This window comes from Impatiens glandulifera, chromosome 6, assembly GCF_907164915.1.
Source record: "Impatiens glandulifera chromosome 6, dImpGla2.1, whole genome shotgun sequence".
Classification (NCBI taxonomy): domain Eukaryota; kingdom Viridiplantae; phylum Streptophyta; class Magnoliopsida; order Ericales; family Balsaminaceae; genus Impatiens; species Impatiens glandulifera.
The window spans coordinates 36063451-36135539 of record NC_061867.1 but is presented as its reverse complement, the minus strand read 5'-3'; the positions used below and the strand labels follow the sequence as shown (position 1 = coordinate 36135539).

Here is a 72089-nt window from a genome sequence, read left to right as displayed (position 1 = left end):
ATGAGACCATAATCAGAAAGGGTTTTATTTGATCATTCTCTTTTATTAATTCTAAAATTCTTCTTTTTCAGATATGTGAGATTAATACATTATGGGCAAGAAAATGTGATGTCCATTATAGATATTGATGAATTCTGTTTTTGGGATTTGGTAGAGTTTACTAAATCAATGGGATATAGCGATTGGTCTCTCTTTAAGTTTTTGTATGATGATGGTGCTTTAAGCCCCTTCAACAATGATCAACATGTGTTGGAGGTCATACCACTATATAAGAGTTGTCTAAAGGTTATAATTCATATTGACCATGTTAATGGGTCTGCTTTGAACCCAATACCCTTATAGTTTTGTCTGATTTTGAAGATAAAAAAGAGACAAGTTTTGAAAATGATGAAGAGACCAGTTTTGATGAAACATGAGAAGAAGATAGAAGGTCTCAAGATTTCGAAGAAAATTTTGAAACTAATGTCGAAGAAGAGGTTATTGATAAAGAGTTTGTAGATGAAGAGATTCCTGAAAAGACACATTTTATTACTGAAGAAGAGGGTGTTGATGAGAATCAACATAATAATAATGATGAAGAGGTTTGACCCGAAGAAGAGATTCGACCTGAAGAAGAGATTCATGGAGAGAAATATTTTATTGCTGAAGAAGAGGGTGTGGATGAGAATCAACATAATGAAGAGGATCGATCTGAAGAAGAAGAGATTCATGAAGATGGTGAAGATGGAAATAATAGTAAAGCGACTAAAGTTGATGAGTTATCCAAATATATTGATGAGAGCGATCATTGTAGTTACATATGGGATGATGATAATAATGACTATGAAGATTTTGATGAAGATGTGATATCTCATCAAACAAATCGAAGACCTAGTATGAGCATACCGTGCAATGCATTGTCAGTTAATGATTCTGGAAGATTTATGATTGGGATGCATTTTGAAAGCAAAAATCATGAAATTGCAATTACAAACTATTCTTGTGATTGTCGCATGAGTCTACAATGATTGTAACAAGACTCTAATCAAATGAGGGTCAAATGTGCGACAAATGGTTGTTTGTGGCATTTTTTGCTAGTAAAGACCAAACACAGAAGAGTTGGATCGTAAAACATTACATCTAGATCATAGATGTTATTCAGACAATCGTAATCGGTTGGTTACTGTCCGATATGTTGCCTTGAAATTTAAGGACCGGATTTTATCGCAATTAGATATCTCTATCTAGCCTTATATAAGCTTATGCTACTTTTTCGAGTATTTCTTAAAAAAAGAGGACAATATAACAATTATGTAAGGAGCAATTGAATTGTGATGTCACTTTGTCCCTTATGAGAAGAGCCAAAGGTTTCGTATTTGAAGAAATTTAAGGTAACAATGATAAGGAGTTTGTTTATTTGTGGAGGTATATTGCTGAGTTGAAAAAGAATAATGACACAAGTACATTTATCCTCCAAACCACCAAAGACGAATCAAATGGAGTGAATAAATTCAAACGATTCTACTCGTGTTTTGAGGCTTTAAAACGTGGATGGTTGGCCGAATGTAGATCCATTATTGGTTTTGATGGATGTTTCTTGAAAAGTAAGAGCAAGGAAGAATTACTAACGGTAATTGGTAAAGATGCCAATGAGAACATGTTCCCAATTACATGGGTTGTTGTTGAAGGAGAAAACTTATCAAGTTGGGAGTGGTTTCTTAAACTCCTACTTGAGGATCTTTAATTAGGAGAAGGGTCCAACTTGACAATTATGTCTGACATGCAAAATGTATTTTAGTAACATTATATCTTTATTAAATTATTGTATTGTATTATTTATGTTTGTATCTTATCTTAATTTCTTATTTTTTTGTAGGGACTGATTAAAGCTGTTGAAAATCTGTTACTTAATGCTGAACACAAAGTTTGTTGTCGACATTGGTACGAAAACTAGGCTAGAGATGGGTAAATGGGAGGGGACTTAAAGATTTTGTTCTGGAATTGTGCTCGATCTACATATCCAGAACTTTTTGATGCCAACCTAAGAATTCTTGAAGAGGTTAAGGAGGGTGCTGGTAAGTCTCTAATTCTGATAAATGAAAGAAAATGGTCAAAATCATATTTAAATGAAGACCCCAAATGCGACATGATAGATAACAATATATGTGAATATTTTAATTCATGGACAATTGCTAGTAGATGCAAGTCTATCATTAGCATGTTGGAGCATATAAGGTTAATGGTAATGAGGAGAATCGTGAGGTTGAGAAAAGAGCTAACCAATGTATGGTTTGGAGATTTATCACCTGTGGTAAGAAAGAGACTATAAGTCTCAAAAGCAAGGTTCTATAAGTGCAGTTTAAATTTTAATGGTAATTTCGGTTACGAGGTAACCGAGGGCACGCATAAACACATTGTGGACATAAGACAAATGTGTTGCACTTGTCGACTTTAGCAAATAACAGGCATTCCTTGTGCACATGGAGTATGTGCAATTTACCATTCATCTGGTAGCCTTGAAGATTATGTATCAGATTGGTATAAACGAGATACCTTCATGAGAACATATTCTTTTTCAATTCCACTGAACAACGAAGATGAATTATGGCCAAAATGAATCTTAAGAAAGAGAGAAAAAAAGCTCTAGAGATTTTTAAGGAAGCACGATCGGCACAAGCGGCACATCACGGCACAATTGGCACGGCGACACGATAGACACATACAACACGATCGTCATAGGTGATATGATATTATTTTGAGTCGGAAGTCATCAAATCGGCACCGAAATCACTATTTATCAAAGGAAGTGCAATCGGCACGGGCGACACGATTGGCACAGGCGGCACAACTCGATCTGCACGGACGACACAATATTGTCTTGCATCATAAATGAACCATTAAGTTTCTCTAGTCTAGGATTTCTTGTGCATTTATAAACATCGCTGGAATTTGCCCTCGATTGCAGTTTATCTGTGATCATTTCTTAGGTTTCTTGCAAATACTCTATTCTTTTTCTCTGTTTCTGCCATCATGGGGAAAGGAAAGAACAAAAGTAATAAATCTAAAGAAGTTAGGGATTTTGTGTAGGAAGGAATCAAGGAAAGAGTCGTCAAAGAAATTGAAAAAAGTGTTGAAAAAGTTATCAAAGAACAACAGGATACCAACACAAGTAAGCAATCTGCTCCAACTACTACTGGAAAAATTCTATTGAAAATTATGCAGGAAAACAGGGGGATAATGAAGGATCTTGGAAGATACACTATAATGAAAGAGCTAATCTGTTTGGGCTCAAGAATCATATTACAAAGCTCCTTATGCATGCCAAAAGGGAATAAATTGTCATCAATAATAAGGAGAAAGCACATCAAATTACAATTTAACTCAACATCCACTATCTTCAAGACTGAAATCTGCTGAAAAAAGAAGAATATGAAGAAATTGTTCAATGGTCAGTTGCTACAATGAAGGAGCTGATGAAGGCTCCCAAATCTAAGTCATATACTATCAGGAGCAACTCGACATGTAAAACTAATGAAGTATGGAAGAACAACAATGCAAAAAAGTCAGAAGATCATGTCTATAAAGGAAAAATCTACCTGGACAATACACAGACAAAATTGGAGGTATTGAATTCTCAATTTGAATTTAAATTTCCTACTGAAGTAGAGGAAAACTATATAAAGGAATGGACAAATGTACTTGTGGGAAACTACATAGGGAAAAAAAGAGTATCCTTCCCAATTACTAAAGATGCACTATTGAAGCAATGGGAAGGAAAAGGGATGGAGAAGATTTCAGCAAATGTCCATGATTTATATTTTCTTAATTTCAAGAAGGGATCTAATTTGGAGGAAATTCTAGAAAATTTGCATACATTAGGATCCAACTATATGAAATTGGAAAAATGGTCTGAACACTTGAACTTATTGAGTAAGCCAAAAGAAACTGCACAGATATGGTTTAAGCTCTAAAATATACCTATACATATGTACAATTCTGAAGCACTTAGTCATTTTTCCGGTTTATTGGGTAGACCATTATACATGGATCCAATTACTGAAGGAGAAGAGAACCTATCATTTGTTAGAATTAGTATTGAGGTGCATCCTAGAAGCACGCTACCGAAAAGTATGACCGTAGTAGACATAAAAAGAAAACCTACTATCATGGAAATCACTTATGAGTGGAGGCCAGACAGATGCTCTTTCTACAATACCTTCTAACATACAAGCCCAAAATGTGATTTGGCTAAGGAAGAAGATAAAAAAAATCATAAAGGCCAGAAAGTAAAGATGTAGTAAAATTAAACAGATGTGCCTATTTTCAAAGAACAAAATGTGGTTAAAGAACATGAAACAGAAGATAATGAAAATTCTGTACAAGAAGAAAGCAGTACGAAAAAAGAGGTGGAACCTCAACCTAATCATATTTAAGAGATAGTTGAGGATTCTCAATCAAATCAAGTTGAAGTGGTTGCTGATGAGAATAGAGAGGAAGATACTCAGGTTAATCAAGAGGAAGTAGAGAATTCCAAGGTTAATACAGAGGAATCTAAAGTTGTTAAGATTCTAAAGCTGAATTTGAAGGAAATAAAGACAATGATCTCGAAATTCATGTTTAGAACAACAAGGTGAAGATCTTGAAAATCTTGAATAATATTTCTTTCTATTAAATCAGAACGGGTTCATATAAAGAAAGAAATCAAAATGAGAATAGACAGTATTCATCAACCTCTTCAATTCATCCCCCTTTCATTGCAAGAGGAAGGGGAAGGGGAAGGACAATGGGAAGAGGAAGACAACATGCTGAAACATCGGGTTATTATGGAAATAAAAATTCTGATTGGGATAATTAGGATTTGATACAATTTGTAATCTTCGTTTATAATCTCTATTTCTTGTATGTTTGATTGCTACTAATCAGGTTCTTTAGGGTCGTTTGATTGTCATCATTTAATCATAGCTAAAATTTGTGTAGTTTTGATTCTTGATCCTCCCACTTTTGGGATTTTAATGAAATGGTTTTAACTGTTTTCACAAAAAAAATATTATGACCTAAATGTGAGGGTATGCCACTTATTTTACCACCAGATGTGCAAAAGAAAAGAGGTAGGAAGAAAATGAATTGAAGGAGGGATTTTGAATAGCCAAAAGCAAGTGGAAAGAGATCTCAATATGATCAAATAGTCTATTACAGTAAATGTGGAATGGAAGGCCATAATAAAAGGGGATGTACAAGAATTCGAATTGGAATTGCTACTCAATCGCCCACAGGTATTCAATACATTGAATTTATTTTATCATTGATTAAAATTGAAATTAATTTATATTTTTTTTAATTTTTTTTAATTATAGGTATGTATTCAAGTGCATCAGGTACAAGTGAAAGTGTAGTAGATAACAATGCAAGTGTAGTAGGTAATTTTTAAATTTGTTGATTATAAGGGTTTATCAATTAATTAATTTGTTGATTGATAATCGTTTAATTTACTGATTATTATTTAGGAATTAAATCTTGAAAAAGAAGGTTAATAACGACAACAATCGGTACAAGTGCACCAAAAAGGATTACTCGTACAAATCCAAGTCCCATGGTTCCTCTTCCTTCTCGAACAACACCAACAAATCGTGGTCGAAATGTTTCTCCTTGGACAGAACCAACAAATTCAAGTTCACTTGTTCTTCCTAGGATAACACCAACAATTCCAGGTCCTATGGCTCCTCTTCCTTCTCGGGCAACACCAACATTTCGCGGTCGACGTGTTCCTCCTCGGGTAGAACTAGCAAATCGTGGTCGATGTGTTCCTCTTTAGGCAGCACCAGCAAATCCAGGTCCACTTGTTCATCCTCAGGCAACACCAACACTTCCAGGTCCACTTATTTCTCATCCTCCTCGGGAAGCACCAGCAAATCCAAGTCCAATTGTTCCTCTTCCTCGGGCAGCACTTGCAATTCCCGCCACCCGTGTTCCTCCGGCAGCACTTGCAATTCCCACCACCCGTGTTCCTCCATTTCCCTGCATTTTCAACCGAAAATCAGTATCAATAACATGTAATGTCGTAGGCTCAACCTCTTCTTCAGGCGTGTTGAAGATTGGTTCCACTCAACTAGGTCATGATATCAAGCCATCCGGGTTAATGTACAATGAAAAACCAACTATAACGAGTGACAAACTACAAGAGATGGCCGCAAAGAAGAGATTGAATATTGCTAGGAAGAAATCTGCAATTTCTTCACAAGAGAGTAAGGCTTCTTGTAGTTATATTATTTATGTATAAGCAGAGAGTAGTTATACAATTCACATTGATATATATATTGTTTGGATCGGTGCTACCAATAAAGACTAAGTTCTGATTATTGTTAACAGCTTATAATAAATTCTTTGATAGTAATCTTGTGAGGGATTAGTATATGTTTCTATTCTTCACAAATCCTCCAAACTCTTGAAACAGATTCAATTGCGAAAGTGTTCGTCGGATTTGAAGCTTTGAACAACTAAATGTAAATTGAAGAAAGTAAAGAACACAGGGAGTTTTATGGATGTTCGGAGATAAAACTCCTAGATCACCACTTCTTCCACAACCAGAAGGATGTCCACTAAATACTTTGAATCAAATACAACTTACTGAGCTAGCAAACTCTCTATTGAACAGAACAACCTCAATTCAACTTAAAATATTCTCACAACTAGACAGTAATTGAATTTCTCTATTGATCTTGAAGAATATAAGAAGATAGTAAAAGTAAGAGTAAAATTGTGAATCAGGTCACCAAGAGATTCGTCCGTTGTCCTTGAGCATCTATTTGTAGTAGAAGGACACCAATGGTCAAATCTTTTTAATGGACACGTGACAAATGTCCGTTGGAAGGTCGCCCGTAGTACAAGAATACATTAAACTCTAAGCAAATGGATCGTGGCCGTACCAAACTAGTAGTGCGCCGAATATCCTCTAATATTGTCTTGTACTGGACAGGTAGTTGGAGGGATATTTGCGTACGTGGCATTCATTCATTTGATACAATTAGCTAGCTTGTCAGACTGCACAGAAGTGAGTGGAGCAGGAGTAGTAGACATCTAGTTTATCGTGGTTAGACGTATGCTTTCTTCGAACGATTGCTAAAGGAAGGCATTAGATATCCTCGTCTAACTGCGCGTCCCTTTAGACCTCGTCTAAAGGAGTTAGACGACCTCGTCTGACTACATTTCCCTTTAGACCTCGTCTAAAGGAGTTAGACGACCTCGTCTAACTACGTATTCCTTTAGACCTCATCTAAATGAATTAGACGTCCTCGTCTAACTACACTTCCCTTTAGACTTTGTCTAAAGGAGTTAGACGACCTCGTCTAACTACACTTCCCTTTAGACTTCGTCTAAAGGAGTTAGACAACCTTTTCTAACTACGTTTCCCCTTAGACCTCGTCTAAAGGAGTTAGACTATCCCGTCTAACTACACATCCCTTTAGACCTCGTCTAAAAGAGTTATACTATCTCGTCTAACTATACTTTTCTTTAGATTTCGTCTAAAGGAGTTAGACGATCTCGTCTAACTCCGTTTCCCTTTAGACCTATTCTGAAGGAGTTAGACAACCTCGTCTAACTACACATCTCTTTAGACCTCGTCTAAAAGAGTTAGACTATCTCGTCTAACTACACATCCCTTTAGACCTCGTCTAAAGGAGTTAGACGACCTCGTCTAACTACACTTCCCTTTAGACTTCGTCTGAAGGAGTTAGACGACCTCGTCTAACTACGTTTGACGTATAATAAAGCATACTTTAGACCACGTCTAAAGTAGCATAGTCTTATATATGCACCTGCATAAGACAAATAGACAAGTTAGATTTATTCACAGCTAAGTTTTAACAAAGATTATCAAAATTAGGTCACCATAAAATAAGCTTATTCTCTAGTTTATTTTAGTCAAAATAACTTGACCCAACAATTTCCCCCTTTTTGATGATGTTGAAACTTAGTTAAAAGATTAAGACAAATAGACACAATCAATAAACAACAAAAGATCATATATTTATATTTTTTGCAAAAGATCTGGGGAGGATAAACAACTTAATTAAAAATTTCCTAAAAACTACAAAAATGTTGGGTCTTTTCCTATCCCTTTCTACCCTTGATTCCCCTTGGGCCTTAGGCCGCTTCTTTTCCCCTTTTTTAACATCATCGGGAGCGATAGATTCCTAATATGCTCTTTCAGCAAATAGGAGTGCCCGATTTCTTCTTTTCAGCGTAAGTCTTCCTACCCTAAGAACGTAGTTAAGAACTCTTTGGTTGTTCAGGACTTTAGAGGGTTTGAAGTGGACACCATGTCCAACGTTAGAGAGAAGACAATAGAGAAGCATCCCGAGAGGAGCAACATACCCATATGATTTCTTTGGAGAAGAGATCATCTTCGCCAAGTTGTTGAAAAGAATCTTCGACCATTTGATGGCTACACCCCTAGTAATAGCCACCATCATTTCAAAAACTTTGTTGTAGTAGATGTAGGAGGATCCCTTAGCCAGAAGGGAATTGGAGATTAGGCCTGTAAGTAAACCGACCGAACCTCCTAGAACCGAACCAAATCGCCTGAAACCGAACCGAAAACAAACCGAACCGATCAACCGAAAACCGACGGTTTGAAATAGCTTGAACCGAAGTCTTTCGGTTCAGTTTGTTGGTTTATTGTTTGCCAAACTGAACCACCGACCGACCGAACCGATAAGTTATATTTCTAGGTTTGGGGTAATGTTTTGTGTGGATGAGAGAGAAGTAGACTCTTCATCTTCATTCTCATCTTCATTTATTTGCATAAAAACTTTTTCTCACTCACATAGTTTTTTATTTCTCAGAATATTTGAAGTGAATAATAGCTAATAATCTTCTTTTTTTTGTTATATTTATGTTGTAGTTTTGTAGAGAGGTTTTGCTTACTTTTATTTGTGGTTAAGTTTTCAAAAAATGTCATTATAAAAACTAAATTTGAGATTTAGAATCGAAGCCCAACTAACATTATTTTAAATAGAGTATCCAAGACAACGTCTTTAATAAATTAAAAATTATAAAACATTCTAACTGTTTTACAAATTTTAAGTTTAGTTATTTTTTAAACCGAATAAACCGATCGAACCGATCATCAAACCGGTCAAACCGAACCGATCAATAAACTGAAACCGACGGTTTAAGATTTAGACAAACCGACCACAACGGTTTGGTTGTACATTTTGGCCTATAAACCGACCAAACTGAACCGCTTACAAGCTTATTGGAGATGATGTCGTTGAGAAGGGCGAACTCAGCTTTCAGGCAGGAGCTCTTCCCGTGAGATTCAACAGGGAAGATATTCCCTTCGAAGGATTGGTCTAAGAAGACGAGTTTCATCTTAGACAGAATTTCATCGGAGGAGGAAGGGAACTCAGATATCCCTTCCGATGGAAGCTTGAAGAAGAGAGTGAATGTTTCCTTGCTGAAACAAATACTTTTACCATGGATAGTTGCACAAATGAACTTGTTGTTGAAGAAATTTGTAGACTCGAAGAATTCACGAACGACCTGTTCGTGAAAGATGCAATGAAAGCCCATAAACTTTCTCAAACCAGAATTTTCATGATATTTAAACATAGTAATCATTCTTGAATCACTAGAGAAGAGACCGATGCAAAGTCTATCTAGAGATATTTTTCAGCAAGAGATTTCATTCGATATATTGCTTGAGAACAAGGGATTCAGATTACTAAGAGACACAATAAGATTTTTTAAAGGGAGAGAGAGGATGAAGATTCACAAGAAGGATATTAAATCTCCTTAAATAGGAACACTACTTTTATAGATAGAAACTGACGAATGACTATTAAAGATCATTGAGTAGATAAACCGTCAGAAATGTAGAAACCTATTCCCAAGAGACTCATCATTAAAAATATTTTATAATTAATGATAAGGCGTGAAGTAGAAGGACATCAGAAATTTTAGTCATATTTTTAACATTAAGAGACACGCGTCTTCAAATTATTAGATAAATGACTATTCAGTTTTTGGCGGTAAATGTACATAGACAGCTCATGTAGCGGTGGAGAGTTATCCCACTTGTCTGAAGATATACGTAGTTATACGACCTCGTCTAACTCCTTGCGTCTAAGTTGGATAAGTGTTTATTTATACGTGGGCGTCTAACTACGCCCGTCTCACAGACGTCTGCCTAAACCATAGACGTCTAGCCAACCTAAAAGAGCAAGTTTATTAAACAAGTATATGTCTAAGTAGGTATTTTCTTTAGACGATTGATCTATTAGACCGATTTAGACACGTTTGTCTAGTTACTTTTAAACAACAAATTCCCCCTCAATTTGTGCATGATCAGTTCAAATAAATTAATCAAGATCTATAAGTCCTAAAATATTTCTAATGTGAGAAAACTTAGTCGGGTAGTGGCTTTGTGAACACGTCTTGATAGGATCGGTGTAATCAATAGAGACGAGGTCTAGCTATTGATGACAACTTCGTACAAAAATGGTTTGATAAAAATCCTGTTAGGAATTTAAATTACTTTCTATTCTTCACAAACCCTTGCAATCTCTTGAACGATTCAAGTGCGGAAACGTTTTCTCAGGTTTGAAGCTAAGAACCAAAGAATGAGAAGATGAAAAAATGTAAATGACATAGAGAGATGTTTGTGGATGTTCAAAGCAATACTCTCCTACGTCACCCCTTCTTCCAACCACCGGAAGGATTCACTATACTTTTCTTAGAATCAAATACAGTTGCACGGCTAGCTCACTGTTGAACAGAATAGACTCTATTCAACTTACAATATATTGAAGAATATCACTCAGCTAGACAATACTTTGATTCTATCTCTCTCTTGATGTACACAGTAAAGCAAGAAAGAAATTCGTGAGATTTAATAAGCTTAGTAGTTCGTTCGTGTATTAGCTTGTATGTTCGCGTGTGTGTTCGGCATATTGTCCGTTGTCCTTGAGGATCCTTAAATAGAGAGCAGGTACCAACGGTCGAATCTTCTATAATGACACGTGACGAATATCTATTGGAAAGCCTCCATAGTACACAGATACAGTAGACTTTGAGCACCATGATCGTGGCCGTACCATTCTTGTAATGCGCCGAATATTGTACTAGGATTTTCCTGCAAGAAACAAGTAGTGGGAAGAATATTTGCTTACGTGACATTAACTCATTGGATATAACTAGCTGTCGTACTGATCTGCACGGAATAGTGGAGTAGGACTACAATACAACTAGTTGATCGTGGGTAGACGAATGCTAGCTTCAGGCAACTACTCAAGCATGGCATTAGACGTGCTTCAATTAGACTAACAAGTCTAATGAAGTTAAACGCCCCCATCTAATAGCAAGATCCATCAGACCATCAGGTCTAATGAAGTTAAATGACACGTCTAACTACAAATACCTTCAAACTAATCTGAAGGAGTTAGACTGCACGTTTAACTTTCACCTGTTAGACTGCACGTCTAACTACGTTTATTAGACTACACGTCTAACTATGTCTATTAGACTGCACGTCTAACTACGTATCTATTAGACTACACGTCTAACTACATATCCGTTAGAATGCACGTCTAACTATGTTTGTTAGACTACACGTCTAACTACGTATCTGTTAGACTACACGTCTAATTATGTCTGTTAGACTGCACATCTAACTACGTATCCGTTAGACTCAAGTCTAACTACGTCACGTCTAACTACGTCTATTAGATTGCACGTTTAATTACATATCCATTAGACTACACGTTTAACTATGTTTGTTAAACTGCACGTCTAACTACGTATCTGTTAGACTTCACGTCTAACTACGTCTTTTAGACTGCACGTTTAACTACGTATCTGTTAGACTGCACGTCTGACTACCTATCTGTTAGACTGCATATCTAATTACATTTGTTAGACTGCATGTCTAACTACGTATATGTTAGACTGTACGTCTAACTACGTTTGTTAGATTACACGTCTAACTACGTATCCATTAGACTGCATGTCTAACTACGTTTGTTAAACTACACGTCTAACTACGTATCTGTTAGACTACACATCTAACTACGTCTGTTAGACTGCACGTCTAACTACACTTGTTAGACTGTATGTCTAACTACGTATCCGTTAGACAACACGTCTAACTACGTCTGCTAGACTACACGTCTAACTACGTATCTGTTAGACTGCACGTCTAACTACGCCTGTTAGACTGCACGTCTAACTACGTAACTGTTAGACTACACGTCTAATTACGTCTATTAGATTGCACGTCTAATTACGTATCTGTTATACTGCACGTCTAACTATGTTTGTTAGACTACACGTCTAACTATGTATCTATTAGACTGCACGTCTAACTACGTCTGTTAGACTACACGTCTAACTACGTATCTATTAGACTGCACGTCTAACTACGTTTGTTAGACTGCACGTCTAACTATGTTTGTTAAATTGTACGTCTAACTACGTATCTATTAGATTGCACGTCTAACTACGTCTGTTAGACTGCACGTCTAACTACGTATCCGTTAGAGTGCACGTCTAACTACGTATCTATTAGACTGCACGTCTAACTACGTATGTTAGACTGCACGTCTAACTACGTCTGTTAGATTGAACGTCTAACTACGTATCTGTTAGACTGCACATCTAACTACGTCTGTGAGACTGCACGTCTAACTCAATGCGTCTAATATCCAGTAAGTCTAATGAACCTCATTCAGACTTAGTCTAATATAGCATGTTTTCGATACACTTGTACCAAAAACAATTAGACGACTTAGTTTAAGTTTTACACAAACTCATCATCAAAATTTCGATAATCAAAATGATTTGACCCTTAGTCAAAATAATTTGAACCAACAATTTCCCCTTTTTGATGATGATGTTAAAACTTTGCACAATTAAATAGATAAACATCCATCCAATAAAAGAAAGAGTCAAACTTGTTGACCAACTTACATAAATAATTTCCAAAAACCAATATTCAAGGAGCTAAGTTTAAAAAACCAAGTTCAAAGACCAACAAAATATAATTTAGAGGAGGAGAAATTATTGAACTTCCCTTTTCACATCGATTGGGTAGGTGAAACCTTTACTGCTGAATCCTTCACCGTTCAGAAGGTTATGAAAAAGAGTGAGAGAGCGACCACCGCGACCACTTCCACCACTACGATCACCACTGTGACCTACACCTCTTTTGTTTGGCCTACAACTTCCATCACCAGTTTGCTTTCTCTTTGATCTGGTGTCGGTTGAAACACCACCACCTCCTCTACTACTGCTGTCACCTCTAGAACTTCCTTCCCCCTTTTTAACATAATCATCGCCTTGGGAAATGATGTTCTTCTATTTATTAACACCTTCTTGAGCATCTTCAGTGACCTGAATTTGCCTTACAAAGTGTTAGAAAATAAACCGTTAAGTCATATCAATTATATTAATTGGTTTAAATATAACAAGAAGGTGTTGTAGCGTAGTGGTAAACACCCATGCCTGTCACACATGTGACCAGGGATCAAATCTCATCGACAGCAAATAATATTTAAAGTTTTGCTATTTCAGGGAAGCTGAGCAAAATCCGAAATTTACCTATAGGCAAGATCGGTTCGACAATGTATACCGGCTCAGTCAACCGGAGTTCGGTCAACCGGTTCGGTCAAGAAGTTAGAAATCCGGACAGGTTCAAGTTCAGGACCGATTGAGTTGTAAACCGAAAGAACGGTCAAGAAATCTAACCGATTGAATATCAAACCGACCAGAAGAAGCTATGAAAAACCTAAAGTCATCCGGAACCGGCTAAAGAAACCTAACCGGTCAAGCTACCAAACCGATCAAGAGTATTCGGTACGTGACCGCACAGAGAAAGGATCGGCCAAAGCTCAAAACCGGAATCATCAGGAACAAGGAACCGGACCGGATGAACAAGAGAACCGACTGAAGAAAATCTAACCGGTCAAGCTATCAAACCGATCAAGAATATTCGGAATGTGACCGCACAAAGGAAGGATCGGCCAAAGCTCAAAACCGGAACCATCAAACAGCCGATCATCCACAAGACAAGAATAACCGGAAGAGGTCCGGTTACTTCACTACCAAAAGACATTCGGCCAAGTCAAGTGGCCGACCTGTACAAGAAGACACTTTGGGTATCTGTTGAGAATGATACCAAAGGAACAGACTGAATACTTCCATATCCATGCAAGTCTGAGGAAAGACTGTAGGCTGCAGGAGACAGTACTACCGGATCCTTCTACTTCGGGATAAGTCAGAAAGGAAATCTTCAAAGTACAGACAACTGTCCAAACAGACAGTGCCTACATTGAGTAAAAGACAAACCCAGCAGGTTTGCCTTACAGACCGGCAGGTCTGAAACAGGATACCAGGTCTGAGACGACCGGCAGGTCTGAGACACTGAATCACTGCATCCCTGATCAGCCAATCAGATTCAAGGCTTTGAAATATGACCGTTGGCATATTTCACCTATAAAAGGAGGCAGTTGCAGAAGAGTAAATGCAGTTACTAAGTGGGACATTAAGCGAGACAAGTGAAGCGTTGAGAGCATTTACTACAAGTGATAACAGTGTGGTATTCTAAGAAAGCCTAAGTGCTAAATTCTAAGTGTGTGCTACAATTTCGGTGTGAATTGTAAGAGTGTTATCGAGCAGGAAATAAGTCTCGATCGAATTGTACTTGTATTCCTTAGTGAATATCCTTCTCGCGGTTTCGAGAGGAAGGGGTGACGTAGGAGTTTTATCTCCGAACATCCATAAAATCTGTTGTGTTATTTACTTTCTGTTGGCTTCATTACATAACCGACTAATTTATCCATACCGCTCCAAACCGACTCCATACTGACCATACCGAATATCCAGATAACCGAAACCGACTCACCATTCTTCAAATCTCCATCATCCGAAACCGATTCCGCCTATCATACACGTGTACCGCTTCAACTTGAAAGCAAACCTCTTCCGCGCTTGAACCTAGTTCAAGGGTTTGTGACAGGTTGTGTAGTATTGAAACCCCGGTGTTAATCTCTAACCGGATTAACCACCACCCTACCAGTGAGAACCGCTAATCGGTCCAACCCCCGGTCCACCAGCGGCGACCTAGATCCTAACAATTGGTATCAGAGCAGTTAGTTTCAATACTCAAGCAAGCATGTATCAGGATAGGCCTCCAATGCTAGAAGGTGAAGACTTTGCCAACTGGAAGGCACGGATGTATCTACATCTAATCACCTTGGATGATGAAATGGAGTCCATTCTAACCGAAGGACCGATATTCATTGATAAAGATAGAAAAGAATGGACGGCTGAAGATAGGAGAAGGAACAATCTGGACAACCATGCAAGAAACCGGATCTCCAACAGCGTAGACAGAAACACATATTGCAAGATCAGAGATTGCAAAACCGCGAAGGAGACATGGAACACAGTTATCCAGATCTTCGAGGGAAATGAAAGAACCAAGGAAAACAAGTGGGAATGCAGAAAACCGAGGAGAGATGACCGGAAACCGGACAATCAAAATAACCGAAATAACTATCAACAAACTGGTGAAGGAAGTGAGGTACCGAAAGCACTAATAGCCGACGATGGTGGAAGTTTGTGGGCTCGCAGTGACAGCGATGATGAGCTCACGTGCCTCATGGCAAATGAGGAACAGGTATTTGATTCCCCCTATGATGAATTTACTAGAGATGAGTTATATGAAGCATTGAATGACATGGTCGAAGAATATAAGAACCTACTGGCCATGCTACCTAAGCACCTCAACATTAGAACCGATCCCATAATACCCACTCCGACAGAACCAGAGGTACTTATCATAACCGAACCGGAAGCCATACAACCTGATGATACTCCTACTCTAGAAACCGAGTTAGATCCCAAGACCGAACAATCTAGTGAACCTACTAGGGAACTAACCAAGGAAGAAGAGGAGACCGCATACTATAGGGAAGAGAAGCTAAAATACGATTATGTTGGTCCAACCGACTCATGGCTTGACCCTGAGAAAAGAAAAGCCGAAATCCTCAGATATAAGAAAAACTTCCCTGAACCGCGTAGGTCAAACCACAGATCACCGAATCAAAGACCACCATTTAGGACATTTGAAGGAAAACCGAAATACACGAGACCGAGCGCCAAAAGGACAGTTAAAACCCTAGCAAAGAAAGCTATCCGATTTATTAAAGTTTGGATAGCCAAGGGACTAATCAACCGCGGACCCAAAGAAAAATGGGAACCAGATTTTCTATTGTCTATGAATGTAGGTAAATCAAGACAAAGGCTTGGAAAAGACAACATTGCATTCGGACAGCCGGCTGCTGACAGACACATCACATGAAGGGAACAAGCATGAAGTGGCTAACATCCTCACAAAGCCACTTCTCGAGTCTAAGTTTTCTTCCCTTAGAAATATTTTAGAATTATTAGATTAAACCGGCCAAACAAACATAAGATTTTTAAACCGGCCTACTTCTTACTTCTTGCATGGTTTTGAATATTTATTCTAAATAATCAAAAAGGGAGAAATTGTTAGATAAAAGATAAAGACTCTTCCAAAACCTTTCTCAAAATTTTCTCCCAAAATTTTTCGAAAAATTCTCTAAGTCTTTTTCAAAAAACCGGACAAACAAAAACAACCGGCCTACGGTTGCAAACTTACATGATTTTGATAATTTTAAATAAAATAATCAAAAAGGGAGAAATTGTTAGAAAATAAACCGTTAAGTCATATCAAGTATATTAATTGGTTTAAATATAACAAGAAGGTGTTGTAGCGTAGTGGTAAACACCCATGCCTGTCACACATATGACCAGGGATCAAATCTCATCGACAGCAAATAATATTTAAAGTTTTGCTATTTCAGGGAAGCTGAGCAAAATCCGAAATTTACCTATAGGCAAGATCGGTTCGACAATGTATACCGGCTCAGTCAACCGGAGTTCGGTCAACCGGTTCGGTCAAGAAGTTAGAAATCCGGACAGGTTCAAGTTCAGGACCGATTGAGTTGTAAACCGAAAGAACGGTCAAGAAATCTAACCGATTGAATATCAAACCGACCAGAAGAAGCTATGAAAAACCTAAAGTCATCCGGAACCGGCTAAAGAAACCTAACCGGTCAAGCTACCAAACCGATCAAGAGTATTCGGTACGTGACCGCACAGAGAAAGGATCGGCCAAAGCTCAAAACCGGAATCATCAGGAACAAGGAACCGGACCGGATGAACAAGAGAACCGACTGAAGAAAATCTAACCGGTCAAGCTATCAAACCGATCAAGAATATTCGGAATGTGACCGCACAAAGGAAGGATCGGCCAAAGCTCAAAACCGGAACCATCAAACAGCCGATCATCCACAAGACAAGAATAACCGGAAGAGGTCCGGTTACTTCACTACCAAAAGACATTCGGCCAAGTCAAGTGGCCGACCTGTACAAGAAGACACTTTGGGTATCTGTTGAGAATGATACCAAAGGAACAGACTGAATACTTCCATATCCATGCAAGTCTGAGGAAAGACTGTAGGCTGCAGGAAACAGTACTACCGGATCCTTCTACTTCGGGATAAGTCAGAAAGGAAATCTTCAAAGTACAGACAACTGTCCAAACAGACAGTGCCTACATTGAGTAAAAGACAAACCCAGCAGGTTTGCCTTACAGACCGGCAGGTCTGAAACAGGATACCAGGTCTGAGACGACCGGCAGGTCTGAGACACTGAATCACTGCATCCCTGATCAGCCAATCAGATTCAAGGCTTTGAAATATGACCGTTGGCATATTTCACCTATAAAAGGAGGCAGTTGCAGAAGAGTAAATGCAGTTACTAAGTGGGACATTAAGCGAGACAAGTGAAGCGTTGAGAGCATTTACTACAAGTGATAACAGTGTGGTATTCTAAGAAAGCCTAAGTGCTAAATTCTAAGTGTGTGCTACAATTTCAGTGTGAATTGTAAGAGTGTTATCGAGCAGGAAATAAGTCTCGATCGAATTGTACTTGTATTCCTTAGTGAATATCCTTCTCGCGGTTTCGAGAGGAAGGGGTGACGTAGGAGTTTTATCTCCGAACATCCATAAAATCTGTTGTGTTATTTACTTTCTGTTGGCTTCATTACATAACCGACTAATTTATCCATACCGCTCCAAACCGACTCCATACTGACCATACCGAATATCCAGATAACCGAAACCGACTCACCATTCTTCAAATCTCCATCATCCGAAACCGATTCCGCCTATCATACACGTGTACCGCTTCAACTTGAAAGCAAACCTCTTCCGCGCTTGAACCTAGTTCAAGGGTTTGTGACAGGTTGTGTAGTATTGAAACCCCGGTGTTAATCTCTAACCGGATTAACCACCACCCTACCAGTGAGAACCGCTAATCGGTCCAACCCCCGGTCCACCAGCGGCGACCTAGATCCTAACACAAAGGAATCAAATTGTTCCAATCGTTCAGCATCAGCTCTACTCTTATGACCTTTTATCTCAACCATTTGATTTTGAATTAGACTCATTCCATCCATGACCTCTTGATGAAGTTTAATGGCGTTTTCCCTTTCACAGTCAAGCATGTCAGATTGCCGCTTAATGAAGTTCTTTCAATTTTGGTGTAAGTCTTGTTGAGGGTATTGATCTCGTTTGTGTTCCTCTTCAAGGTTTGCTCCATTTCATTATGAGTTTTAAGAAGAGAGGCACATTCCTTCTTGTTTGACTTCTGATTCTTCATAATCTTCATCATGTTGGATTGCATTTCAGCCACATTCTTCTGAAGGATACCCATCATTGTCGTTATTGACTTCATAATCTTTGCACCACCAGCAGATGATCCTTCATTTGATGACATCTCTTGAGAATCTGCTGAAGCGGTCCAAATGGAACTGAAGTGAGTGTGAACTTGGAGGGACTGCTCTGGTTCATCCTTCTTTGAATCACTACTAGACTTTCTCTCTTCTTCATCATCCAAAATATCTTCACATACCTTGTGAATCTTATCGGATGAACCGTCTAAATGATGAGGATGGTTAACAACATCATCATGAACATTCGCAGCAGTGATGTCCGGAAATGGTCGAGGCTTGGGTGAACCGGGAATGAAGCATTGAGATAGAGGAAGCTCTTCTGAAGACGCATCATTTTTATCTTGTTTTTCCTCATATGAGGAACTCTTCTCTAATTCTTTGTCATTTGAGGATTCCCCCTCAGATCAAGCTTCATTAGGATGACTGGCTTCAGCCTCCTTCTCTAGAGATGCCTCTGATTCGAGAACAGGGGACTCCAACACTTCTTCTTCTTGGTTTAAAAGATTTTGAGCATGTTCCATAACAATTTCTTCTTCTTCAATAATGGGATCGGGTTGAACAGGTTCCACAATCTACTCAATTCTTGGTTGAGCCTTTAGATGCATTTCTTCAACTAAAAGACTTCCCAATTCTATAAGAAGAGCAGCAACTTTCTCATCTTCCGGAGGAGCAAAGTCACAATCATCGGACAGTTGCATAGGTTCATCTTCATCTAAAGGGTTTCCGAAAGGATTCCCAGAGAAATCTGCTTCATGAACGTACCTAAGAACAATAAAAATATAGTCCTACATGATTGCATCGAGTCTTTTCAGAGCCTTCATCTCTGCATCAACATTCTTTTCAAGAGGATTGAAGTTGGCTCTTCTGGCTTGGAGGATCGGAAAGAGAGTCTGACCTCTCAAATTTGCTTCAACTAACTCTTTTCTCTTGAAAGCTTTATACACTTCCGACGTTTTAGCCCATTTCAGGACTCTCTTTTCAACGTTGACCAGCTTCAACCAATGATTGTTTACGCCTTTTCCCTTGATTATCTCATCATACTTAATGGACATTTTGTTCAAGACCCAAGTATCAAAGATCTTGATCTTCTCATCAACCCTTACTTTGGCATGATCCATTATTATGTTAACAATGCAGGTTGCTTTAGAAATCTCCTTATTTGAATCGGTTGCAATATCCTTGCCTTTTCCAATAACCTCAACAGGTTTTGGAGTGGGCCTTGGTTCCCCAAATGTTATACCAGCATCTTTTCTGGTTGCTCGCATAACCTCGTGAGCAAAAAGAGGTTTGTCAAAAAGCCCAGGCGTGGCCTTAGACTGGACAATCTTTCCAGTCACTATGCACTCTATTTAAACTGGTTTGGGAACAAGGGCTCTTCAACTGATAGAGAAAGAGCTTTTTCAGATGCATCGCCAACAACAAGAGTAAGAACGGAACCTTGCTCTAGTTCGAGAAAAATTGTAGCTTCAGCAGCTACTAAATCAGGTTGTCGGGCAGGAGATTCAATCCTGTCAAGATTTTCAATGTTTGGACCAATTGGCTCAATAATTAGCCCGACAACAAGTTCCTTAACAGGAACAGAGACAGATAAATTTTGTTCCAACACAGGAACATCAAACTTAAGCACTTCGGCCTGAGATCGAGAAGGGGATACCTTAGACGATGCTTTCAAAGACATAGACGTCCTGGGCGCCTTTGATTTTTCTCCTTTTGAAGCGGAGGACTTAGTAGATTTTCTTAATTGGCTCGCGGCTGGAGACAAGGAAGACATTGGAATACTAGCAAGTGCGAAGGAACCTTGCTTAACTCTGGAATCAACTATTCCAGAGTCCTTCTTCGAAGAACTTTTCTGACTAGTAGAACTAGCCTTAGATTCATTCACTGTTCTTGTTCTTTTGGCTCATGTCAACAAGATAGAAGACGCCAGTTGATTGGAACGAGTGATGGATCTTCCACCCGTCTGTTGGCTTGATGCTCCGGAAAAAGACTCCTTAGTGTTCTTCATTCGAACGAGGGTATTGGAAACAGTGAAGACATTAAACACCCAAAAAGAGTTCATTGGCTCAGAATCCCCCATAAGAACCCTTAACTGTTCCAACATTCGGCTAAGTTGAGCGGTAAAGCTCACACTTTCTCTATTTTTGGGGTCAATTGTTGCGCACAGGTTCAGGTACAATGTCGATGCCAAGTTGACCTGAATCCCTTTGGAGATGGCTGTTATATAGTCAAAACGATCTTGACTATAAAGATGGAACGATCCCACATTCCCTTGAAGAGCTTTAGCAACCACATCATTCAACAAGATAAAATGGGGTTTAAGAACATTCTTACTCCCGTTTAGTCAGATTTATGAACCATCGGCTGAGAAAGTAGTCTTCATTTCCGCCGTGATTTCTGATGGGAGACTTAAATTGAACGTGTGCCCCTCCGATGGAAGTTCAAAGAATTCCACATAGGATGCTTCGTTGAAAGAAATTTCAGTATTGTTTACTATTGTAGTGATAGAATCGCCAACCATAGTCGCCGATTTGATGAACTCCCGGACCTCCTTCTCGTAAAATATGAACGACCCACCGAGATATTTCACAAGACCAGAGTATTCTAGGGATCTGAACATATCGACCACATCTTGCTGATCGAACGTATAGACGGAAGGAAAGTCCACCTGTAAAGTACAATGTCCAATTGTGATTCTCTTGTTGCCCATTTTGAAAGAATACGAACAGTCACAAGATGAACAAGGGTTTCTTAGAGAGAAAATAGAAGATTTCTAGGGCTCTTAAGAGATTTGAGAGAGAAAAAGCTTTTTCAATCTCATGCAAAATGTCCTTATATAGATTCCTAAGAGTCGCTTGGGTTAACCGTCATATTTTCCTAGGGGTAGGACCCATCCATTAATATTAGACGTCCTTTCCAAACAGTCATCATTAATTTTGAGGGTATATTAGTCATTCTCTCTTAACTTGAAAGACATGCGCCTTCATGTTATTCGGAAATGACTATATTTATGTTTGAGCGGGAAAATTAGATATCACATCACGTGGGACAATTGTCCTTAATCAGTTTAATACACACGTAGTTAGACTTTTTTCTTACTTCTTCAATCTATGATAACTAAACGTCTATTAGACGCAGGCGTCTAATCACGGGTCTCATAAATGTCTAACGTCTATTAGACGTAGACGTCTAATTACGCATGATTAACACATATTAGACGCGTGTTTGGTTAGATGTGAAAATCCAATTGCTCTTGTCTTATAAACGTCTAAACGTCTATTAGACGCATACGTCTAACCGCGCAGGTTATTAACCAAGACACATGGGTTTAGATGCATAGAGTGTAAGTAAAAATACGTCTAAGTATATGCTTTTTCTTTTAGACGACCTCGCCTAATAGACCGATTAAAACATTTTGTCTGCGTGTATCTTTATTTTCATAATAAGTTTTCCCTCTCATTTTGTGCATGTACAAAATGAATGAATAATTTTTTTGAGATCCTTAAGACCAAAAATATTTTTAAAAAATAAAAGCCTTAGTCCTCTGGAATGGCAAAGACCATTGTTGATCTTCTAAAATGTATACTCAGAAGAGGATACTCCATGCTTCCTTCCTGCAGCTTTCCTGTATCACCTACACAAGAAAATATTTACAAACTTTGTTACCCACATTCAATTGGGTCCTCGATCAATCAGTCCCTTAGGAATCCATATTTGAGTAATTTTGATGGATTTCTCATTTTGTGTTGTAATTAATGCGTATGATTTTGACTTAGCAGACGTCTTCCTGCTAGCCACTAATCCCTTAGCTTTTGAAGAAGATTTCTTTTAAAACTCCTTGACTTTGAGTTAGGTTTTAGATTGTCAGACTTACTGTCTGCGTCTAACTTATTATTCAGCCAGCTAACAATCGGCGGAACATAAGTTATTTCATTCTTCAAAGCTACCTCTTCATGAATTGGATCATATTCAATGTCAATTAAACTCCCTTTTACAAAACTTATTGGCTTAAGCTTGTCAGTTGGTGAATTTGACTTTTTGCGGGACTGGTTTGGGTCATTGCTATCAAATCCTAAACAAGATTTATATCCAGCAGGCTTCAACAGACTGATGTGATATTTGACAGCTTCTCCAGACCTTGTCCACGCATTAACAACATAGTTTAACCTTTTGTTTTTAGAAGAAAGATTTTGAATTTGTTCCTTGAGCATCTCATTCTTAGATGAGATCTCGATCTTGTCTTTTTCAAAAATTTTAATTCATGAGTTTGAGACAAAACAGGTTGAGACACTTTAGATAAAGATTTTATTTCATTTAGGGCATCTGCTAGCTTTTTGTACTCTATGACCATGTCATCTAGTGCAGCTATCAGTTGTTCTCTTGAAATTTTTTTAGAGGAGAAGTCAAATACCTCAGTTTCCTGGGTATCTTCTTCTTCTCTTTCCATGAAGCAAGCCACCTCGTCTTCATCATTGTCGTTGGATGAGAAGTAAGAATCACTATAGTTTCGTCTGTTCTTCCCGTCCCCTGCCATAAGAGCCTTCAGCTACTTTTCATCGTCCTTTTTCTTCTCATCACGCTTCGGCTTCCGACATTCCGATTGGTAATGACCTAAAATGCCACAGTTATAACACTTAACATTAGCTTTATATTTCTTATTATCATTAGAATTTGAAGAGTTTGAGTTAGATTTGATCTTCTTCATGAAGTCGCCAAACTTATTCACGAAGAGAGACATATCATCGTTGATGAGTTGTTGTCTACACATCAGGAGCGGTAGGTGACTCTTCAGTAGTCACCAACACTTTGGCAATGATAATGGATGTGGATTGATCTTCTTCAATCCTAGAGTTCAACTCAAACTCATAGGCCTTGAGATCAACAAACAGATCAAAGAGAGAGATCTTGTTGAGGTTTTTGGATTCCCTCATAGCCATCGTCTTTATGTCCCATTCCTTCGGAAGAGCACGCATGACCTTGATAGCAAGCTCCCTAATGCTATAGGTTTTGTCAAGAATAGATAGAGTGGAGACAATTTGGCTGAACCTTGTGTCGAACTCATTCATAGTTTCTCCGGGACGCATTTTGAAACTATCGAACTGTTGAGTGGCAACCATAATCTTGTTCTCCTTTGTTTGCTCATTGCCCTCACATAGTTAGGTAAGTCTGTCCCATATCTCCTTGGTAGTATCACACTCGATGATGTAGTTGAACATATTGTCATCAAGAGATCTGTACAAAACGTCTAATTCCATGTTGTTGAGGTTGTTCTTCCTCTTATCTTCACTGGTCCATTCGGATTTCTCCTTGTCAATCTTGATGGGACAATTTGTGATAACACTCCACATGTCGTCATGAAGAGAAGAGAGATGAGAACGAACTCTCTTCTTCCACACGATGTAGTTTTCTCTTGAGAATGTGAGGATTGCGGTAGCACTAGCATCTTTGGTTATGGTCGACATTCTTAGTGAAAGCTTTAGAATAGAAGCAAGGCTCTGATACCAATTGATAGTATCCGTGTAATCAATAGAGACAGGGGTCTAGCTATTGATGACAACTTCGTACAAAAACGGTTTGATAGAAATCATGTTAGGGATTTAAATCACTTTCTATTCTTCACAAACCCTTGCAAACTTTTGAACGATTCAAGTGCAGAAACGTTTGCTCAAGTTTGAAGCTAAGAACCAAAGAAGGAGAAGATGACATAATATAAATGACATAGAGAGCTGTTTATGGATGTCCGGCATATTGTCTGTTGTCCTTGAGGATCCTTAAATAGAGAGCAGGTACCAACGGTCGAATCTTCTATAATGACACGTGGCGAATACCTATTGGAAAGGCTCCATAGTACATAGGTATAGCAAACTTTGAGCACCATGATCGTGGCCGTACCAATTTGGTAGTGCGTCGAATATTCTTCTAGGATTTTCCTACAAGAAACAAGTAGTGAGAAGAATATTTGCTTACGTGGCATTAACTCATTAGATATAACTAGCTATCGTACTGATCTGCACGGAATAGTGGAGCAGGAGTAGCATACAACTAGTTGATCGTTGGTAGACGAATGCTAGCTTCAAGCAACTGCACGTCTAACTACGCCTGTTAGACTGCACGTCTAACTACGCCTGTTAGACTGCACGTCTAACTACGCCTGTTAGACTTCACGTCTAACTACGTACCTGTTAGACTGCATGTCTAACTACGTCTATTAGACTGCATGTCTAACTATGTATCTGTTAGACTGCATGTCTAACTACGTATTCGTTAGACTGCACGTGTATCTACGTTTGTTAGACTGCACGTCTAACTACTAATCTGTTAGACTGCACGTCTAACTACGTCTTTAGACTGCGCGTCTAACTACGTATCTGTTAGAGTGAACGTCCAACTACGTCTGTTAGACTACACTTCTAACTACGTATCTATTATACTGCACGTCTAACTATGTATCCATTAGATGCATGTCTAACTACATATCTGTTAGACGGCACGTCTAACTACGTTTGTTAAACTACACGTCTAACTACGTTTGTTAGACTACACGTCTAACTACGTATCTGTTAGACAAACGTCTAACTACATCTGTTAGACTGCACGTCTAACTCAATGCGTCTATTATCTAATAAGTCTAATGAACCTCATTCAGACTTAGTCTAATATAGCATGTTTTCGAGACACCTGCACCAAAAAACAATTAGACGACTTAGTTTAAGTTTTACACAAACTCATCATCAAAATTTCGATAATCAAAATGATTTGACCCTTAGTCAAAATAATTTGACCCAACACGTCTTCTTACATATGATTTTGACTGACATGCTCTCGGATGAAATAATGTCTAATTTCAATATGCTTTGTCCGAGAGTTTAGCACTAGGTTATAGGTTATTGTAATTTCACTTGTGTTGTCGCAGAAAATTGGAGACTCTTCTGTTTCAATTCCATAATCTCTTAGCTGTTGTTGAATTCACAAAAGCTGAGAGTAGAAACTCCCTACTGCAAGATATTCGGTTTCAGCTGTAGACTTGGCAACAAACGTCTGCTTCTTGCTGAACAAGAAGTTCAGGCAATCACCAAGGAACTGACAAGTTCCATTGGTGCTCTTCCGATCAATCTTGCACCATGCATAATCTATATATGAAAAACTAGTTAAATTGAAACTAGAATCCTTCGGATACCACAGTCCCACATTTTGAGTTCCCTTTAAATATTTCAAAAACATAATGAGATTGTTTAGGATTAACCTGGAATCTTCCACAAACACCGACAACAAACAAGATGTTTGGTCGGCTGATAGTAAAATAGAGAAAAGAACTGATGATTTCTCTATAGGCAGTGATGTCTACACTTTGTCCATCTTCATCTTTGTCTAGTTTTCTGGAGGAACTCATTGGAGTGGCTGCAGCCTTGCAGCTCTCCATTCTAAACTTCTTTAACAACTCCTTGGTGTATTTGGATTGGTTGATGAGAGTTCATTTTTCAAGTTGACAAACTTGAAGGTCGAGGAAAAAAGTAAATTCTCCCATCATACTCATCTTGAATTTATCCTGCATTAACTTGGAAAATTTCTCACATAATTTGAAGTTAGTTGACCCAAATATGATATCATCAACATAGACTTGAACAAGTAGAATACGAGAATCTTTAACAAATATAAACAGAGTTTTATCAATTGTGCCAATGACAAAATCATGATCAAACAAAAATTTAGTCAAAGTGTCATACCAAGGTCTTGGAGCTTGTTTCAAACCATACAGAGCTTTGTCAAGTTTGAAAACGTGATTTGGTAAAGAATAATCTAGAAAATCAGGAGGTTGTTCAACATATACATCTTCATTCAAAGTACCATTTAAAAATGCACTTTTCACATCCATTTGAAAGACTTTAAAATTCTTAAACAATGCATAAGCTAGGAAGATTATGATTGCCTCAAGTCTAGATATATGTACAAATGACTCCTCAAAGTCAATTCCTTCCTCCTGTCTATATCCTTGAGAAACCCACCGGACTTTGTTTCTTACAACTAAGCCATCTTCACCAAGCTTGTTTTGAAAAACCCATCTTGTTCTAATGACCGATTGATCAGTTAGTCTAGGAGTTAGATGCCACACTTTATTTCTCTAAAATTGGTTTAACTCCTCTTGCATGGCATTGATCCAATCTAGATCAAGCACTACTTCATCAATTTTGGCTCGATTTGAGAAATAAAGGCGGAGTTAGCCATTTCATCCAATAATTGACGTCTTGTCCTACAAAGAGAGTTAATATTGCCAATTATCAATTCTGGTGGATGATTTCTGTTCCAACTGAAGTTTGGTCCTATAGGATTAGACGTCTGATCAGATGACCCCGTGATGTCCGAACTATCAATAATTTGTTGATTAGGAGTTTGGACATCTAGTTGGTTCTCAACCGGATAAGCCACTTGATCAGACAAATAATTCCTTTTGACAGAAACTTCATCTTCACTATCAAATTCAAGACTTGTCGCTTCTAGTCTGTTAGCAATGTCAATGGGATCAATAAAATTATTTTCAACAGATTCATCACAAACAACATGAAATGATTCCTCAACAGTTTGTGTTCGATTATTGTACACTCTAAAAGCCTTACTAACAGAAGAGTAGCCTAACATGATTTTATCATCCGCCTTAGCATCAAAAGCGGTCAAATAATTTTTCCCATTGTTATGAATGAAACACTTACACCCGAATATTCAAAAGTATGAAACTGTAGGATTTCTTCCATAAAACAGTTCATAAGGTGTTTTTTCAAAGTGTTTATTAATTATTGACCGCTTTTGTGTATAGCATGCTGTGTTTATGGCTTCTGCCCAAAACTTCTGAGGAACACTTGATTCGGCAAGCATAGATCTCGCTGCTTCCTTTAGTGTTCTAACTCTTCTCTCAACAATACCATTTTGCTATGGAGTTATGACACTAAACAACTCGTGTCTAATACCAGACTCCTCGAGGTAGGAAGTTAGGCGTCTGTTGGTGAACTTGGTTCTCTAATCACTTCTAATCATGATAATGCTTAAAGATTTTTGGTTTTGAAGTCTTCTAAGGATCTTAATCAATTTTTCAGCCATCTGATCCTTAGATCGCAAAAACACAACCCATGTAAATCTTGCAAAATCATCAATAATGACTAGGGTGAATCTCATTCCTTCTAAGCTCTTTATAGGAATTGGACCGAAAAGATCCATGTGAAAAAGTTCCAAGCACCGGTTGGACTGAGATTTCCCTTTACTTTTGAACGATGATTTGCTCTACTTACCTAACTGGGAAGTAGGACAAACCTTGTCCTTTGAAAACTTCAAACTAGGTAAACCAAAAACCAAATTATGCGAATAAATGTTGTTTATGGTTTTAAAATTAAGATGATTTAGCCTCTTATTCCATAGCCAATTTTGATCATTTTTGGCAATCATGCATATGGAATCAGATATCTTATTTTTTCAGTTCATTTTGTAAGAATTTCCTACCCTACTTTCGGTCAGCAGAGTGTTACCCTACTGATCCTTAACCAGGCTTGCATACGTTTGAAAATCGATAGAAAATCCATTATCACATAATTGACTAATATTTATCAGGTTATAACACAAGTTTTCAACAAGTAGCACGTTGTTTATGGTTAGATTACCATGGATAATCTTACCCTTACCCATGGTCTTACCCTTGGTGTTATCCCTAAAAGTGATCTTAGGCCCTGAATAGTCTGTAATTTCAATTAGAAGTCGTCTATCTCCAGTCATGTGTCTGGAGCATCTACTGTCCAGATACCAAACTGATTCCTCCAGGCAGCTAATCTAATGTACCTACACAAATACATATTTACATTCTTTTGGTACCCACATTCATTTGGGTCCTCGATCAATTAGTCCCTTAGGAATCCATATTTGAGTTATTCTGATGGATTTCCCCTTTTGCGTTATAATAAGTGTGTATGATTTAGGCTTAGCAGGCGTCTTCCTACTAGAAGCTAATCTTTTAACTTTAGAGAATTGTTTTGTTTAAAACTCTTTGGCTTCTTGTCAAGTTTCGATATGCCAGACTTGCTGGCTGTTTTCTTCCTAGGTTTCAGCTAGCTTATAGTTGCGGAACATAAATAATTTCATCATTTAAAGTTGGATCCTCACAGCTTGGATCAGTTCCATTATCAGTTAAAATTCATTTGACAAAGTTGATTGGCTTAAACTTGTTTGTTGTTATGTTTAACTTCTTACAGGGCTTGTCTGAGTTGGCACTGTCAAATCATAAACCAGATTTGCATCTGAAAGGCCTCATCATATAAATATGTTGTCTGACAGCGTCTCTAGACTTTGTCCATGAACTGACTATATATGTTAAACGTTGATTTTCAGATGAAAGATTTTGAATCTTTTCCTTGAGCGTCTCATTCTCGGATGAGAGCTCAGCCACTTTGTTATTAGAAACATTTGTTTCAAAAACTTGAAATGAAAAAGAGTTATTGGTTTCATATTTTGATTTAATTTCATTAAATGAGTCTGATAACTTCTTATACTCAATGACCATGTCATTGAGTGCAACAGTTAAATAATCTCTAGTGAATTCTTTAGAAGAGAAGTCAAATACCTTGGTTTGGTCATCTTCCATCAAGCATGTGACGACTTCATTCTCACTATCTCTAGATGAGTCTGATAGGATCGACTTAATCAATAGAGACGGGGTCTGGCGATTGATGAAGGCTTATGAAAAACGGTTTGAAAGAAATCTTGTTAGGGATTTAATTCACTTTCTATTTTACGCAAACCCTTGTAAACATTTGAAACAGAATCAAGTGCGAAATGTTTACTGGTCTAATGGGATTAGACTTACGTCTAATTGCAATCACTTCAAACTAATCTGAAGGAGTTAGACTGCACGTCTAACTTTCATAAGTTAGACTGCACGTCTAACTTTCATAAGTTAGACTGCACGTCTAACTTTCTCTTTCTATTAGACTGCACGTCTAACTCCGCTGAGTTAGACTGCACGTCTAATTCCGAGATCTATTAGACTGCACGTCTAACTCCACGAGTTAGACTGCAAGTCTAATTATGAGATCTATTAGACTGCACGTATAACTCCACGAGTTAGACTGCACGTATAATTACGAGATCTATTAGACTGCACGTCTAACTTCATGAGTTAGACTGCACGTCTAATTACGAGATCTATTAGACTGCACGTCTAACTCCACGAGTTAGACTGTATGTCTAATTACGAGATCTATTAGACTGCACGTCTAATTTCACGAGTTAGACTGCATGTCTAATTCATACATCTAATACCAAATCAATTTAATGAGCCTCATTAGAACCAAGTCTAATGAAATCTAATTTCGATACACCTACATCAAGAACAGTTAGACGTATATATAATCCATTCATCATTTCATCATCAAAAATCCAATAGTCAAACTATTTCAACACATGGTCAAAATAATTTGACCCAACAATTTCCCCCTTTTTGATGATGAGATTGAAATCCTGCATTGACAACCAATTAGCGTATTCATCATATAAATGTAAGCAAACCCCTATTTCCATGCAAATATTTTCATACACACAACATTCAGAATATCAAATTCATAAACCCATAAATATGAGTGTTTCAGAAGAAACACACAAAATATTGTTTTAAAAATGGCAGAGATAAGTTCACAACAAAACATCATCAAAAACATTTTCAAAAACTTCATCTAAAATGAAAATAAATTCTATTCTAATCTTCTTCTTCTCCTTAATCATTTTTCTGGAAAGGATATTCTTTAACCTAAGAGGTCTCTAAGACTGCGGTTAGAGGAGGGTTGGAAATATCTCTTTTCATTTTCTTGGACTTGAGCCTCTTCACCCTGAGAACATATTCAACAACCTTCTGGCTGTTCATAGTTTTGGAAGGAAGGTGAAAACTTTTACCGGGTTGATCTAGAAGAAAGCAAAGGAAAGCGCTGAGAGGACCGTCAAAACCAAAGATAGTTTTATGGGCAACAACCATTCTTACAAGATTTCCGAAGAGGAAGCTTGTCCAGTTGACGGGCACACCCCTTGTGATAGCCACCATTATCTCGAAAACCTTAGTACAATACTTGTAGGAAGATTCTTTTGTGAGAAGAGATTTAGATATGATTTCACTTAGAAGAGCAAACTCATCTTTCAGGAGATTTTTCTTCCCGTGAATATCCATTTGGGGAGAATCAGAGAAGATTTTCATCATAGTAAACATGATTTCAGGAGGGGAGCGAGGAAACTCATGAATACATGAAAGATCTGAGAAAAACAAAGTTATGTCTTGACTTGCAAGTTGAGCATTTAGATAATAGATTTCTTGTCCATCAATCTGCTTATACATCAAGAGTACTAAAAAGATTTTTTATGGATAAAGTGCATCCCCTAAGTAGTCCAATGATCGTGAGATCACTTGATGTAAATAAAGATTCATTTCGACCTCGTATGTGTAATGAAGAACTAATTGGTCCTAAAGTACCATATCTTAGTGTTATTGGAGTACTAATGTATTTGGCTACTCATACTAGACCTGATATATTATTTTCAGTAAATTTATTAGCGAGATATAGTTCTTCACCGACAAGGAGACATTGGAATGGAGTTAAGCATATTTTTTGGTACCTTCAAGGAACTATGGACATGGGATTATATTATCCATATATATGTGAAGCCGAATTGATTGGGTACGCAGATGCAGGGTATTTATCTTATCCTCATAATGGTAGGTCTCAAATGGGTTACGTATTCACATATGGTGGTACATCTATATCTTGGAGATCTATGAAACAATCAATTACCGCCACATCTTCAAACCATTCCGAGATCATCGCTATTCATGAGGCAAGTCGAGAACGTGTATGGTTGAGATCAATCATTCATCATATTCGAGAGTCATGTGGTTTATCTGTAAACAAGAATTCTACAACAATTTTATGAGGATAATGCAGTTTGCATTACACAATTAAAGGGAGGATATATTAAAGGCGATAGAACGAAACACATATCACCAAAATTCTTTTTCACTCATGATCTCTAGAAGAAAGGTGATATTGATGTTCATCAAATCTGTTCATCAGATAATCTAGCAGATCTATTTACAAAAACATTGCCTACTACGACCTTTGAAAAACTACTGTATAATATTGGCATGCGGAGACTCAAAAGTTTAAAGTGATGTAACTAAAGGGGGATTTTACGTACTACACTCCTTTTCCCTTAATCATGGTTTTATCCCAATGGGTTTTCCTGATAAGGGTTTTAATGAGGCAGCATACCAATGGCATCCAAGGGGGAGTATTATAAATTCAATATAATTAATGGATGTCATTGTGTAAGACTCTTGGTTTTCATATATTCCACCATTATGAATACCTTTGGTTTTTATGTATATAGTCCTATAAATAGGACACATATGAACATTGTAAACGTATCCCTTTGATAAACAATAATAAATTCTCTCGTTATTATCTCTCTTGTTCATTATCTTGTATGTTTATAACATATATATTGATTTCGATGACTATTTGTACAACTTTATCTATAAAGACACCCTGACTATATAATGTATAAGTTTGTTTTTATATTTGCGCATCGTACGGGTTAAATACTTGTTTAACTAATTTAAAAGTTTATTTAATATTATAATTATTAAATATTTTAGAATTGAAAAATAGTAAGAGTTCTTAACTATTTTATTTTGGAAATATAAAAATGACTAATCATATGGAAATTTGAATTTATCGTGTCCATCTCTTCGTCCACGATCTTTTGTTTATGAAAAGGCAAATCGATCATCGGGGTCCTTTATCTTTCTCCACGTTACAAATGTTTTCGTGTTTTGTAGAATAGGATGAAACAATTGTCAACTTTTGGAGATGTTTAACTCAAAAACTTTATATAAATGTCATTAGTGATCCTTTCATAAAGTTTGAGGATACTTTGGTGATCATTTCTAAAAGACAAAAAAAAATACATTATTAAAAGTAAGTAATTGAAGTGTAACCCAAATGATTGGGAAATTTGATGGAATAACTCTCATAAGAGGGTTATTTCCACTTTTAACATGCCATTAATAATTTTATCATTTTTGACCTTTTGCCAAGGCAAAAGGTCAGTTTTACCCTTTATTAAAAAAAAAAAATTTGATTTTCATTCTCCCCCGTCGTGGGAAAGTCGTTTCCCATTCTCCAGTTCTCCTTTCACTCCCTCTCTCTCGTTTCCAACTTCCCGAAGACGACTGATCAACCCCCAAGACGACGACGACAACGAAAATCCCCCGAAACATCGACGACGTCCTCTCCCTCGAACCCTCCCTCGAACCCCGACGAGCTCCGACGACAAACAATAGCCCCCGACGAGAATCTCAACTCCAGAACGTCGAAGGTTAGTATTTCTTCCCCGTTTCTATCTGTTTCTATCCTAGTTCTCCGTTTTATATCCATGCATGCTATAATGGAGGAATGGTTTAGGGTATTGTTTAGGTTTAGGTATGGGTTTAGGTTTAGTTAGTGTTTATTGTTTAGGTTTATTGTTTAGGTTTAGTTTTGGTTTTAAAATGCTTCTGTCGAAGGCTGTTGCAGGGTTTTGGGTTTATTGTCGATGGCGACGATGCATTTTCGCAGGCGACAGTGCATCTGTCGCAGACGACGGTGCATCTGTCGCAGACGACGGTGCATCTGTCGCAGACGACGGTGCATCTGTCGCAGACGACGGTGCATCTGTCGCAGACGACGATGCATCTGTCGTAGCCTGCGACCGATGCATCGTCGTCTGCGACAGATGCACCGTCGTCTGCGACAGATGCACCGTCGTCTGCGACAGATGCACCGTCGTCTGCGACAGATGCACCGTCGTCTGCGACAGATGCACCGTCGTCTGCGACAGATGCACTGTCGCCTGCGACATATGTCATATTTCCTTTAAATTAGTGGTATTTACTTTCATTATTCTGACTTATTGATTTTTTGCAGATGGCACCAACCAAATGCAAAAACAAAACTGTAATTGAGAACTTTCCTGGACGTGTTTCATGGAAGTCTACTTGCACCTGCTTGTTAAAGACCAAGGACAAGTTTAATCACTTTGGTCTTATGGAAAGGGCTATGAAGAGTCAATTTCAGTATCTATTGAAAGCCCCGACTGTCATTTTCTCAGGAACAATAATCCACCAGATGTTGATCAGGAAAAGCAGCTCCAATTCGAAGGGAATAAGTTTCTTAGTCAATGGTTAGCAGCTTTACTGGGGCATGAAGGAATATGCCTTGGTAACAGACCTAAATTTTGGAAGATTTCCTGTGATTGAAAACTGGCACGCTGAAGAATGTCCACCCCTAGTCCATAAATACTTTGGTGGCAAAACAGTTGTTAAAGTGACAGAAGTTCAAAGTGTTTTCCTCAACTGCTATGAGAAGGAGGATGCATGGAAGCTTGGGCTCATCAACCTTATCTACCAGTGTCTCTTTGGATCTGATAATAGGAAGAGGGTATGTTTGAAGATCTTCAGCATGGTGGAGGATATGGAAATGTTCCTTCAATTTCCATGGGGAAATGTGTCATTCAATTCAACTTTGAAGGGTATTGACAAGGACATGAAACATCTTCGGCAACTATATGTGGAGAAGAAGGAAACTTGTAAGGGGAACTGTGATGTTGCTTATACTATTAGTGGCTTCGCCATAGCCTTCCAAGTTTGGACATATTTGGTTATGTCTACATTTGTCCCCAAATTTGCGGATATGATCGAGGAAAAACATACATGCCCAAGGATATTACTTTTTACAGCCTCCAGAAGCAACACCAACACTAGCCAAGAGGTATCCAATGCCCTTTTCAAATGCAATGTCTTTAACAAGATTCATGAGTCTGAGGAAGAGAAGAGGAACTACTGTGGGGATGACTTTGAAGAAATGGGAGATTACATTTATGATGATTTATTTGAGGTGGATGGTAGGAAGAGAAAAAATGAAGATGGTACTCCCAAACAAACGCCCAAGAGGAGAACAATTAAAAGGACAGCAATTAAGAGGATCGAGTCTAGTGATGAATCTAGCGAAGACAGCTCTCGGTCTACTACTCGTGAATCAACCCATGTCCCTTCAGCAACGAGTCCTCAAAAGAAAGAAGACAGTTCTCCTACTAGGCAAGACAAGTTTGACAATCCGGTGACTAAAGCCCAGAATGATGACAAGTTTGATGAGCTTACAAAGGATGTGAAGGAGTTGACAAGGGATGTGAAGGAGCTGAAAACTGAAATGAAGGTAATGAAAGAGGATCAACGGGTTATGTTCAAACACATAATCCAATTATTGGGTGAAATAAAACAACAAAAGAATGATGTTTCTGCTGCTGATGATTTAGTGGAGATGGATTTGGAAATCAACAAAGATGTTGCTGATGAGAATGATGATGTTGATGATCTGCCGAATGAAAAAGAAGATGCTGCTGATATGAATGATGTTGGGTTGGAGGATGCTGTTGTCGATGGGTTGGAGATGATAAACAATGATGATGTTGGGTTGGAGGATGCTGTTGTTGATGGTTTGGAGATGATAAACAATGTTGCTGTTGTTGATGATGACAAAGATTCTTCTGCTGTTGATGGTTTGGAGATCAACAAAGAAGCTGTTGTTGATGATGATCAAAACAAGGATGCTTCTGCTGTTGATGGTTTAGAGATGAACAAAGAAGCTGTTGTTGATGATGATCAAAACAAAGATGCTGCTGCTGAAACTGTTGTTGTTGAAACTGCTGCTGATGAAGAGGTTGTTCATGAAGAGGCTATTGATGGTTTGGAGATCAACAATGAAGCCGAGCAGAATGAAAACAAAGTTGAAGAGGCTAAAAACAAAGTTGAAGAGGCTGTTCATGAAGAGGCTGTTGATGGTTTGGAGATCAACAATGAAGCCGAGCAGAATGAAAACAAAGTTGAAGAGGCTGAAAACAAAGTTGAAGAGGTTGTTGATGAAGAGGCTGTTGATGGTTTGGAGATCAACAAAGAAGTCGAGCAGAATGAAAACAAAGTTGAAGAGGCTGCAGCAGTTGTTGATAAGAATGCTGAGTTGGGAAAGAAAGAATTGGCCACGAAGAAGAAGAGGAAGGTAGTTTTGGCCAAAAATAGGTTGCAGCAGTTGGGCAAGAAAAGGAAGATGAATGAAGAGGCTGACATGGGAAAGATGAATGATGAAGAGGCTGACATGGGAAAGATGAATGATGAAGAGGCTGACATGGGAAAGAAGAATGATGAAGAGGCTGAGTTGGGAAAGAAGAAGGATGATGATGTATTGGTATTGACTCCAACAAGATTTCAGGGATAGAGTTTTCGGAGAAAGAAGAGGTCCACACAATTGGGGAACTATACAGATCCTAATGGAAAATCCTTTAAACTCATTGATCCAGTAACTGTAAATCCTCTTTTAGATTATGATAGTGAACTGTTGGATGATTTGAAACAATGGCTGAAGCTGGAGGATGATGACAAGATAAATCTGGTTCTTTTCCATGCTGGTCGAGAATTGTTTAACAGAATGTTGAGGCCTCAGAATTGGCTACATGATCAGGTAAGTTTTTGTTGTTGAAACTGTTTTTTGGGTATTGTATTAACAGCAGGTTAAAGAGAAATAGCAGGAATTGCATCTGGCGCAGGCGACAGATGCATTCCCTGCTATTTCTCTTCATGTTCTGTGCTTAATTCATTCGATGCTCTGTGCTTACTTCATTTTCTCGAATCTGTCGCAGGAGATAGATGCAGCATGTTACATTCTTAAAAAAAGGGTTGCCAATTTTCCCAAGACTTATCAACCGATGGATTTCTCAATATGTGACTGTAATGTCACTACGAGGTTGTCGTTATGTTATTCAAAGTTCTCCAAAAATCCACAAACATACCAATTCGACGATGACTTGATGGAATATTTCAGGGGTGATGAAGGAAAATTGATGACTTCTTGGATGATTGTAGATAAGATATATTTCCCTATGAATCTTAATATGAAGCATTGGGTCCTTTGTGAGGTGCAACTACAAGATTGGTGCATCAATGTTTATGACTGCGAACAAGGATTTATCAAAAAGAATCACTATGACAAGTTCATGAAACCACTATGTAAAATGATTCCATATCTCTTTCTATTTGGAACGACCGAGTTTGACAGGATCAAGTATCCTAAGTTCAGTTTGGAAGGAATGTCATATGTTGTAATACCACACCCAAGAGTCCCCAAGTGCACGAAGAGTGGAGACTGTGGTCTTTTTACAATCATGTATTTGGAGTACCTTACTGCAAAATTGGATATATCAGCTGTGACATCAGAGAACATTGTTTTTTGGAGACAAAAATGGGTAGTTAGGTTGTTCCACCATATAATAGACCCATAGAAAATGGACATAATTTAGCTATGTATATTTTTGAATGTAAACCTTATGTATTTATTTTTGAATGTAATGTAGTTTGCTATTTTGAATTCAAATATAATATAGTATATATATATAATTAAGCACAAAACATAAATGAAATGCATCTGTCGCATGCGACGGTGCATCTGTCGCAGGCGACGGTGCATCTGTCGCAGGCGGGAAATGCATCTGGCGCATGCAACAGATGCATTTCCCGCCTGCGACAGATGCATCGTCGCCTGCGACAGATGCACCGTCGTCTGCGACAGATGCACCGTCGCATGCGACAGATGCACCGTCGCATGCGACAAATGCATTCCTGCTACTTCTATTTGTCCTGCGACAGATGCATTCCTGCATTCCTGAAATCAATCCTGCTATTTCTCTTTGACAACACAACAGATGACAACACTTAAACAGATGAAATATGAAGATGATCAAAACCCTACCCAAAAAACAGTTTGATCAACACCCTACCCCAAAAACAGATGATCAAAACCCTACCCCAAAAACAGATGATCAAAACCCTACCCCAAAAACAGTTTGATCAAAACCCTAAAACAGTTTGATGTACATACAAAAACGGTTTGATCAAAACCCTAAAACAGTTTCATGCCAAAGATTGGGCACTTGATTGTGAAGGTTGTGTAGATTGGGCACTTGATTGTGAAGGTCTTGCAGTAGATGGTGCAGGCATCACTGCTGAGCATGTTGCTCTGTTATGACCTAGACCGCCACATGAGCCGCACCGTCTCCGTTCTTTACGAACCTCACCTTGTGATGATCTACGTTTTGTTGTTGGTCGTCCTTTCTTAATCTTCACTGGGGTTTTAGGCAGACTCGTTTCTTGATATGTTCGGGAATGTCCCAAGCTTCATTATGTTGAAAAACTGGATAACATGTCTCCGCATAAGCCATGCACCACGATTCAGTTGAGTAAAACCTGCAAAATTATACAGTGATAACATAAATTCAACATAACATATATTCAACACAACATAAATTGAACATAACTTATGGAACAAAAATTCTCTAACCTTGCGCACAACTCATATGGAACCGATTTCCGGAAACGGGCAGCAGCTAGGGCATGCGTACAAGGAAGACCGGATACATCAAATACCCTACAAGTACATGTTCGACCCTTGAAGTCAACTTGAAAATCAAATTCACCGTCATGCACATGGAACTGAAATCGATTAAGTGGATAAACGCTGTAGAATCTAGCATTTTCACCTTCCTCATGTAATAACTTTTCATAATATGGAGATAAATGTTCGTTGTGGTTGGATGATTTTTCTCTTCTATGATAAAACCAATCTTGTATTGTGAATCTTAAATAGTCAGCTAATGTTGTTATGGGATATTTCCTAGCTTCTCTGCACTGACTATTAAAACTTTCAGCGCAATTACTTGTCATTTGATTGTATCGCGAACCGGGGAAAAAAACACGACTCCATCTTTCCACTCCAATTTGTTCCAAATATTGAGCAATCCTAGGGTCTTTAGTTCTGATCTTGTCAAAATGCTTCTGAAACGTGGTCTCGGTGTATGCACGAGAAGCCAAATCAAACTCAACATGACAGTTATTAGTTTTAAATTTGGTCATTATATTCATTTTGATGTGGTATGTGCATGCCCCGTGATGTGCTTCTGGAAAAACCGCGGACAAGGCGTTGGCAATACTTGGGTGTCTATCGGATATGAAGACGAGATCCGGGACTGATCCAATTGCCAACCTTAGTTGTTGCATGAAATATGTCCAAGAGTTATTATTCTCTGAATCAACGACACCAAAAGCAACGGGATATAGTTGCTCGTTCGCATCCAATGCTATCGCAACCAGTAGTTGACCTCCAACTTTATGCTTAAGGAAGCTGGCATCGATGCACAATACAGGACGACAACATCCTATGAAACCCCTAATTGAAACCCCTAAAGACATGAACATATACCTGAAGTGTCCTTCCTCATCCGTCTGGATGTCAGTTATGGTACCTGGGTTCTTCTTCTGCAACATGAACAGGTAGGATGGCAATTCACCATAGGAATCCTCCACAGTTCCTCGCACCGCCATTAAGGCCTTTTCCCTTGACCTCCAAGCCTTATTATATGTCAAAGTTAACCCATAACTTGTATGCATGTCTTCCATTATTTTTTTAGGCATGTGGTCATGGTGATGGTCCATGTATTTACGTTTGATACACTCCGCAATTACCCATGATGGTGCTTGCCTCACATTGTCTTGTCTCGTCAAAATTGAGCATGTGTGTTCTTTTACAAATTTTCTGATCTCAAACATCTCCGAGAATTTTCCTTTCATAGCACGCAATTTCCACTTGCAGTTCTCAGCCATGCATTTTACAAACCAAAGATTTTTTGTTGACTTCACCACTTTAAGGACAAAGTGATTAGACATCGCATGTCTATGCAACCTCAATTGTATTTCTTTTTTGTTATCAAAGAACGTACCCACTTCCAATGAATTTTCAATTAATGGAGCAGGAGTTTCGATCTCGAGTGGTTCATATGAGAAGTAGTGCTTGGTTCCCTCAGTATGGCTGAATGTATTCCTAACATGGGAAGTGCTTGGTTAACTTGGGAAGACATTTTCCGGCTCAAAAACATTTTGCTCCTCACATACATCTCTCTGCTCAAAAACATCTTGCTGCTCAAATATATCTCGCTGCTCAAACACATCCTGCTGCTCAAACACATGCTCAGATACATCTTGTTGCCTTAGGAATACATCTTGTTGACTTGGGAATACATCTTGCTGCTCAAACACATCCTGCTGCTCAGATACATCTTGTTGCCTTGGGAATACATCTTGTTGACTTGGGAATACATCTTGCTGCTCAAACACATCTCGATGCCTTGGTAAGATATCTTGCTGCTCAAATATGTCATTTTCTGGTCTTTCACTTTGTTGAGTTGAAGGTATTGACTTCTCTACTAAGGAGACACATAGCGGGGCGCGATGATTGGGCAGTGAAGACGAGAGTTCTTGTAAATAGAACGCCACATCGCTATCTCCAATGATTGTTGCAGGAGGAGAATTGATCATTAGCATATTATACTTTACCTTGAACACTAAGTCATATCTTAGTTTGTCCACACATGTAGCATTATAGACAATTGAAGCTAACTCTTCATATGTAGCATTTTGGGGTACATTCACACCACGACACGAACTTGAGACAAAAGAACTAACCCCACAATCATCAGTTTTCCAGTCTCCATCAAAGAGTAGAAAAACACTAACATTCATGTGATCTGCAATTGAAAAAAATTCAAAGAAGTCAGTGACAGTGACCAGTCAGTGTTAATTGCAAGGAGGAAAATGCAAGGAGGAAAATGCAAGGAGGAAAATGCATCTGTCGTAGGCGACAGTGCATCTGTCGCAGGCGGGAAATGCATTTGTCGTATGCGACAGATGAACTGTCGCCTGCGACAGATGCATTTCCCGCCTGCGACAGATGCACTGTCGTCTGCGACAGATGCACTGTCGCCTGCGACAGATGCACTGTCGCCTTCGTCACCTTCGTCACCTTCGTCGGATGTATATTTCACTGTAAAACAAATCAGCCAATCTCTAAAACCATTATTCCATGACCTAACCTACATCCTAGACTCTAAACGACAAAACCCTAAAACGACGAACGTCTAACCTGAATGTTAAAGACGTTCCAGTTTTGTTGATGATGAAGGAAGGATCCGTTGATGATGAAGGAAGCTTGATGATGAAGAACCTTGATGAAGGAAGGGAAGCGTTGATGATTATGAAGGAAGGACGGGGAAAGGACGGTTGGTGGAGAGGAGGGAAATGGGTGAAGATAGTGACATTTCAGTAACTGAAATGCGCACTACTGAATTTAATTATTTTTTTTTTTTTTAATAAAGGGTAAAACTGACCTTTTACCTTGGCAAAAGGTCAAAAATGATAAACTTATTAATCACATGTTAAAAGTGGAAATTCCCCTCTTATGAGGGTTATTCCATCAAATTTCCCAAATGATTTGGCCTAAAAATAAAATTATAACAAAGTGAAATATTTGCCTCATATTAGATAAATATTCAGGGAAGAGGACATTCTGCCTTAGCCAAACAATTTAGGCCACCGGAGAAGAGGATATTCTCTCTCTCTACACTCTCTTCGTTATCACTCTAGACTCGACACTTTTGCCTTAGCCAATCAATCACATATCCTATTTATGCCGGAATTGAGGTTAAATTATGAAACTTTGATGTTCTATCAGCTTCCTATCAAGAACCATTACCAAAATTCGCAAGACGAGTGACAAATTGAGCTGGAATTGATGGGTACGCTTACAAGCTCTACTTTAAGTGCTGTTAATTTGAAACTCTACAGGAGACCGGTTGGAATTTCTCTAAGGGAAAGAATCCAAGTTTTGGAGCAAAACAATCGATGTTTTCTTTGCCGGGAGGTAGAAAAGAAGCTACAGATTTCGTATAGTAGATTTGCTGCTAGGTTTAGATGTTTCAGTGCTCTTAACAATGGTGATACTGGTGGTGATGGTAACGACAATAATGTGTCGAAAGATTCAAATTTGTCTACAGCACCACCTGAAGATGAGGTTGATGCGAAAATAAAAAGCAGGGACTTGGACACACAGAAGTCGTCAGTATCTGTTTCTTCGAGGGTCAGTTCTTCATCTTCTTCTTCTCCTCAAATTTATTGTACATGTCAAAATTTTATTTCTGGACTGAGCAACCATTCCCAAAAATATAGAGTTGGTTTGATTTTAAATGATTTATGATAATCAATTTCATGTACAAGACAAACAATATAGGGGGGAGACAAAATGTAGATGCAATAATTTAAGACATGGCTGAGTATACTTTGTGTAGGTGCTATCACTCAGTAGCAACAGTTAAAAAAGTCTGAAAACATAATTTTTTGGATTGCACCACAAATGGAAGATTTGATTTCAATTGGAATTTGGTAATTGTATCGTGATTGGTAGGAAACTTTAGTCCATTTTAAATGGGAACTATAATTAGGCATAGCTGGTAAATTTAAAGACTATGTTATTATTTACATTTGTTTACAAAGGTAAATCTGTAAGCATTGGCTAAATGTTGATCCAAACCAAAGAATGTGTACAATGTACAAGTGGAGCCTTGCCACTTTCAATAACGTATTAATTCTTGTTAGGATTTCCAAAACAATCAGTGTAGGAAAACTCACTTTGTGCTTTGCATCAATATTTGACAACTTTAGGCCATCAATGCTCCTTAGATAATTTATTTGCTACATATGAATGATGTCCTTACAAATATTTTTTGCATTCGTCGAATGTAGGACGTAGATCATATTTCCAAAGTTAAGTGGCTTGAATGATTTTTTGTTGCTAGTTGAGCTGGCAAACAAACTTTCCTCCAATAAATAAACATATATTAGTAAGTCTCTTTATGTTGACAACTTAAATATCAATCTAAATTCTTTCACCATGGTTTTGGATAAGGTGAAACCCAAGCCATTGCAATGGCACTTTCCTTGTTCTTATGAAATTCAACCAAAAAGACAACTATACACTAATGAAATATGCTTTTTGTGTTAATAACGGCTTTCTGTTTTAACATTTTCCTGCTTTTGCTGGCTCCTAACTATTTTTACAGCTTTTTATGCATTTGGTTTGTAACATTAGCAATGTATTTTAGACTCAGATATGGTTCAATATAATTACATATGAATAACTTTAGCAATGTATTTTGGGCTCAGATCATCTTGTCCATGATTGATCACGGTTTTGGGTTTGATTGGATAAAAGTTATAGATCCCATAATTAATATAATATTACGTTTAATAAAAAAAAATTATATGAATGATGCTTTTTCTTATATCCATTTCACTTGATCTGCAGCCACCATCAGTATCGCCTGTTGGACCAGGTTATAACAATTTCCAAGTTGATTCTTTTAAGCTTATGGAACTCCTTGGACCAGAGAAGGTTGATCCTGCTGATGTGAAACTTATTAAAGAAAAACTTTTCGGATATTCCACCTTCTGGGTGACGAAAGAAGAACCATTTGGAGACTTTGGTGAGGGCATTCTTTTCATTGGAAATCTTAGGGGGGAAAGAGAGGATGTTTTTGCCAAATTACAGAGTCAGTTGGCAGAACTTGTGAGTGATAAGTACAATCTGTTTATGGTAGAGGAACCCATTTCAGATTCCCTAGATCCACGTGGTGGGCCCCGTGTTAGTTTTGGCATGTTACGAAAGGATGTTTCTGAACCAGGACCGACAACCCTTTGGCAATATGTGATTGCTCTTTTGTTGTTTCTTCTGACGGTTGGGTCATCTGTTGAATTAGGAATTGCATCTCAGGTTCACATGATCTTTTCATCCTTAGTCTTGAATTATTTGGAGCATCTCTGTAGTTTCGTTTCGTCACTGAAATTCTTTTTTAGCCATTAACATGGTAAATCTAATACCTAAGTTCTTCATTGATTTTCTTTGTTGAGCAGATAAATAGGCTTCCACCAGAAGTAGTTAAGTACTTCACAGATCCAAATGCTATTGATCCACCTGATGTGCAGCTTCTGTACCCTTTTGTGGAGTCTGCTCTTCCCCTAGCCTATGGTGTGCTTGGGATCCAGATATTTCATGTAAGACAAAATTATCTTTCTTGATTATGCCAACATGATAAAGGCGACATACGAAATGTTGGTCCATAAATTTATCATTTTCTTGTGTATGAAAACATTAGTTTGTTTCTTCATGGTGCCTAGGTGGTAGGCGGCCCTCAGCCGCCTGCCTCGCCTTGTTCTCTATTGTCTGGTCCTTGTTAACATGTTGGATTGAAACTTTGAATATTAATAATTGTAGAATTATCTCTCCATCTTCTTTGGAATTAATGCAATTTACTTGCACTCAACATTTGCTTTTCTTCTACTCGACACATTACTTGCTGTCAGTCCTTGATTTATTTACACTCAATGTCTTTTATATATCACACATCTCTCATGTAAACTATAAGTCATATGTGAATAATATTATCACTCTCAATCTTCATTCTCAAGAGCTCAATATTCTACATGGTATCAGAGCGTTCTTGAGCTCTTTCTTGACGGCTTCGTCATTTCAAAAACTTCCACTTTATATCTCGGCCGAATCTATCTGAATTCGTGTCTTGACATATTTCTGTCCAAAAATTATCACTTTTCACTTCCATCCAGCGACACTCCGGCAATTCAAAGTCAACTCGCTGTCATCAAACATTCAGCGACACTCCGACGATTCAAAGTCAACTCGTTGTCATCAACATCCAGCGCTTCCCTGATTTTATCCTTTCCATTTCTTACCTTCTATCTTGTATTTAGAAGCTTTGGATTATATCGTCGAGCCTCGAGATCTTCCAATCCTTGATCTAGTACCAAATTGTTGGGTTGATTAGACGGATTCGTAATGTACAAACCGTTACTGGAGAATGAAGTTCGTAATGGAAGAATCTGTTGTTTGTTGTCTTCTTCGCGACCCTTCACTGCCCCCTTCCTTTCTGTAACTTCCCTTCTTTCATCCGTGTTTACGAAACGCATTATATCATGTAGACACATTTGACCCACCCAAACTCATACATACAAACAAGGCCTTGCTTAGTTCAGCTGGTACAAATTATGCTTACAATTTCAAAAGACGTGTTCTCTCTTGCATAAAAAGTTCTTAGTTTAGTGATTTTGAATGCTTAACTTTGCAATGGACAAGTTTTCATTAGTTATCCTTTTGTGCAGGAAGTTGGGCATTTTCTAGCTGCTTTTCCTAAGAAAGTAAAACTAAGCATTCCATACTTCATTCCCAACATTACACTTGGAAGCTTTGGTGCAATTACTCAGGTAAATTTATATACTTTTAACCAAATATCTTAATCTAAATGTTATTTTTCCTCGCTCCTTAAGAAGCGCATACAAGTAGGGGAATACATTGAAAATTTGTTGTGCTTTTACTAGCCATCATTAACCTTCCAAGAAGTTCCAACAGTTAATACTTTAAAATAATGAATCACTGCAATGGATAGATAAAAAGTTAGAGGTTAAGGAGTGGAAGACTTGGTTCTTCATCCATCAAATATGTTCAAATAGACTTTAATGCTATGAAAGGTATTTTGTTGTTGTGCAGTTCAAATCCATCCTCCCTGATAGGAAGACCCAAGTGGATATTTCACTTGCTGGTCCATTCGCTGGTGCTGTATTATCTTTTACCATGTTTGCTGTGGGTTTGCTACTTTCATCAAATCCAGATGCATCAGCAGATTTGGTTCAGGTTCCTAGCATGTTATTCCAAGGCTCATTGTTTATGGGACTCATAAGCAGGGCTACTCTGGGATATGCGTAAGTTTCTTCTGTTGTTATGCTTCTTGCTGGTATGTCATGCAAATCATTTATAACTAGTTTGATGTTGGTGTTGCCATTGTTCCTGAAAAGTGTATTAAAAGATGCTCTGTTTTTCCTTAGAATGTACTACTTGTTTGCATATTGTCACCGCCAAACTCCTATAAAATGTTACTATATTATGCTGGAGGGAGGTAACAGTTTTGACATGATCTTTTATTCAGGATTTTTGCTGCTCTCTGAGCTAATCATTTTATATTGTGAAAAGAAGTATGGTTGGTTCCTAAAGATAATACGAAATTTTGATTGAGATTGATGACAGATGTTTGAATATTGTATTATTGATGGATACTTTGTTCATAGGCAGACATTTACAAGGATTGACATTTACATGAAAGGAAATGAATTATATTAATCAACATTCAATTAGTTAGCAATCATTTGTCCCCAAATTGATTGTAGCGGTAATATTTCATTTCTTGCTGAACTTTTGTGAAGATGTTTCCTACCACAATTTCCATTTTCTTATTTGTTGACAACATCCAACTGGTGTATTATGCAGAACAATGCATTCAGCGACAGTTTCAATTCATCCCCTTGTTATTGCTGGCTGGTATATTTCTATTTCTTGATATTGTTTCTTCACCAAAATTTAGTAATTGATATCATTTTCTACTACTATAGGTGTGGCTTAACTACTACAGCTTTTAATATGCTTCCTGTTGGATGTCTGGATGGAGGAAGAGCAATACAGGTATCATTATATATAAACATTTTTGGCCGAAGCTTTTGAATTTGTATACATGCATAATTTTCTAAGGCCTAACTTCTCGTAGTTTTTCATGCGGGACAATCATGTATATAACCCTAGTGAGTATATTTATATGTATGGTAGATATTCCAATTGCTGCTGGAATGTACGATGAAAATGTTAACATCACTGAGTAGTTGAACAAATTGAATTTAAACTATGATTTTATTAGATTCCTTAGTATCTCAACAATGTCCATATTTGCTACATGAAGTAGCATACCAGTGATATTTAGTTTTTGGCTTTAAGTCAAATAAAGAGTTATAATTCAATCGAGCAACATCTAACATGAAATTTTTTTTTATTGAATATTGATATTTTCGCAAAATTAAATGAAAGAAAAAAAAGGGGGTTGGAGTAATGACAATTATATGTTGTGGTGGTAAAGTTAGTTTCAGTGCAAGAGTTTGACAGTCCTACAAAACTTAATTAGCAAGCTTAATATTTAATTTCTTAACAATAAATTAAATTATCTTAGATACATAAATGTTCACTTGATTAAAACACATTCTTTTTCTTTATTTTATTTTTACCCTTAATTGTATATAAGTTTCAAAACTTTCAAAAACATTGCATTCACCTTTACTTACTTCATAGTCATTCAATTAATTGAACATTAATAATATAATATATGTTTAAATTTAAATACTTAATTTGTGTCTTAAATACATTTTTACATTTTATTTTTTCACATGTTATTCATTATCCATTTAAAATTTATTTTAAGTGTATTTTCTCACCACACATTGACATTTAGTAGTATAATTTAGAAATGGATGAAGTCATTATTACCAAGAAATGTAGACTGTTTTCTTAATCTTTTGTTTTGTTTTGGAATGAATACTTAAGAAAAAAAATGAAATGTCATACCTAACATTTGTCCTTAATTCAAAGTATATGATTAATTGGAGAGAGATATAGAGGGCTCAATTTAGTATATTACATTTAATACTCTAAAAACTCATGGAAAAAATTAATTAATTTGTCAATATAAAATTAGGAAAATATAAAATCATAAAATTTATGCTGCAAGTTTGAGCCAACCTGGTTAACCTTAAGGCTTGCTTTGATTCTTTTAGATTGATTATTTCTTAACATTAAAACTGTGTTTCATATACTTCTGAATTTTTTTTGACAGGGTGCCTTTGGTAAAAGTGCCTTGACTGGATTTGGGTTGACAACTTACACTTTGCTCGGACTAGGGGTGGTATATTCTCCAAATCAATTCTTTTAAACTTCATACATCTATGCTTTACTTGATGCATTTTCTCTCACCACATCCTCTTCCCTTGCTACACACACTTTCTTCACCAACACCAAAAAGAAAAACAAAATTGGCATCTAACATTGTCAAATGAGTACGATGCACTCATACAAAGCAAAACACGGTCTCGTATTCCTCATGCATCCTTATTCCTTACACAATTTGGGTGTAAATGAGTTTTTGTTGACGGCAGGGCCGACCTAAGCCCAGCAAGCCCACGAGCTAAAGCAGCCCACCTCCCAGGGCAGCCCATTTAATAAAACAAATAGGATTTTAAGGTTAAATTTACTAATTTTTAATATAAATGTTTGTAGCTTAATGGCCTTTGAGTTTAAGTGGAGTGTCACGCTAGTTCTTCTTTAATTCTTAAAAAAAAATTAGGGCTGCCAAATTTCTTTCCACATTTTTTATATGGGACTGGAGCAGCCCAATTCTCGGGGCCGGCCCTGTGACAGAGACGATTGATCGTTATAAAGCACGACTTGTGAAAAAAGGGTTTCAAGTCCTGTGACAAAATCTACAATTATCCGTAACATCCTATTTCTAGTAGTCACCTATCATGGTTCATCCATCAACCTGGACATTAATAGTGTTTTTCTTTATGGACTTTTGCAAAAAGAAATCTATATGGAGCAAACACCAACTTTCATTCACTTAGATTGTCTTAATCATGTGTGCAAACTTCACAAGGCAATTTATGGTCTTAATGAAGCTCGTCGGGCTTGGTTTGCCACTCTTTGGACAACCCTACTTTCACTTGATTTTACACCATCAAAATCCAAGATTCTTCTCTTCACGTACAATGCATCATAACTAAAAAATGTGGCTACAAGGGTTTAATCACATAGCCCGCAAATATTTAACCATTTAACAATGCGCAGAATTTGCCGTCTGACGGACTCAAACACAGGACATCTCAAGGAGGCTGGAAATATCCACATCTTGTTGCCCCTAGGTTAGAAGAGGGGGTCATGCATCATAATTAATCGTCGACTTTTTAGTTTACGTGGAGGATATTATCCTTTCTTTTATAGAAGATGTCATTTTTCGATTGATATTCCAAGTTAAGAAAAAAAAATACAAGGAGAAACGAAAAGTACCATATCAATGTCTCATTCATTGATCCCCTCTTCTAGCCTAGCGGCAACAGTAGGTGGATACCTTAGCCTCTGAGGTCCTGGGTTCGAGTCCGTCAGACGACAAGTTCCGCTCGTCTAGTTAAATTGGTTGAGTATGTTTGCGGGTTATGTGTTTAACCCACAGGGATTAATCGCACTCCCAAGGAGAAACAGAACCTAGCATTCTAAAAAAAATAAAAAAATGTCCCATTCCTTGAGTTGGTAAAACACCTCGTTGTCTCTTTTGCCTTCTTCCAATCTGAGAGGGCTTCATATCCTTTATTGTTAAAGTAAACATTTGAGCAATATAAATTCCAAGGATAAAAGGAGAAGATAAATCCCAATAAGGAGATAATTTCAATTGAACATCGAAGGAACGTAGACAGTTCTTACTTCTTCATTTGGATACGAAGACTAATTCCATGTCAACATTAAAGAAGTGTAGACAGTTCTTAATTCCTAATTTGTAGTCGCACTCCCAAGGAGAAGCGGAACCCAGCGTTCTAAAAAAAATGTCTCATTCCTTGAGTTGGTAAAACACCTTGTTGTCTCTTTTGCCTTCTTCCAAACTGAAAGGGCTTCACATCCTTTATTGTTAAAGTAAACATTTGAACAATATACATTCCAAGGATAAAAGGAGAAGATAAATCCCAATAAGGAGGTAATTTCAATTGAACATCAAATGAATGTGACAGTTCTTACTTTGTCATTTGGGTAAGAAGACTAATTTCATGTCATCATTAAAGAAGTGTAGACAGTTCTTAATTCTTAATTTGTAGGCCTGCCTTATTTGTCTCCTATGGTTAGCATAAATATGTAACTTTGTCAAAAGTAAAAACTTAATCAAAGAATAAAAAATAACAAACTTATTTGTTTTCCTGTTCTCAGTTTCTCAAATCTTCTCCAGTCTTTAAATTTATTTTTTTATCAATAAAGATCCTCTTGTTTCACTCTAACCATATGCTCCAAATAATGTGTTTCAAGAATTGCTCGCTTGACCATTCATTTATAAATAACTATAAAGTTGGTACCAGTTTCTAATTTTTCGAATCCAACTAGACCATTCATTATTTGGAAATGATAACCTTTATATTTAATTATAAAGTTAGTATTGTGTTTACTGACCAGGTTATATGTTTATGATCAAAATATCATCTTTTCTAGCTGCAATTTAAGTGGCTTATCGAGTTTATTCCTCTTTTTTTCTTCTAGATACTCTAGCTTTATGGTTTCCTTTCTAGTAATTAACCTTTCCACACCTAAAGCAAGGGTGTTTTATCAACACACTCTATTGAAAAGGCCATCAAAATGTAAAATATTTTGTTTACTCCTTACAGCTGGGTGGGCCTTTATCACTTCCATGGGGTCTGTATGTTTTGTTATGCCAGGTATGCTAACTCGTATGTTATTCTAAGAGAAGAATCCCCACACTTTACTAACATATGAAGGTGAAAAAGATTGGTTTTACATGCCTAACTTGATAAGAAAATGTCATGTTTACAGAGAACACCAGAAAAGCCATGTTTGAATGATGTGACAGAGGTTGGAACATGGAGAAAAGCATTTATTGTATTGGCTATTACTCTTGTTGTGTTAACGCTTCTACCTGTATGGGATGAACTTGCAGAGGAGCTTGGTATAGGACTAGTTACTACATTTTGATATAATGACAATTCCATTTTGATGCTAATTCAAATAAGAGAATTGATAGTATGATTGATTATATTGCACAAGATTTATAATAAAGTAGTTCGTTATCCTTTTCTTTTGTTTTTTTTTCATCTATAATCTGTTTTTTTATTATAGGCATCTCTTTAGTGTTGATAAGCAGAGCCGGCACCGAGTTTTGGGCTGCCCTAGCCCCGATAGAAAAAAAAGTTTGTTTTTTTATTGCCCTAGGTTTAGTATTAAAAATTGATAAAAAAAAAATTGTTTTTAAGTAAGGTTTGAACTTATAACCAAATAAAAAATTCAAGTTTTAATGTTGAGCCACTAAATTACAACATTTTATGTTCAAAATATTCATAAATTTATTTAAATATTTACATATTTTATTTAATCGGCTGCTCTAGGGAGTGAGCTGCCCTAGTCCGAGGGTTTGCCGGACTTACCCTAGGGCCGGCCCTGTTGATAAGTATGGTGTTTATGTAATATAGTACAATTAGTCATATAGTTTGAAGGGCTATCCTTCTCCAACATCACATCTAAAAGTAATGCACTTAAAAATAATGCAGTTAGGAAAGAATATATACCATTTATCTTAAAAACTATTAAAGTTTGAATAGATATAGGTTTAATAAATAATAAATTTGTTTTGAACTTTGTATCTCAATTACATTTGTGGGCATGAAAACGAAATCTATAGGTCATAGTTTATAATTTGTACAAGTACACTATTCATTTCATTTAGATCATGATTAATATGTTATATTAAAATTATCTTTTGTGCATTTATATTATTAAAAATGGATCATCTATGTTTTATTTCAAAGTTTGTTTTTAATCATTTTATTTATTTTATTTTTTATGTTTAAGATGTTAATAAAATATTTATATTTTTTTATAAAATCAAATAAATAAATTTTATTATTATTCTTTTCATGTTACATTGTTTTGCTATTAGTTTTAATTTTATAAAATAAAACAAAATCTTATACTCGTTAAAACATAATTGTATGACATCTAAAATCTACCAATTTTTTTGAAAAAATTTGAATTCTAGATAATTGTCTTATGTCTTAAAACCAAAATGTTAGAATTAACTATAATTCAGTTTAGTTTTTTTTTTTTTTTTATTCCAATTAGACAGATTTGACTTTGAAGAGTCATTAACTAGTTACTCTGGAAACTAGGAATAAAATGATTTGAAATTTTATATTTCGGTTCGGTGTTTAGTTACATTTTGAGAAAAGTATTGACGCTATGTTTTATCGGTCCATCCATATTGACGATCACTATAAATAATTGGTCCTTTTTAAAATACAACTACAATTTTTTATTTTTTTTCAATCATTATGCTTTGTTCACGTCATATATTCATATTCCTCCTCTAAGGTTCTCACCTATTTCTTATTCCTAGAGTTCAGGATTTTCGGATCAGACTGAGTAAGACTTCAAACATGTATGTATGATAGAATGTAGACTTGGTAAAACTTGAAACAATTCCAAAACAGTTAGTTCATCCAATATTGAGGTTCTACTTTATAAGCATATATGATTTTATTTTGGTATTTTTTGGATTTTTTATGTACATGTTTTATTTTTTTGTCACTTCCTTTTTTTTCAAACAACAAATATTCAAAGTATTGACATAGTGTTTTTATTTCATTTTGACCACCATCCTAGTTTTTGACTTAGGTTTTTTTTTTTTTTTTTTTAGATATCCTTAGTTTTGACTTATGATATTTATTACAAGGTTTTGAAAACCCCGGTTATCAACCCGGTTTTTTTAGCGAACTTCGGTCCAACCGGTTGAACCACTGGTTGAACCGGATTTTAATTATTTTTTAAAAATAAATAAATTTAAATATATTAATTTGTAATGGTATATATAATCACTTAAACATATATAAAAATAATTAATTAAATTAAATATTTTGTTCATTAAATTAATATTACATTAAATAATTATTATTTAAAATATCAAAAATTAAAACTCTATATTAATGATAGTATGCGGTGATTGAGGAATAGTGGGACCCTAAGAGATATAGCCATTGAAAACTAAAAAGTAAAAACTTCATTTGCTTTATCATTCTCCGCCTTCTTTCTCTGTTCTTCCAATATGCGTTTTCTTTCTCTTCTCTGTTCTCCCCATCTGATCTGATTTTGGTTATATGTTTATCTTTCTCCGCTTTCTTTCTCTATTCTCCCAATCTGAGCTTTTTTTCCCAATCTGGTCTGATTTTGGTTATATGTTTATCTTTCTCGGCTTTCTTTCTCTGTCCTTCCCAGATCAGATCTTATTTTGGTTTTATATTTTTTTAGTTTAGGGTTATAGATGAAGGAGCAGACCATATAACACGAAGAAAGAAAAGAGAAGAATCACTGACCTTTCGAACCGGAAATTTCCGGTTCTGTTTTCCGGTAGAAACGTCCGGTCGGACTGGATTTTCATCGGTTCGTAAGGTTAACGTATTGGAGTTCAAAACCGGACCGTTCAGTAGCCCGTTTCGCGGTTGGACCGGTTGAACCGTCGGTCGGACCGTCGGTCGGACCGCGTATTTTAAAACATTGATTTATTATATATTTTTATAGCTATTTTTATTTTAATAATAATGTCCTATTATTGACATAAGGTTTAATGTGTTTTTTTTATTGAGAATATCCTTAGTTTTTATTTAGTTTTTTTTTAAATACCACTATTGTTGAAATATGGATTTTTTTTTTAAAAGAATTATCATTGTCCTTTTCTTATTTAAAACATAAATGATAGTTATGACTCGACCTAAGGACTAGGTTGTCTACCTATCCTCTTGGAGAGGAATCATATTTAGTTATATTTCGAGTGAATGAAATTCCAATTTTATTTCGGAAATGTCCATAGTACCAGGGACGGAGCCACGCATGGGCTGGGGTGGGCTCCAGCCCCACCTAAATTAAAATATTAAAATAAAAAATTTTATATATGTATTTGATATGTGACTCTTAGCCCAGTTGGCTATTCAACTAAACTGTGAAAATGAGGTTAGGTGATCAAACCCTGACAATATAAAAATTAAAATAATAATAGTGTTTTATATTTCTTAATTTTAAACTATTTCAAAAATTTATAAGAAAATATAAATTAATATTAATAAATAAGTTAAAATAGTTTCGATATTGGAAATATCTTTTTAATAAAAGGATGAAATTATACGAGCTTATATCAAGATGGGGTCATATCAACCTATTAAAGATGAGTACCCGCCGACCAAATTTGGAAATCAAAATCGACGGTTCCAAAGTCATTGGTTTAAGAAATTTATTTGGTTAAAATACTCTCCTTTGAAAGATGCTGCTTTTTGTTTCTCATGTTTCTTGTTTGAACATAAGCAACCTCAAAAACTTACATTTACAATAGATGGATTCAAATATTGAAAGCGAGTTAATGATGGGGATAGATGCTCTTTTGTTATGCATATAGGATGTAATATTTCACCACATAATAGGGCAGTTGAATATCTTGATAATCTAATGAATATCCTTGTCATATTGACAAAGTACTAAATGCATAGTTTTCAGATGGAAAACAAAATAACAGATTACGGCTTACAACAACTATTGAAAGCACTCGGTGACTCACTTTGCAAGCGTGTGCATTGAGAGGGCATGACGAGTCTCCATTTTCTAATAATCGTGGAAATTTTATTGAAAAAAAAGCGGAGCATAGAAAGTTAAATCTGAGATGCAATTTGGAGTCAGTCCAAGGTAATTTTTCATCCTAACTCCGCCCCTGCATAGTACTATTGACATAAAAAAATTTAAATGTTTATCATATTGACATAAGTTTTGTGTTTTTTATTTAAAATGTCTATGGTGTTGACATATATTTATATGAGAAATGATTGGGAGCACGACTTTGGGGGAGCGACTCGTACAGCGAAAGTGACATTGCTGTTATACGAAAGTGACATCGCTGTTATACAAAAGAGACCTCGTTGTTATACAAAAGGGACGAGGTCTCTTTTGTATAACAGCGAGGTCACTTTAGTATAACAGCGATGTCACTTTCGCTGTATGAGTCGCTCTCCCAAAGTCGTGTTTTCTATCGTTCTTCTATTTATATACATATATTTATATACATATATTTATATACATATATTTATATTTATATATATATATATATTTATATATATATATATTGTAATTGGTAGTTAGAATAAAGACTTGACCCATCCTAACACTTTTTTTGTTGACAATATTATTTTTATTCGAAATGTTTTTAGAATTTAATCTTGAATATTATTCTTCAAATCGTCTTAAAAAATTGATTTTTTCCCTTTTTCGATATAAAAGTCATCAATCATGAAACCATTCTCGTGTATGAACGATTATTTCGAATTTTAATTTTTTGAAGGGGTTTGATCAAGCATCAACCTTTGATGTTTCAACTTAAGCTTCTACTCCATCTCCATATTTTTAGAGAGTGTTTTTGTAACATTTTGGCTTTGAGGAAGACTTTATTAATTCTAGGTGTATAGGATAGAATCGCTACACTCGAGTTTTTGTTTTCAACAATCAAGACAAAAATGTAGATGAGATTTATGTGGCGATTTTAATATCTCAACTACTATGAGTTTTTTATGAGCCGTTGTATATCTAGTAGAATCGTTACACTTATATTTTTACCTTTTTGGAAATCATGATAATGGTCAAAATGAACCATCAATAGTGATTTTAAATTTTCAATACTTCAACTAACACATAAACTTTTCTCTTTTTTTTTAGTGTTTTTCTCTTTTTTTAGTGCCGCTATTGTATCCGACAAAATTAGTATATATATATTTTTTTCTTTGACAATCAAGACAAATGTCTATATGAACAACAATTGAGGATTTCAATGTGTCACATATAGTGAGTACTTTTTTCCTTTTGATTTATCTTTTCTAAACACCTCAAATTTAAACTCTCTCTTTTTGGACAGATCCAAGATTTGGAGATAAAGATAACCATTGTGTAAATTTATGACTTTAGTATTTTTTTCCACAAATTTTCTTCAATAGTTAACGTTTCTTAGTATTCAAAAATACATTGTAAAAATATAGAGAAAATGATTGTATTGAATGAATGATAATACATAATATATAAGATTTATCTTAGCGCCTAAATTATGACAACTTATAGATGGGCTGAAACCTTTAGATGGGTTGGGCCACATAATATATTCTAACACTCCTCCTCAAGCTCAAGGTGGTAGAGTAGATATCAACTTGAGTTTGCTTAATAACATGTAAAAACGGCCCGACAAGAGAGACTTCGTGAAGACATCTACAGTCTGGTGTTCGTTAGACACGTACCGTAATTGTATAGTACCAGCACTAACATGTTGCCGTACAAAATGGCAATCGATCTTGATGTTTTTAGTGCGCTCATGAAACACATCATTCCGAGAAATGTGAATAGCACTCTGACTATCACAATGAAGATCGGTAGCTGACGGTTGAGGAACGTCAAGATTTGAGAGAAGTCGTCGAATCCAAAGAAGCTCAGAAGTAGAATCAGCAAGCGCACGATACTTTGACTCAGCGCTGGAACGGGAAACAACAATATGTTTCTTGCTTCACCGGGAAACAAGAGAATCACCCAAGAAGAAACAATAACTAGTGATGGAGCGTCGGTCAGTGGGATCGCCTGCCCAATCAGCATCTGAGTAACCAATGGGTATCAATGATGAATCAACGGAGAAGTGAAGACCATGTAAGAGAGTGCCCTTAATATAGCGGAGAGTACGTAACACATCAGAGTGATTAGTTGTATGAGGACTAGTCATTAATTGACTAATTATGTGAACTACATAAGCTATGTTAGGGCGAGTAATAGTTAGATATATCAGGGAGCCCACTAACTGACGATAGAACGTGGGGTCTTTAATAGTGGTTCCATCGAGAGGAGTAAGACGACAATCTGCCTCAAGTGGAGTTGAGGCAATTTTGCTATCAGTCAAACCAACACGGGAGATGAGGTCATAAGCATACTTCGTCTGAAACAAGTAGATACCATCTATTGTGTCATAAATCTCAAGACATAGAAAATAACGTAGCTTACCAAGACTCTTCATATCAAAATGTTGATGAAGATATGTATGTAAATCAGATATACTAGAGACATCATCGTCAATGATCACCATATCATCAACATATAATAATAAAATAATAATCCCAAATGAAGAGCGATGAATGAATAAAGCAAAGTCATAGGGAGAGGCAGTAAACCCATACTGAATAAATGTTGAGCTGAACTTGGCAAACTAAGCTCGTGGTGCTTGTTTCAGACCATAAAGAGCACGACGTAGCTTACATACCTTCCCTGAAATGTCTGAACTCGACGGTGAACTAATATAAACCTCCTTAGAAATATCTCCATGAAGTAAAGCATTCTTTACATCCAACTGGTGAAGAGACCATCGACGAGGAGTAGCAATAGCCAAAAGACAACGAACAGAAGTCAAATGGGCAACGGGAGCAAAAGTCTTTTCATAGTCAATGCCATACTCTTGTAAGAAACCCTTAGCCACAAGACGAGCTTTGTAGCGCTCAACATATCCATCAGAATTTGTTTTGATCTTGTAAATCCATTTGCAACTAATAGATTTCTTACTAGGTGGTAGATCAACGATATCCCAAGTCCCAATCTTTTCAAGAGCTTGTAGTTCCTCTAACATAGCCTCATGCTACAATGGATCACAATTTGCCTCACGAAAGGTCTTAGGCTCATGGTTAGCTAGAATGGCAGAAAAGCAATGGTAATCATGGAGATTATGAGGAAGACAACGTACCCGGGTAGAATGTCGACCAGTGGCAGTAGGGATCTGAGATATTTGATCAAGTATTTGTTCAGGAGACGCATGTAGGTCAGGTACTTGTTTAGGAGATGCAGGTGGGTCAGTTGGGGGTGACGGGGGAGAAACGACAGTGTCAATAGAATTTTGTGTGATCTCAGGACCTGTAAAAGAATGGGATGGATCTAAAACCAAAAATGAGGAATTAGTCTGAAAAGAAGTGGCAAACTTGGACTTAGAAGAGAACATCTTATGTTTCCAAAAGGTGACAAGACGAGAAACACGAATCCAATTTGACACAGGATCCCAACAATGATAGCCCTTATGCTCTACCACATATCCCAAAAAACAACACAGACGATTCTGAGGCTCCAATTTGTTTCGTTCATGCGGGGGAGATGGACAAAACTGACATAACCAAATGGTCGAAGAATGGAGTAATCTAGTGGCTGACAAAGATTTTTTGGTAAGGAGTGACATCCTGAAGTACAGAAGATGGCATTCGGTTGATTGTATAGACAGTAGTAAGTGCAGCTTCCCCCCAAAACTGATCTGGACATTAAGTAGAAAGAAGCATAGAACGAATAGTATCTAGAATGTGTCTATGTTTACGTTCAGTCCTACCATTTTGTTGTGAGGTGTAAGGACATAAGCGCTAAATAATAGTACCCTGGGCAGAAAGAAAACTAAGAAAGGTAGAATCATTGTATTTTAGAGCATTATCGGTACTGTTGTTTTTGGCACAATTAGAATCCCACATCGGAAGATGATGGGAGTGAAAGAAGTTTCTTAGTATATAAAAGAAACTATATTCACAATTAGCAGAAATCCCACATCGGAAGATGATGGGAGTTGGGGAAGTTTCTTAGTGTATAAAAGAAACTCTCCCCTCTTTGGTTTATAGCACCCAAATTTGTATCTCTTCTTCCTTATTAATTGATAGCCTTAGTGCTCGGAGACGTAGGCAATATTTTGGCCGAACTCCGTTATCAAATTCTGTTAGTGTTCTTTCGTTTTGTTTTTTCTTCTTTTGTGGTTCTGTCAGGGTTTTTCCCCAACAAGTGGTATCAGAGCCGAAGGTCCGTCCTTGGCATGGTGGAGTCTTCAAAAGGGGCGTCAACTCCTTCATCATCCTGGACGAGGACATCGATGCCAAATTTGAAGTTTGCGGTGGAGATCTTTGATGGAACTGGGCATTTCGGCATGTGGCAAGGTGAGGTTCTAGATTGTCTTTTTCAGCAGGGTCTAGATGTTGCTATTGAGGTCGGAAAGCCATATGGTATAGAAGAAAAAGAGTGGAGTATCATGAATCGGTTGGCGTGCGGAACAATTCGGTCGTGCCTGTCCAGAGAGCAGAAGTATGCTGTGAAGAATGAAACTTCTGCACAGAAGCTGTGGCAAGCATTGGAGGACAAGTTTCTGAAGAAGAGTGGTCAGAATAAGCTCCTTATGAAGAAGCGATTGTTCCGGTTTGAATATCAATCAGGTACTACAATGAATGAGCATATAACTAAGTTTAATCAGTTAGTAGCGGATTTGTTAAACCTTGACGTTAGGTTTGAGGATGAAGATTTGGCTTTGATGTTGCTATCGTCCCTTCCTGATGAATTTGAACACTTAGAAACAACGTTACTTCATGGGAAGGGAAATGTTTCTTTTGATGCTGTAAGTTCTGCTTTATATAGTCATGAATTGAGAAAGCAGGACAAAAGGAAAAACAAAGTAGGTACAGCAGATGAAGCATTGATGGTCAGGGGCCGTCAGCAGAGCAAATCAAAAGGGAAAGGAAGAAGATCTGAAAGTAGAGTTGCCAAAGATGAATGTGCTTTCTGCCGTGAGAAAGGACATTGGAAGATTAACTGCCCAAAGTTGAAGAAGAAAGAGAAAGATTCTGAAGATGCGAATGTTGCAGAAAACAAAGGTGATGCAGATTCAGAATACTCTTTATCGATGTCACACACAACATCACATCCTGATGCGTGGATATTGGACTCAGCCTGCACTTATCATATGACACCAGTTCGAAAGTGGTTCTTTGACTTTAAGGAGCTGAATGGTGGAGTTGTTTACATGGGAGATGCTAATACATGTAAAATAAAGGGGATAGGTTCAATCAAGCTGAGGAATGATGACGGATCCACCAGAATTATTAGAGATGTTCGGTACATACCGAATATGAAAAAGAATCTCATTTCTTTGGGGGCCTTGGAGTCGAAAGGCCTGTATGTGAAATTGGAAAATGGAGTTCTCAAGGTAATATCTGGAGCGCTAGTGATGTTGAAAGCTATCAGGAAGAGTAATAATTTGTATTATTATCAAGGTAGTACAGTAAATGGGACATCATGTGTATCAACTTCCGGGAGCAGTAAAGAGTTAGAGGCAACAAAGCTATGGCATATGCGATTGGGGCACGCTGGTGAGAAATCTATACAAACTCTTGTCAAGCAAGGATTGTTGAAAGGTACAAAAGTTTGTAAGTTAGATTTTTGTGAATATTGTATTCTGGGAAAACAAAGGCGAGTAAAATTTGGCACTGCTATGCATAATACCAAGGGTATTTTGGAATATGTGCACTCAGATGTCTGGGGACCTGCCAAGACTCCTTCTCTTGGAGGTAGACATTATTTTGTTACTTTTGTTGACGATTTTTCCAGAAGAGTATGGGTGTTTACGATGAAGAACAAATGTGAAGTGTTTGAGATTTTTCTTAAATGGAAAACTCAAGTTGAAGACGAGACAGGAAGAAAGATCAAAGTTCTCCGGACTGATAACGGTGGAGAATACAAGAATGATCCATTCCAGAAGTTATGCCAAGAGTGTGGCATAGTTCGACACTTCACAGTTAGAAAAACACCACAGCAGAATGGAGTATCGGAACGTATGAACAAGACATTGGTGGAGAAAGTTCGATGTATGTTGTCTAATGCTGGGTTAGACAGGAAATTTTGGGCAGAAGCTGTGTCATACGCTCAACATTTGGTAAATCGCCTACCATCATCTGCACTTGGTGGCAAGACTCCATTAGAGGTATGGTCTGGAAAACCTGCAACTGATTATGATTCTTTACATATTTTTGGTTCTACTGCATATTATCATGTAGTTGAATCAAAGTTGGATCCACGAGGAAAGAAGGCTCTTTTTATGGGATTTACTACGGGAGTTAAAGAGTATCGCCTCTGGTGTTTGGATGCAAAGAAAACCATTATCAGTAGAGATGTTACTTTTGATGATTATTCAATGTTGAATAAGGTAACACCAGACAAAATTGATTGTACTCCACGACAGGTGGAGTTTGAGCAGATAAAGATAAGCCCAATTAGAAGTGACTCTCCGACGACAGACGAAGAGTTAAATGAGGAAGAGGTTCTGACCCAAGAACCTTCAGAACAAAGTGAATCAATTGTTGTTAATAGGCCAAGACGAGTTATTCAAAAACCAGGTCGGTTTGTTGACGTGGCGGCCTATGCACTTCTAGTCGTAGATGATGTTTCATCCACTTTTTCAGATGTCAGTCGAAGTACTGAAAATGGAAAAAGGAGAGGTGTTATGGAAGATGAGATGCAATCTATTCAGAAGAATGAGACATGCAAGTTGAGACATCTACGAAAAGAGAAGAAGGTTATTGGTTGTAAATGGATCTTTGCTAAGAAAGAAGGATTTCCTGAAAAATTTGATGTTCGCTACAAAGAAAAATTGGTAGTTAAAGACTACGCTCAGAAGGAAGGAGGTGATTATAATGAGGTACTTTCTCATGTTGTTAAACACTCTTCCATTAGAATTTTGTTGGACTTGGTAGCGCAGATGAATTTGGAGCTAGCTCAACCAGATGTGAAGACCGCAGACATACACGGTCATTTGAATGAGGAAATCTACATTTATCAACCAGATGGATTCAAAGTTGCTGATAAAGAAAATTGGGTTTGCAAGTTGAACAGATCATTGTACAGGTTGAAGCAATCGTCGAGACAATGGTACAAGCGACTTGATAAGTTTATGATTGAGCACAAGTACACAAGAAGCAGATTCAGTTCATGTGTGTATTTGCGCAAATTGCAAGATGAGTCTTACATCTATCTACTCTTGTACGTTGATGATATGTTGATAGCATCAAAGAGCCAATATGAAGTTGACAAGTTGAAGGCTCAATTGGGTAAAGAGTTCGAGATGAAAGACATGGGGAAAACCAAATCTAATTGTTTAGATTTGGTAAACATCTTCCGCGTTTGAGCCGGCGCTGAGGAGCGCCAATTGGAAGCACTGAAGGACTATTTTTAATATTGAAGAATTAGTATTTGGATATTGTGCCAAGGTGGAGATTTGTTGTTTTTGGCACAATTAGAATCCCACATCGGAAGATGATGGGAGTGAAAGAAGTTTCTTAGTATATAAAAGAAACTATATTCACAATTAGCAGAAATCCCACATCGGAAGATGATGGGAGTTGGGGAAGTTTCTTAGTGTATAAAAGAAACTCTCCCCTCTTTGGTTTATAGCACCCAAATTTGTATCTCTTCTTCCTTATTAATTGATAGCCTTAGTGCTCGGAGACGTAGGCAATATTTTGGCCGAACTCCGTTATCAAATTCTGTTAGTGTTCTTTCGTTTTGTTTTTTCTTCTTTTGTGGTTCTGTCAGGGTTTTTCCCCAACAGGTACGAAGTGTTTTAATAGGGCATGAAAATTGTGTTTGAATCATTTTTGCAAAAAATGAATAAGTAAAGGCAAGTTTAGAATGATTTTTCAAAAAATAAATCCAAGTAAAGCGTGAATAATCATCAACAAATATCACAAAATATCGATAACCATGAAATGTACCGATAGGGAAGGGCCCCCAAATATCTGAGTGAACTAGCGAAAAAAGTTTATCAGCAATAGAATGATTATTCAAAAAAGAAAGTGATGGTTGTTTGCCAAGCTTACAATGCACACAATCAAATGACTCAAATTTAATATGACCCAAAAAACCTTTAGCAACAAAAGACCAGAGTTTATTTAATGAAGCATGTCCAAGTTTAAGATGCCACTGATAAATAGAGGAAGGAGAAACGGCAGCAGAAATTGTAGGAAAAGGTTGAAGGGAAGAAAGCTCAAACAGGCGACCCGTCTTGCATCCCGTCCCAAGAATCAGACCTATTTGTGAATCCTAAACCTGTACACTAGAAAATGTAAAAGTAACAGTAAATCCCTACTCAACCAACTGACCAACGAAAACAAGGTTTAATGTTAAACGGGGAATGTAATAGATATCTTGGAGATATGGTGAAATGAATGACCAGTATGTGTGATGTGCATAGTTGCACCATTTGCTGTGTGAATGGGAGGTGGGGTGGTGAGAGATTTTAGGGAATGCAATAGATTAATGTTAGATGTCATATGGTTACAACAAGTAGAGTCTATGAACCATGGTTGATTACCTGATGTGGTGGCTAATAAAGGATTGACAGATAAAACCTGAGTGAGTAGTTTATGAATATCCATAAGAGTGGGAGTAGTGGACTGAGGCGACTGCAAATCATTTGTGGCGGCGGCTATTGTAGACACTCATTTTTCACACCTAATTTTATAGTTTATGCTTTTCATAAATCTGAGTCTATAAAATTTTCTCGAATTCATTCACGGACTCATTGCATGATTTATATTAAAGACGATTATTTTTTAAAACAATTGAGTTTTTGAAAATAATTGATTTTGGATTCTTAATAAAGTTAAGGTAGTAATTTGTCTATGTTACAACACTTAGAGAAGTTATTATACTTAAAATATTCAAGGTTTTATTTAATTAATTACCTTGGGTATTTATAAAAAATAAAAATTAAAAAAGTTATTTACAAAATATATATTAGCGTTTTTTATAAAATTTCGTTAGGTATATCTTGTTTTCTTTTAATTAGATTAGTTTGTTAGATTAGTTAGATTAGATTTTGCAATTTGATTAAGTTAGTTAGTATTTTATTATAATTATAATTGTTCCTTAGAAATAGGAATAATTAATAATAATACAATTGCTTTTTTTAATTATTTGTTTTAATTTTATTTCTTTTGTAGGATAAAGGGAAATGGGTCAATCCAAGATCCACATGCAAGATCCGGATCAGATTTGTGAATAGAGATAGGAAGATCCAAATCAAAGGCAAATCAACCCGAAGTAAGGCCAAGGAAAGGATCCAATTGACGGATCCGACCGGTCACCCGACTAATGGACCGACCCATGCCCAAGATTCGACCCATGAAATCAAATGTTAAAAGAGTTAGGTGAAGGCAACGGTCATCTTCTTGATGGTGACAACCACAAATCTTGAAATGACGATTCTATCATGTGCGGTCAAAAGAAAATAAAAGAAGTTGCTAAAAAAGAGGAGGAAGTGGCAAGAGAGAAAGTTTCAACGTGTGTAGAAAAAAAGATTGAAGACTTGGTTATTTTTTAATTATAAAATTAAAATGACCAAGTATTACATCATTATTAAATAAAGATTAAATTCCATTGATTGAAAACTTGATTTAGTGACATGTCAAGTGGAGATTGCTCCATTATTTTAAACATTTGTAAATGTTTAAAATAGTTTTCTTTCCAACGGTCAAGTTTGTTAAATGGGCCTTTGGGCCCTAGGATTTCATAGCTTTGCCTATAAATACCCCTCTTAACACCCTAGCAAAGGCTGGGACTTCAACATTGGACCTTCACCTTCACATTTCTCTCTCTAGGCTGCTTGAAAATTCTAAGCAAACACCACTCTTGTTAAGTTGGTCACAAGATTTGATTAGGAAATCTTAGATTAAATATCACCCTTAACATCAAAAGAGCAGCCTATTGTAAGCTCTTTTGTCTTTTTTTCTTCTTGAATTTGAATTTCAATCTTTTTTTGCTTTTCTTTTTTTTTAATTCCATATATTATTTCTTTAAGCTTTCTATTTTGATAGGTGTTTAGGATTTTTACTTTTCTTGTTGTAAATATGTAATCTAAATAAAAAAAACTTAATGTATATAAAGGTTATTGACCTAAAATTTCTTTAAAACCAAAACCAAAGCAAAGAAGCAATCTGCTTTTATTTTATTTTATTTTATTTTTTATTTTTATTTTATTTTATTTATTTTATAATCCTTAGCATTAAGATTTAGTATGGTAGGATCCAAAATGTCTAAAATGTAAAGTATAATAATATATTTTTTAAGGGCCAAAATTGTTAAAGTAGAGACTGTTTTTTAACAGGCATGTGAGACATAGCGTCAAAAGCCCTTTTTCACGTGTAACCAAGCACCGAACCTTTAAAAAATTTCTTTTTCAAAGGCGTTATTGTTTTACATGCCAAATAGTTTATTTTCCTAGTTTTATAAAAATTTAGGTGGCGACTCTTTGGTCACAAACTGGTTTTTAAACAATTCACCAATTTGATTTTATTTCAATTTTGTTTAAGAGATTTTTATATGTTATATTTATTTCTTAAAAGTCAAGAAAATCATTTTTGGGGCAAACGTTTTTAAACGCGTACAGTTTTCTGGCGACTCTGCTGGGGACATTTTGATGCTTAACTTGAAAAAACAATTTTGGCCAATTTAAAAAATATATTTTACACTTTAATGCTATTCCCCGGGAAAAAATAATTTGTTTTCTTAATGTGCATGAGCTCTGGGGCTCCGATGTGAAGATAGTATAAGGTATACGTCATTGGACGAAGCCTATACATCTATATTTTATGTGCTAAGGGTAGTCAATGTGAATGACACCCTCAACCCTATGCCTTGAAGGCTTTTGTGTGATTTGAGAGTTGAGAAAAACAACAGGAAAAAACCCGGATTAACCCTCTCTTCTTTTCAAATATCCCCTACTATTGAAAATGAGGGATTTTGAAATAGAGGTGAGGGGGATGTCCAATTGAGAGCTCCCTTTACATCGAGAGATCCCTTTTGGGATAGTATCCTTGTCGGTGGAACAACTCTCTCTTAAGCCATTTCCAACTTTAGAACAAAAATCCAAAAAGCCAATTCTACCAAGTCGTTGCCTCGTCTCGTCCTGTCGAGCAACAAAGCCACGTCACGAAGCCCTTTACTTGACTACTATATATGATAAATACATGTATGCATATAGATATTTCTAGGCGCTCAATTTATCCATTCAGAGTTTTTAAAATTCCATGAAACATGTGAACAATTTCGAAATTTTGAGGTTAAACCTAATAACTTTAAAGGAGTAAAATCGAGAAAACCTAGAAAAGCTAAAAGAATAATCTAATGTAACTAGTTTTCTTTCTTTGTGTCTTTACTATTCAGATTCTAAGCGCAAGATCTAATCAAGAAAGACGCGTGAGATGCAAAGACGATCAAGAAAGATGCATGAGGCGCAAAGACGATCAAGAAAGACGAAAAGACTTGAAAATTCGAAGACTTAGACTAGATTTCTTTATGCTTGAAATGTAAATCTCTTTATGAAGATACATGAGCGACATTGTAACGAAAGGATGAGGGGTGTTTGCTTTCTATTCTTATTTTATTTTATGACTTGAGTTTGTGATTTTATCCATGACACTTAGGATTTTAATAAAATAACTCATTCTTATTTTACTCATCCTTTTCTACATGTTATACATTGTGAATGGATAAATTGAACGTCTATTGCGTGTTAGGGATTATGTGCATACGAGCGACGCATTTCTTGTTTTACTTGATAAAGGGGTTCGAACTGACTTTGTTCTCTTGAACACAACATACTCATATTCACCATAATTTACAATGACTAACCCACCAAGAAGGTTCAATGAGTCAGTTCATCTAAATTTAGACGATCTACGTGATACACTGATACAATTGGGGCAACAGCTTGAAGACCTCACAGCAAAAGTCGAAACTTATGCGACAATCGAACCCCTTAATCCAAAAAGCTTGCGAGAAGAAAGAGAAAGGATAAGCAGGACATTCATGGACGGTTGAAAAGCTGCAGAAATGTCTATTCAAAACAAGAGCCATGTAAGCACGTCAAACTCGAGGACAAAATACTCATCAAAAGAACCCATTTCGCCTAAACAAAGTCAACAATCATCACAAGCAAGGAGTGCCACTACTGCTCCACCTTGTAGAAAATTTGACGACTTGGGGATGTCATTGTCGAAGGCCTTAAGGAACTTGTTGCAGAAGAACTTGATTCAAACGTTAACATCGGAACCTGGGAGAGAAGTAATGGACAAGTTCACAAATGAGTGGTGCGGATATCACTAGACTAGAGGGAATTCCACTAATTGTTGTTTCCCTCTCAAACAGAAGTTTCAAGATCTGATCGACGCTAAGATCATCCCATTACCTAAGGTTAAAACCAATTGATGACGTCACAGACAACAAGGAGGAAGATCCGTACTTGACGAAACATGCATTCGCTAAAAACAATTAGAACTTAAAATCTATCATTTCTGAATTTCATTCACATGCAGAACATTATCTTGATAATTCTAAGTCTCTAGGCACCTTGAAAAATGTTTTTAAAAATGAAGAAGAAACTTTTGATTATATGTCCTCCGATGAAACATTTAAATCAAAAATGACCTATGAGATGAGGCATTATCTAGATAAACAAGAGGAGAATTTATCCACTGCGGAAGAGACAATTGAAATAAATCTTAACACAGAAGAAGATCCTCAGATTGCTTTAATCGGAAAAAGTGTAAACGATTTAGAACGAGAAAATATGACTAAACTTTTAAAAGCAAACAAAGATGTTTTTGCATGGTCTTATAAAGATATGCCAGGAATTGATCCATAAATCATCCAACACCGCATATCACTTTATGAAGATGCAAAACTAGTGAAGCAGAAGCTCTGAAGAATGAAAGCAGACATCGTGGACAAGATCAAAGAGGAAGTTCAGAAGCAGCTCGACGCAAGATTCCTCGAAGTGGTAGATTACCCAAAATGGATCGCCAATGTAGTCCCAGTCGCAAAGAAAGATGGAAAGATCCGAGTGTGTGTAGACTATCGGGATCTCAACAAAGCAAGCCCTAAAGACAGCTTTCCACTACCACACATCGACGTGCTAGTGGATCATGCAGTAGGCCATCAACTCCTATCATTCATGGACGGATTCTCAGGCTACAACCAAGTATTGATGGCTCCTGAAGACAAGGAGAAGACAACGTTCATCACAGAAGTCGGAACATTTTGTTATCGAGTCATGCCTTTCGGGCTGAAGAACGCAGGAGCAACGTATCAATGAGCTGCCACGATGATTCTTCACGATATGATCCACAAGGAGGTAGAAGCCTATGTCAATGATATGATTGTCAAATCAAAAGATCGAGAAGGGCACATCCAAAATCTTGACAAATTCTTACAACGCATCAGGAAGTTCCAACTTAGGCTCAACCCGAAGAAGTGCACATTTGGAGTGATAGCAGGAAAGATGTTAGGCTTCTTAATCACGCAAAGAGGAATTGAGGTTTATTCGAGAAAGATAGAAGCGATCACGGCAATGCCACCTCCACGAAGCGAGAAAGAAGTGCGAGGCTTTCTAGGAAAGATCTAGTATATAAGTCGATTCATAAACAAGTTGACTATGACATGTGATCCTTTGTTTAAACTTTTAAGGAAAAATGAAAGATTCGTTTGGGATGATGCTTGTCAGAATGCATTCGAGAAGATAAAGGGATACCTCAAGAATCCTCCCATTCTGATGCCGCCAAGACCAGGCATACCGCTAATCCTATACTTAACAGTCACAGAAAACGTAATGGGTAGTCTACTAGCCCAAGAAAACGAGGAAAAGATGGAGGTCGCAGTCTACTACATAAGCAAGCGCATGACAGGATATAAACTTAATTACTCGCCAGTAGAAAAGGTGTATTGGGCCCTAGCTTGGGTCACTAAGAGGCTAAGGCATTACATGCAAACCCACACAGTCAAGTTAGTATCAAGACTCGATCCAATTCGTCATTTATTCCAGAAAACGTTTTTGTCTCCGAGATTAGATAAGTGGATGATGATGATATCAGAGTACGACATCGTATACACAATTCAGAAATCTATCAAGGGGAGCGTTGTAGCAGATTTTATCGCAGACCAACCAATCGAAGTTGAAGACGAAGAGGAGTTAGCATTCCCAGACGACGAAGTGATGACTATTAACCCTACAACATGGAAGCTATTATTCGATGGAGCTTCAAGAAAACAAGGTTATGGCATCGGAATACTACTCATCGATCCTATGGGAACATACAACCTAATCTCAGTCAAGCTCGAATATCAAGTGACAAACAATGAGGCAGAGTATGAATCGTGCATCTCTGGCTTGAAGATTGCTCATGAAAAAGGAGCGAGACGTCTAGAAGTAGTAGGAGACTCAAACTTAGTCATTTCACAAGCTAATAGTGAATGGCAAGTCAAAGGAGACAACCTCAAACTATACCATCAACACTTATCAACTCTAATGGAAAAGTTTGAACATGTAACATTCACACATGCTCCGAGAAGTCAGAATCGATTCGCAGACGCTTTGGCCACGTTAGCATTCATGACACAAATACCAGAAGGAATCAAAATCAAGCCTTTGAAGATTCGTCAGAAATAGAAACAAGACTTCGAGAAGAGGACGATTGCCAACACCGAAGTGGCGCCCAAACCTTGGTTCGAACCTCTACAGAAGTACGTTGAGCATGGAGAGTATCCTTCACACTTCCAAAAGAAAGAGAGGAGAGCTCTACGCCAATACGCAACTAACTACGTGCTACTCGCAGAAAAGCTATATCGACGCTCCTTTGACGGTCAGAACATGTTATGCATCGACCAACCTCAAGCATCACAGATCATGGAGGAAGTACATGCAGGAACATGTGGCCCACACATGAACGGATCAACACTCGTTAAGAGATCTTTCTCTTTGGCCATTATTGGCAGAATATGGAACAAGAATGTGTAGAATATGTTAAGAAGTGTCATCAATGTCAAGTTTACGCGAACTTGAAGCACACCCCAGCATCTCTACTTTACAACATGACTTCACCATGGCCATTCTCGACATGGGGAATAGATATCATCGGGAAAATTTATCCTCACGCTTCAAACGGACATGAATTCATCCTGGTGGCTATCGATTATTTCACCAAGTGGGTCGAAGCTCAATCATATAAGGTTCTCAAGTCATCACATGTTGCCAAGTTCATACGAAACAACATCATTGCACGTTATGGAGTTCTTCATGCTTTGATCTCAGACAATGGTGGACACTTCCGGGGAGAAGTACTCAAAGTACTAGATGAATACGTGATTGAACACCATAAATCCTCACCTTATCGTCCTCAAACGAACGGTGCAGTAGAGGCAGCGAACAAGAACATCATCACTATCATCAAGAAGATGACTCAGACATACAAGGATTGGCATGAGAAGCTTCCATACGCCTTATGGGGATATAGAACAACCATTCGAACGTCAACGGGAGAAACGCCATTTGCATTGGTCTACGGAATGGATGTAGTGCAACCTATCGAAATCGAAGTTCCTACTTTAAGAGTTTTACTCGAGACACAAGTAGTGGAGGAAGATTGGTGTAAGTCACGGTACAATCAGCTAGCCCTTATGGAAGACAAGAGGTTAGACGCATTATGTCACACGCAAGCATACCAAAGAAGAATAACCAGAGCTTTCAACAAGAAGGTGAAACCTAGGAACATTCAAGAAGGCGATTTAGTTCTAAAGAAGAACTTACGGATACTAGACCCTAGAGGGAAATTCCAAACACCATGGGAAAGACCCTACCTAGTCAAGAAGGTCTTTTCAGGTGGCGCCACGAGATTGACCACCTTGGATGGAGAAGAACTCTCAACACCCATCAATGTCGACATGCTCAAAAGATACTTCATCTAAAGCATGCGTGTTGAATCCCATACATCAAAGTTCATAACTCATAAGTTATGAACTACGTCAGACCTGATCTCTCTCGAGAGTACGTAGGCAACCCATCTAGGGTGCGGTCACCACTATCAATTATCGACAGATATTGATAGACATTTCATACCACGTGCATTCATTACACATACATCAAAGTTCATAACTCATAAGTTGTGAACTACGTCAGACCTGATCTCTCTCGAGAGTACGTAGGCAGCCTATCTAGGGTGCGGTCACCACTATCAATTATCGACAGATATTGATAGACATTTCATTACATGCATTCATTTCACATAACTTCACAAGTTGTGAACTACGTGAGACCTGATCTCTCTCGAGAGTACGTAGGCAACCCATCCAGGGTGCGGTCACCGCTGTCAATTATCGAAAGAAGTTGATAGACATTTCATTTCACAACACATCGCATACATTCATTGCATATACATTAAAAAGGGAGTTAATCACACTCTGAGTTGACTCCTAAACCAAAAACTCCTAGTCAATACTAGGGGCATTTTTATTAAAATAAAAATGACTACAAGATCGTCACAGAGTCCCACTTGAGAAAATATAACGCCCAAAGCTAAAGTATTTTTCTCTTCGACTTATGATCTCAAAAGATTTTCAAAACATTCACACATACACAAACATTTTTCACAAGGATGTGCATGGAACTACGTTGGACCTGAATTCCCCTAGCTATGGGATACGTAGGCAGCTTGTATGAGCCCGGTCCTAAACATTTTCAAAAATCAAACCCTATATCGACACTAAGGGCATTTTACGAAAATGAAATGATTGAAAGATCCTCACATAGTTAGCTTAAATGAGTAAATATAACGTCTAACACATGGCTAAAGCACTTTATTCTCTAGCAGCTTAGGATCTTAAATGATTTTCAGCTTAAGTCAATTGCCACTCCAGCAGATACTTAAGAAAATTCCTCAACGAGATGCGGAATCACGATCTATCCGTGATACAATTTCGGAATTACGTTCGGACCGAATTTATCCTTTTATGAGAATACGTAGGCAACTTTTCACAAGAACGGTCTCAAATCCCCAGCAAGCCAAATCTTGAACTAGGACAAAATACATCCCCAAAGAGTTAAAGCCAACGAGAAATTGGGATCACAAATCTATCCAGAACAATCAAACCTCTTGTGTCGAAACTAGGGGCATTTGTGGATAAAAACAAGATAGACCCCTGAATTTTTCTAGTGTCAAGCAAACTGATGAACGAGTGCAAGAAATAAGTAGGGATGCGGGAAAATACGTTTCTCCCCGATGGATGTCTCTTGACGAACTAATGTAACTAGTGGAATCCGAGTAAAGTGCTTCGCAAACAGATCTATCTCGAGCCTAGACAAAAGCTTAAACTACTGATGTTTAAGAGAGAGTTCATAAAAAGATGAATGCCCAAACTCGGAACCATGTCATCAACAAAGGAGATGTCTCGTCTCAATTGGAGGTAAAGTGCCAAAGATCTAAGACCTCAAGAAAAGTAAAATCAATTAAACAAAGACTGTGTTGGTTGAGATATGAAATACAATAATGTTGTTCATTTAGATTTTATCTAATTGCTAAGCAAGAACAAAGTGTTTGAATTTATCAGATACACCCCGGTTATAAAGAAAAGAGGCCGAATAAAATAGAAAAATACTCGTAGAGGTTGAGATATTGAAATCACCATTTGTTGTTCATCTAGACTCTTGTCTAAATTGCCAATGCAAGAACAAGAATGTACCGATTCTATTAAATATACCCTGAGTATAAAAGAGCCCAAGGCCATAGAATCTTAAGCACACTGACCTCCGAATTTGAGAAGCGAGGCTCAACCTCATGACACGTGGTTGAAAGATTAAGCATTCGAGCGAACAAATCCCTCGAAAAACTCAGGGCAAAACGTCTTGGCGAAAGACAAGTCCCCAAAAGTGACAGCATGAATCTTGAAGAACATCGATTACATGTGGTTTCCTCTCGACACACTCTAAGGAAGAAAGT

At 37.2% G+C, this 72089-nt stretch overlaps 3 protein-coding genes across 4 annotated transcripts; 2 read left to right on the top strand and 1 right to left on the bottom strand.

Moving 5' to 3' along the window:
* The first annotated feature begins 34053 nt into the window (after nt 1-34053).
* Nucleotides 34054-37923, top strand: LOC124943556. Its single transcript, XM_047484051.1, has 6 exons — nt 34054-35344; nt 35426-35593; nt 35807-36054; nt 36121-36363; nt 36449-37144; nt 37807-37923. The coding sequence occupies exons 1-6, from the start codon at nt 34054-34056 to the stop codon at nt 37921-37923; spliced, it is 2763 nt and encodes a 920-aa protein (XP_047340007.1).
* A 3371-nt stretch (nt 37924-41294) lies between these two features.
* LOC124941217 (probable zinc metalloprotease EGY1, chloroplastic) lies at nt 41295-50508 on the top strand. Of its 2 annotated transcripts, XM_047481503.1 has the most exons (10): nt 41296-41862; nt 43087-43551; nt 43692-43832; nt 44955-45056; nt 45340-45551; nt 46114-46164; nt 46236-46305; nt 47501-47569; nt 50082-50132; nt 50248-50508. In XM_047481503.1, exons 1-10 carry the CDS (start codon nt 41518-41520, stop codon nt 50404-50406), a joined length of 1665 nt encoding a protein of 554 aa, XP_047337459.1. In that variant the 5' UTR covers nt 41296-41517; the 3' UTR covers nt 50407-50508. The 2 variants fall into 2 exon arrangements, with proteins under 2 accessions (XP_047337460.1, XP_047337459.1); XM_047481504.1 differs by lacking the exon at nt 50082-50132 and having other exon boundaries at nt 41295-41862.
* A 5497-nt stretch (nt 50509-56005) lies between these two features.
* On the bottom strand, nt 56006-56572 carry LOC124943555 (uncharacterized mitochondrial protein AtMg00810-like). Its single transcript, XM_047484050.1, has one exon. The coding sequence runs from the start codon at nt 56570-56572 to the stop codon at nt 56006-56008; it is 567 nt and encodes a 188-aa protein (XP_047340006.1).
* Nucleotides 56573-72089: the final 15517 nt, after the last annotated feature.

What these genes read in the sequence shown, in the direction of transcription:
- LOC124941217 (XM_047481503.1), top strand. Translation starts at nt 41,518, where the DNA reads ATGGGTACGCTTACAAGCTCTACTTTAAGTGCTGTTAATTTGAAACTC. An exon ending in CAGTATCTGTTTCTTCGAGG is followed by an intron (nt 41,863 to 43,086) that starts GTCAGTTCTTCA and finishes CTTGATCTGCAG; the next exon opens with CCACCATCAGTATCGCCTGT. An exon ending in TTGGGATCCAGATATTTCAT is followed by an intron (nt 43,833 to 44,954) that starts GTAAGACAAAAT and finishes CCTTTTGTGCAG; the next exon opens with GAAGTTGGGCATTTTCTAGC.
- LOC124943556 (XM_047484051.1), top strand. Translation starts at nt 34,054, where the DNA reads ATGAAGGAATATGCCTTGGTAACAGACCTAAATTTTGGAAGATTTCCT. An exon ending in TCATGAAGAGGCTATTGATG is followed by an intron (nt 35,594 to 35,806) that starts GTTTGGAGATCA and finishes TCAACAAAGAAG; the next exon opens with TCGAGCAGAATGAAAACAAA. An exon ending in TTTTTTGGAGACAAAAATGG is followed by an intron (nt 37,145 to 37,806) that starts GTAGTTAGGTTG and finishes ACCCTAAAACAG; the next exon opens with TTTCATGCCAAAGATTGGGC.
- LOC124943555 (XM_047484050.1), bottom strand. Translation starts at nt 56,572, where the DNA reads ATGGTGATCATTGACGATGATGTCTCTAGTATATCTGATTTACATACA.